Raw genomic sequence first — 72,089 nt, 5'->3', positions numbered from 1 at the left:
CCTCAGCACCACATCTACACATCTTCTAAATACCTCCAAAGATAGTGAATGACTCCATCACTTCCCTGAGTAACCTGTTTCACAGCTTGACAACCCTTTTGGTGAAGCATTTTTTTCCTGATGTGCAGTCTAAACTTCCCCTGGTGCAACTTGAGCTCTTTTCCTATTGCAGAATGATTGAGAGAGTAGTAAGGTCTCTTCTCAGGCTCCTCAGTTTCCTTAAGGCTTGGGGTTTTGTTTCATTGTAACTGTGCTCAATTAGAATATTGCTTCATTGCTTCCTTAAAATTAAGCTGCTTTTCAACTGGTTTTCCTAAAAAAAATACACAAAAAGTAGAATAAAAGACTACAATTCAAGATGCCTCTAATCTATGCTCTTCCTCTAACTGATACACTGGGGTTGTATAGACAATCACAGCACAAATCAAATTCTCATTTTGTATTGATTTCCTTTTCCATTTCACCACGTATGCAACACCCCAATCTCCCTTTTCCCCACCAGAGTTTTGTAAAGACAACTGTGCATTAGTTCTCGGCAGGCCATGCACAGATTCCTCAGCTTTAAGGACTATATGATGCCACTTTAATGAAGTTGTCATAATCAGTGAGTTTTTATGCTTAGAAAGATTCCTGTAGGCCCACATCAGTCTGTTTATGCCTTATGGAGTTGAAAGTAAGCTGAAGTTTTTTTGGAGAAGTCTTAAAAGGCTCTTCAGTGATGAAAGGAGTCAACTTGGATTAGATGTTTGGAGGGATGTGTCACACGTTTATTTGTTGCAACACTAATGAATATACACAGTACACACCTAGTGTTTCATCTCTCCAGAGACAGGTGCTTACACTCTTGATTCAGCTCTGTCCCTACTTGCTTTCTTTTGCCTGAGCCATCTGACTATCCCTATATAAATCTCTCAGCCATGCCCTTATTTCTGTTTTGAACCTATGGTATCTGTATGGGAGTAAGTCTCAGCTGTGGTTTAATTTCACTTGATCTCTCTGCCCTGTGCCAGGAAGAGGTAGGTCAAGCAGTTTCTTGTCCACTGTTTCATTGCAGAGTAGGAGAGTTCTTGCCCAGCTGGAGAGGATGAGAGAGTATCCTAGCACAGGAAACCACAAGAAAACCACACAGAAAGATGCACAAAAGAAAGAAGAAACCACAAGAAAAAATGCACAAAAGGTGAGGTGCAGTCATAAGAGTGCAGAAGCCTAAGAAAAATAAAATAAATCTGTTTAGATGCAGCTCCAGGCACTAAAGCTTCCTGTACAGCATAAACGTATCTATCTTTTTTTTATGACTAGGTAAGCTGCTGCTCATACGGCCAGAAAAAGTAAACTCAGGAGTTAAAGATTTTGGCGATCCACCCTTAGCAGCACCATCTGTCTGCTGGGTTATGCAGCAACATTAGACTGAAGCAAAAAACCCAAATGTCATTTGAAAACAAGCCCTTCAAGTACACAAAGAGCAATGTAACTAGAAGACAAGGTACAAAAAATGATGAAAACTGCAAGATGGACAGAATTGTAATGATGACATGATCTAGTATGTAGATTAATGTCTTCTAAACAGGACAAGATTGAAAGTCAATATTTTAGTTTATTGATTTTGGCAATGATTTTTATTTCTTGCATCTTTCAGCAGTATGAATGAAACACTGTATGAAGTTACTGATGAAAAACAGGCTTTATGTTTGTAATTTGAAAATTAATAAAAATAATAACAAATAAAAACAATAATAATAAAAATGAAATGGAGACAACAATGTAATGCTCTGCTTGGTGTTCATTAAGGCAAGTGTCAGGCTTAGAAAGTAAGGACAACCATGAACTACAAATACTATTTTACTATTTACAACAGATCTGTTTTTAAACAAGGTAAGGGAAATAAAGTAATATGACCTCTAGCAGTCACACCTTTAAAATTTAGGCTGTCAAGAACACTACTGTGTTTTCTTTCATTTTCGGCTATATTCAAAAGTTTAAAATGTTTGCATTTTAAAGACCCAACTGACAAAAATAAGCTACTTTTACCATTATATATGACGTATGCTTAGAAATTAATCAGTTTAATACATACTGTGTATTTATGTATGGCTCAGCCATGATATTTTCCTCATGCAAGGCCTGATATTAATTCTAATCTCAGACTGCTCTCTACTGGTAATAAATTATGTTAAAGCTCATTAAATATCTGTAATATCAGAGACATGTGAAGAACTGCAGCTGGCATATACCCTGTCTCAAATCAGTGCAGGAATGGAAGCCTTGAGAAGGGAACATGAATTTGAAACTGAGAGTAAAATGTAAATGCTTACACCAAAGTTCATTTCACTTTTATATGGACTCATCATGGCCCTATTCCTGCCCACACTGAATTTAATATCAAAAGAAGCAGCTGTTCTAGATTATTTTTGAACATAAATAATTGTTTCTGCACTTAATGAGGATGGAACTTCCAAACACTAAACATGCTGGCTGCAAGTGGAGAACATGGACAATTTGGTCCTTGTGCTACTTCAGCTTTTCTTGACAACCAGAAAGGTCTTTATGAAAGAACTCAAACTTGTTCCTACAGCACTGGCATTTTCCTTTTCCTTCTTGCATATACATAGTACATTTGATAATAACAGTAAAATACACCGTTCATGGTCTGATTTTGCTTCCATTGAAGGTGGCAGGGAAACATCACCGAGAGATGTACATGTTTTGAACCTCAGGAGAAAAAGAAATAGACACTGTGGTTTTGTTTTATTTTCTTTAGAGAGTAGTTAGACTTCAGGCCTTGCTGAGCTCCCAGGTTTGAACCTCACTAGTTCCTGAGACATAAGCTCTTGACACAGAGCAGACACAAAAGCTAGCCAATCTGGTTCTCATTTATCTCAGACCAGCTTCCAAGGGGGAAAAAAAAAAAAGAAACAAAAAAGAAACAAAAAAGGCAAACTAAAACCAAACCACGCCACTTTTCTGAAATAAGTCAGAGTTCTTTCCCTTTACCTTCCTTTCCTACTTACTTCGATATTTGACTGTATCCTTCCGTCACTCATTGAAACATCTCTTTCTGTCCTGGAACAGATTTGCAGGACGAGAGAAAGAAGTTAATGAAGGATTATTGAGTTTGTCCAGTGCAGTGTGTGAGAGTGTTGGCCTGGACTCTTCTGTTGTTCCACTTAGTGTCCTATACCACCTGTTGCTCATTTTGTTTTCCACATGTTCTTCAATAACTGGCCAGACTTAGTTCTACTTCTTGACAGAGTCTTAACTTACCTTCTCTATTGTTTCCTCCCCAGGTTTTTTACTAAGGTGTTTATTTAACCATTTTTAAACACTGGTGCATATGCTGTGTTTTCTTTTGTTTATCCTTAATGTTTGAATCTAATGCAGTCATTAAAATAAACTAAAATCTAAGATTAAAAAAAAAAAAACCAAACCCAAAAAAACAACAAAACCCAAAACTCAGAGAAAGCAGTTCACAAAGTCCCACGAAATCTGGGTTATAATAAAAGTACTGGTTGATTTGTTGCCTCCCTCTGTGTCAAATTATTCCAGTGTGATAATTGCTTGCAAACATATGGATCACATGAAAAAAAATGAAAACTCTTGTAAGTCTGGAGAGTTCAAAAGCATCTCTCATCATGAGATCTTGCTTCCATTGAATTGAATTGGATTCAGTTCATAGTCTAGTAAAAATTTTAATGAACTAAATCTGAGTTGCTGCATGATTCTAGAATAGTTTAGAGAGTGTTTGGGACCTTCTTAAGCTGTAAAAACCTACTCCCAAATAGCCCATATTGCATGACACAACCCTTTCTGGCAGTATCATTAGGAGGATGATCTCAAACAGCCCCCCTGAAGCTGTCCTCATTAGCTCTGCCAGAGGACCCATCTTGGGTGGACCCTTACTCCACAGTGGTACTTTGAGGTGTGCTCAGGGAATCAAAAATCACAGCAACATCTTACTACAGAATTGAACTGTATTTCTGAAAACCAGAAATGGCCTTCATCTTTCTGGCCTCTCAATTTCAGAGGACTCATACACACCAACTATCACCTTGTTGAAGCAGTTTGTCCTAGACATTTCTTTCCTCTAGTGTCATTGTAAGAAAATGATGATTATGTCAAATTTCAAAGATAATGCAACATTATACACTGAGATGACCAGGAAACATGGCAATGTAGAATATGCAGCTCAGCACTGAGTTGCACAGCAACCCATTGCAATACCAATAAAAAAGAACACACTGATAACAAACTAAAAATATTTAAAATCCCTCCTCCAAACAACTCAGGTTGGAGAATTTACTCCCCAATTATTATGTGACCAGTTATTAGACAGAGTTGACAAATATTTCCTCAGCTTTCCTTTGCTTCAAAGTTGGCACTGTTCTTTTGCCTTTCGGAAGAACTGGAGCTCTTGCCAGACTGCTTGGCACTGCTCTAATTGACAATTTTAGGGTAGTAAATTAGCAGGGTTTTTCATGTTGTTTTACTTCTAATTTTAATCAGACATACAGCCACTTGGCACACCAAGCCACACACTCTTCCGTGCAAGTTCACAGTGCCTCCATAAAAACACCCTCATTGAAATGTAACTTAACTTTAAAAGAGTCACACAAAAGCAATGTGCTGACTAAATGCACTAGTACAGTGCATTGAGAGACTGTGAATTCCAATTTCAGCCATGCCAGTCATTTGGCATTAAAATATGCACCAGCTGTGAGTGTTTGGATCTCGATAAGTCAGAGTGTGCTGGAAAGCTGACAAGATACTGCTGTGAAAATGTTTCTAGCCCCTAATCTCTGCTGTCTCCTCTTTTTCATATTTTGCTACCCATGTTGGTGTATAATGCAGGAAGAAATAAATGCAAAATCCAAGGAAGATGTGCATGGAGTGACACCAAGTATTTATAGAACTTGTAAGATAGTGCTGCCACTCACACAGCTCTGGACTCCTCTTTGATGAGTTGTCTCCGCTCAACCTTTCTAAATTGCTGATTTATTTTCCTTACACAAGGAAGAGCTCTGTGTTTGCAAAATTGGGAGATGTAACATTGCTGGGATGTGGAGGAATAGTGGGAGTGAAAGCTACAGAGAGCCCTTCAAATTGGGACACTAGCTGCTGTCAAAGGAGCTGAAAAATTAGTCTCGACAAGGAAGTATTTTTGGATTGATTTATCAGTCATATCATTCTGTAAGCTCTCTCTTGAGCAAATATTTCTTTCTCCTCTTTCTATTATTTATTCATATCCACATTAAATCTCATGCACAAGCCACCAGATTCTAACCTGCTGAGGAGGGCAAAGCTGTATGCTTCCCATCTGTTCTACTTATCCAACAAGACGCTCTGGATCTTATCCTGCCTTTCTATAAGGAAAATCTTTCTCCCTTTGTCACAACCATCTTCCTGGCCACAGAACAGGGGTAAGCAAAGGGCAGGGAAGATTGAAACTTCACTTCAGAGTCTGAATATTTTGTAGCAGAAAGCCAAAAAAGTCTGCTTAAAAGCAATAAGCCACTGTTCAATTCACAGCATTTTCAGCTGCTTTAAGGTTGAGCTCTGCAGCAGGTGACCACACCATTATCTTCCTCGCTTCTCTGACAGTTTCAAGGGATACAAGAAAGGACAACACACAGAACCTTAGCAGGGTGGCAGAAAGCAGGAACCCTTCAGTCTAAACAACAATTTCCCTCCTCCACTACTTTGCAAATGACAGGCACAAAGGAAAGGTGAGGGCTGGTGAGTAGAAGGGCTAGAACAGCACGACATGATTGAGGACAGCCCTGCCCTGGCTGACAACCTGCAGAAATGCAGGGGACTGATGTAGGAATTACAGGACTGTTCCCCAGCAAGGTAACACATTCAAATTCTTTTCTATCTAGATGGAATTCTTAAAAGCTGGCAGGATTTTAGCTTTAGCTCAAGGATGTTTTAGTAATGTAAAGACCTCATAAACCCTCTAGCCTGGGAAGAATTTTATCCATCAAAGTGAGGCAGAGAAATATCAGAATCATGCATTTATCCAAAGGTGCAACTACATTTTCCCTTCTGGAGCCATCCCCTGTTACTTCCATGAATGGTGCCACACCATGCATATCTGCAGTGGGAACACCTCCCACCCTCCATCCCCTACACACAGTATTTAATATCAATAAATATTTTATCAAAATTGTGAGAAAGTAGAAGGCAGATACTAATTACAGAACCTGACATTAAAGAGGAATGGCTGCACTAGATCCTTTTTCCACCAATGAGATCGGCAGGGGAATAATGTAAATTAAGGTATATGCACACAGTTCTGAGCTAGCCAAAGCAGCATTTTGTAATCAAAATACCATTCCACAAATGCAAAGGTCAGCTTACATAAAACTGAGTAAAACTGAAAAGAAGTAATTTGATAAATTGAATACAGAAGCAGATTATTTTTTTCTCCTTCTCGAAATAAATAAATAAAAATAATAAATGCCTTACGGCCAATGTCTGAAAGTAAAAAAGCAACCAGGTGCAACACTTAAAACCAGGGGAGTTTCCCATTTCAAGTCAAGCTCACTGCACAGAAAACAGAGCAAACTAATTATGATGTAAATCCACAATGAATGATGCAGAAATAGTATGCAATGTAAACAATAATTTCAAAATTCCCAGTTTATATCAGCACTGATCTGTTTTATACACTCCAGAAGTATAACTCAGAAAAGATATTTTTGTACTAATGAGGCTCCTACTTTTTAATCAAAGAATAAATTAAAGCATTTTCAAAAGCATGCCAGCCTCATTAATTAGGCCCATTAAAATGTAAAAGATGAATACATACATTTGCCTCACTTTGCACTTGCATCTATTTACCTTAAACATCCTATCATGCATTATTACAGGCATGGCTGAACTAACGTCTATTATTAATATTCCTTGACACCTCTCATTAGAAGTTCCTGTGTTCAATTGTTTACAATTTATCTCTATTATAACTATTTGGGCTGAAGTTCTTGCAGTGGGCATTGCAGAGAAAACCAACCAAAGCATTTCTGCATTTTTTCAAGGATAATATAAAGGAAAACAAAATATTTTATGTGTCACAAAATTCTAGCAATTGCTTCTTCAACATGAAAAATCCAAATGAATCCATTTCAGAAAAAACATTTAGGAAAAGGTTTGAGAACTAAGAGAAGGCTACTTTATACCATCCCTATGAAAATCCATCAGCATTTAGAAAGTTATAATCCATCCTGGTTTTCACCAACCAGTTTAGTCATCTAAGGTGGACTAGGTCTTTCAGTTTCATTCCTTGATTGCACCAAGCTAACAGTGAGAAAGAACAAACATTGGAATAGTTTGCCCAGGGCAGTGTTGGAGTCACTATCCATGTAGGTGCTTAAATGGTGTGTTGACCCTGCAGTGCTGGGTTGAAGGTTGGGTTAGATGATCTTGAAGGTCTCTTTCAACAAAATATATTCTGTGGTTCTGTGACTCTGAGGATACTATGACTTCCAGTATTGGTTCCCTCTTTCACCATGTTAGAAGCTCCATTTGTCACAAAACAAAGCTTGTATTTCCCCACAACATCTCCCTGTGCAGAAGGTGATAGAATACCATCTGGGCAGCTTCTCTTAGCTGAAATGAAGGAGATCTCTATGGATTTATGCATTTCAGCACTTTCAATCAACTGTTACCTCCAGTAGATACTAGGACAATGCATCAGGACACAACTCCTACAAATTAAGTTCTCTTTTCAAAAGCTAGAAAACCACCCAAATCAAACACCCCCACAATATTTTCTGAAATGTCTTTGGATGGCCACACTTACCACTCACAAGTAAGGAAATGCTAACTGAAGCTTGTCTCTGCAACCATAAGTCATTCCTGTTTTTGTAAGAATTATCCTGTTCTTTCTATTTTCCCCACAGGGCAAATTTCATCCAGTGCACAGCAGGAATCACATTCACTAAATGAGCAACGATTCAATAATTTCTCCTTCTGTCACTGTTCATTACTGGTCTAGAGCCTTGTTTTTTTACATACTATTTAGACCAAGTTCTAAAAGCAGCATTGTTTCTGTGTTTGCCAGTGCAATATCAGCCCATTTCCAATACACCAACTGACTTATTTTCACCATTTCCCTGTGAGATAAGGGGGTTTATTATTCTCATTTAGAAATGGCAGACTAAGGCTTAGAGTACTATTGCACGTCTGACAGAAGATAAAGTAGAGAACAAAGTCCTACATGTTTAACTACTGAGCACATTCACAAATTGAATCCATGTCTAACACTGCATTTCTACACACAACTAATTGAACCTGAAAAGATGTGGGCCCCAATATCTGCAAACACAAGATGCCAATAACTCTTGTGCACCAAGGCTAAGAGTGTGGTTTGCAAAGTTCTACCAGTTTGTGAGGACAAATGTTCACTTGCAACAATGAAATGTATTGATGCTATTAAGGGGCAGAACTCAAGAAGCTGCACAAAGATCTGCTACAGCCTGATGGACAGTGGTCTGCCAGCAAACACGCTGAGCAATTTATAAATCAAGCTCCCAGCCAAATGGGCACCAGTGTGATTTGGTCAAAATACTCAGTAGCATGCTCTAGTTCTAGATGCACATTCTAATTAAGGTAATTTTTAAAGGCAGCCCTGGCTGCTTAGGACAAGTGTTGCTGGAGCTCCAGAGCCCCCTCCCAGTCCGTGAAGCCGTACATGCTGCAGGCAGGGCTGGAGCAGCTGTGCTTTTCATGAGAAAGGCAATTCCATTAAACTAACAGCTGTGAATGGAACAAGAATTTACTTTACTGTGACTTTATTTTCTGTGATTTTATCTACTTATCTTTACTGAATAAAGCAATTTGAGTCTGATTTTATTGTCTCATTGGTCAGACTAACAGGTGTCCCAGTTGCAAGAGTTTTTAGTAGATGTGTGTTTCCTCTGAAACTGAAAGAATGACTTCAGACACTTTTTTGGTTCTGTAGCAAAGAAAGGGATTCTTCAGAGAGGAAGACTCAGCAAACAAATGTTTATTACAATATTAGCACTAGACATTAACTGGGTGGCAAACTCAGTCCATAGTTATCATGAATGTAGAAAACATATAGAAATGGAATTTCTAAGACTGAGCATAGAAAACTCTCTCCTTGTGATACTAAGCCCTAGTCTGTGTGGGCTGACATTGCCATTACATTTACTGCATGCTGACAGCTGAGTTAAGAAGTGTAACACTATGGTACAGAGGTGTCAAGATTGCTGAAATTAATACTGGGATGTGTGGTGTTTAGCTTGTTGAGCCAGCTGACTTAGGTGTGTTTAGAGAAGCAGTATCATATGACAGCAGAGACTCTGCAATTTAGCATAAAGCAAAGCTATTTCTTTTTGGAAAGATTTCCGATGCTTTCCTAAAAAAAAAAAAAAAAAAAAAAAAGTGTATTTGGTACTAGACTTTTAGCTGAAGATATCAGTTTCCTCCACAGGCGTATGTCTGGTATTACAGATGGGGAAAATGTAGCAGAGATAGAGCTACTCTGAAGGAGATCAGCCAACTGAATGATTTAAGAGTATTAATTATGATGCTCTACTCCTGCTCCCTTGCTCTAATCAAGAAACACTAAGCTTTAGAAGACAAAGGCCTTTTACTGTTGCAATAAGCAGTACCCTTTAAGAATTTGTCACTGAGCTGAGCAACAAGATGACTCAGAATCAGACTATAAAGGCTGGGGTGAGATTCCAGAACCTTTATCAAGAGAGCATATATCGACTGCTTTTTCAGGGGGAGGGTGGTCTACACACTCGATACAGTTTCAAGCTGAGTAGTTCCAACACTGTCTAGCAGAGACAGCAGTAGCTCTCTGCCACATGTTTATCAAATCTCCTGCAATGATCTACATATTTTATTAATCTCTTTCAAGCATCAAGGTCCTTTCACCCTTAAGTATTTTATCTTTTCCCTTTTTTTTATAAGTTAGCTTAGTTTGATGTGGGAGATTACTAGGGTTTCTGGAAGTCAGTAAGCACACGAGTGTCTGCTGCTCTGAACCACATGAGTCAAGAATGCAACCATTTGAGGAAAAGACAAGTATGGCTTGTCTCTACTAAAATTAGGGGGTTACTTATGTTGATCAAGTACATCAGAAACGATAACACACACCTGGTAAAGATAGACACCTTAACACAGGACAGTTTTTAAGGTAATCTGACATGAAGAAAGTGATTAATGCATTCTTTCTTCTCTACGTACAGACATTATAACTTTATATTTATCTATGCCTATATTTTTCTATCAATATTAAGGTTCAGCTTGAATTTTTCTTCTTGTTTTAAAAATGTTTCACTGGGCTACCAGTTACAGCTAAAGGAAAATTAGCAAAACATCTCCAACATCTTAGGTGGTCACATGTGTTAGCTCATTATAACATGTGTATTTATGTTCCAGGCTCTACAGCAGTCATCTTATGATTTTAAGCTCCTATCTCCTACGGACAAAGAAATCTGAGGTTGTCAGTCATTATGTTCATGGTACCTGAGCATCTTGCTTTTTACTAAAGTTTTCATGCACAAGCAATATTAACATCTGTTTCAGGGATCTCTGCTGGAATTGTAGCTTCACACAGCCAAATTGCCTATGCTTCCACTGAGGAAATGGCTATTTATTTTATGCAGCCATCTGGGCTCCAAATAGTATGTTTTGTCATTTGTAGTCTTGTTTTCCAGGGCTCATTGTATGAAATTTGATTCCTTCATAACTTATTTCTTCAGTAAATGACATTTTTTAAAGTAATCAAACTTGTGAATGAATGTTTCCTAAGAAATTTACATCAGCATCAATTCATAAATATTTTGGATCTAGAGCCAAACCCTAATTGCAACAGCCTTGATAGTCTACTTTTTTTCTTTTTATGTTTTTTCCTGTGAAATCATATGTAAAAATAGTCTTTACAAAACCAATTACCATTAGATGAATGACATATGTTGTTGCAGAATTAATACCACAGAATGGTACTGGTCAAGCTGTTTGCATGTTTTGAACACAGGCTGTTGCAACTTCAGAGTTCAGGCCCTATCTTTTAAACAAAGGGACCAATGGTAATGACTAACAGCATAACTAGATATTCACAAACCTTTATTTACAGTCTATGGTTTTGCTTGCATTATGATGGAAATGCAATTACTTCTTTCCTTCTCCTATCATACCTTCTCATATTTCCTTTTAATTGATTTTTATCTCAGAGTTACCTGTCACAATCCAGGAAGTATCACATATATATCTTGGAAGGCCACTTATGGAAATGGTAAACAACTCTGAATCACAGTAAATAAGAGCTGATTTTCCCAATCCCTGTTTGCTGTAGTCACAGGTTGGTTTGAGTTACACCATAGAGCACACTAAATGACACAAGGGAGCCAAGAACAAGACAAAGACTCTAATCACCTTCAGATCTGCTCACTGTGCTCCAGATAGATCCCTTTCAGGTAGGTAGAAGGAGAGTGTATCTGTAACATAGACCTAATATTCCACCTTTCCACACAAGTGAGCCAAGAAGTTTCTGCTCCCAGAAATCCACTCTGCATGTAAGCCAACACCACAACAGCCCATCCTCTGCTTTCCCCAGTACACCTCTTCCCTGGCCGCATCCTCCAGTAAGAAGGGGTTCTCATTCTTCCCACTGTTAACTTGCTCTATCAAAGAGCCCAGCCACACAAACTAGCTATCATTAACCAGGTTGCCCTTCCCTCCTTGCAAAATGGTGAGGGGAATAAAACAAGCTACACCACAAAGAACAAAGAGACTCTAGGGAAGTATATGGCTAAAGTAGGCAACAGAAGCTCATGCAATTTACTCATCTCCTTCTCACAGACTAATCACTGAGTAGATTAAACAACTCTATTTTCTCTCCTCTTCATCAGCTCTGTGATATCCACTTCTATTCAAACTTCAGGATATACAAAAGAACATATTGCTATCAACTCCCTAGATCAATCTCTTTTTTTACCTCTTAACTTAGCCATCAATGATACTTGTTGCCATGGGTTCAGTTGAATCTGCTGCCATCATGCCAGCTTCCAAATGAAAGTGCTGGCTGGAGCAAAGTATCATGAGGCTGTGTGAACCCAGGATACTAGTCTTCCTTACCAGTTCCAGACAATCCATAACCTTTCTGCTCTCTCATCTCACTCTTTACTTTCTTTACATGGAGGTGTGGTGGCCTAATCATCAGATTCATCATCTTCACCTGGATCAGCCACTAAATGGTAAAGGGCTAGTGGCAAGTGTTTTCCGTGCAGCAATCTCAATCTCCTCCTACAAGATACTTCTTAAACCCTCCTCTTTCAAGAACACTTTTGTATAATCAATATGCTTTCAAAGACAAGGTATCAAGGATTAATATAGAACCCCCAAAGGCTGGTATATTAAAACAGAATGCAAAAATGATTGAGCAACCTAAGACTATACATAGTATCCAGAAGTCCCACAGAATTCCATAAAACCTTAATTCAATACTGGACTTTTCTGGATCTGCTGTGGTTTCTTTTCCTCCAAAGCATCACTCAGTTTCAAAGTGTATTCTTCCAATATATCAAACCATGACTAGAATAGAAGGAGGAGGCTATCACAAACCCGAAGAAATGCATTAATAGTAGGTTTGCCTACACTGCTGTCAACAAGTCCACAGCTTTTGTAAGAAGACAATCAAACCTGAAAGGAGACAAAACCCTTTTCAGCTGGTTGTCTGAATGAATCAAGAAATAATTATTCTTTTCTCTGAGGCTTCCCTACTCAGGCAGATTGGCAGAATTCTCCCCTTGCTCAGCAGAAGTAAATATGAGTAAAACAGGTCTGAGCAGCTTTACAACTTTGGGAGGCTTGGCTGCAGAGAAAGCTTTACCTCTTTTCACTTTAGCCTGTGACATAAACCACTGGTCTTTTAAGTGCCTGAGTACTTTTATTTAACTGGAGTCACTGAGCTCAGGAAGATGACAGGTAGAAGGCTAACGTGTGGATGATCTAGTTCATGCACTAAGAGACAAATAAGAGCTAAATGTGGATGTGAAAGGCATTGGTTGGAGGGATGCATGATGCCTTCCAGTGTGCTACCTGGTTCAGTCAAGTGTCATTTCCATTCAGTGGGAAGCATGAGCACATTCTCCTTCAAATAAAGAAGCAGAGGAGCAAATGACAGGACTCTGCAACTGATAGCATATATAACGTCAGGGCAGGGCTAGAGAACACCTTCCTAACCTGTAATGATGAGAAAACCCAAATTTTATTACAGATTATAGGGGTTTTCTAAAGCAGTTCAATCATATCACATATTAAGAATAATTATGTTCTACTCTTCTTTTTCATAGTAGTCAAGAAGTTGCTGTATCTGTAACAGGCTTGTCATTACAAGGTGAAGGGTAGGCAGAAAAGAAAAAGCCATATACCGGCCTCATTGGTTATCATTTCCTGTAAGTTTAGGATGTTTGTGTGGGGAGAACTGAGTAATGTAGAGAGCATTAAAGCACAGAAGATTATACCTAAAGTAGGAGGGGAGTGAGGTCTGTTCTTGTACCACACTAAAGCAGTGGTCTCATAAGAGGAGTGTATGTCCTCAAGGGGACACATTGGAAGGAAGCAAGTATTTTTCATACCATTAAAAAAATCCAAAAGAATTTCAACCTGTGCTTATTCCATCTTTATTGCATCATTTTTCAATTATTATCTTTGTGTATACTTTATAAAGTACATACTAGTATAGTAGTAAGGGTGCATGCTCAAAAATATTTGACTCACAGGGGCATGTGATCAAAAAGACCAGAAACCCAAAGGACTGGTCTTGCAGGTAGCTCCAGATCAGCTTTATAACTAGAAGTAGTCCTGAAACAGCAAAATAGCTGAAACAAGTAAGTGTTAGAGTCACTATTTTACTCATAAAACTAGTGTTAGCACCTGAACATCCTGCCCTGAACATCAGCCCACATGGAGATCACAGTAAAGCAAACAATGCTCTGGATGGTAAAGATGAGCACAAAGCAAAGAAGATTCAGTCACTCATTGTGCCTCTTGCATAAATGTGAGATTCATGCTGTAACAACTCAAACCTGTCAAGATGAGCTACAGATGATATTTTAAACTGACTACAGTATTTTGTGCAGACTTTGCAAATTCTGAGCATGTCATTCAGTACTGGTCATGTGTTTCTTATTAACAGCATTAAGCAAACAGAACAGCAATTATTCTAAGAAAAAAGTCGTTTGAAATATCAGAACATCAACATTGCTACTCCTTTGGGTTTAGCTTTGCATTCTTAACAGTATGTATTACTTAATTGATAGATCACAATAGTAAATTTGGAGCTATTAGGTTTATTGCATAAATATGTGGTCAAGAGCACTTCAGCGCACACCACTAACTGTAGACCATAACAGCTGCTTTGGAGCTGTCATCTGAGTTTGTCACAATCTATTTTAACCTGAAAAAAAAATCTCAATTACTTTGTAGTTGCCAACACGCAATTTAAGCTGATTGTTTGGTGCCATAGCTGAGCACTGTGTAATCATGGAAGGTGAAATACTACAGTAACTACGAAGAACAGGCATCACTAGCATCAGCCAAATCACAGGGGACTCAAATTCAAAGTTAATCATGGAGATGCTTGCCATATGTTTACAGAGGACAAACAATGAGAAAAGATGGGATGGGAGACAGATTATTCCTCTGTTTAACACTACTCAGCTACTTTAAAAAACGATGAGGAAACACTAATGCTACATTTATAGTTAAAAAGCAATAACTGCTTGCTGCCCACCCTTTCCTAACTCAACTCTCTACTGCCAGTCAGCTTAGAAAGCTCTGCTGGGAAAGACAGTGCAGCCCAGCTCATCCACGGTAGCAACAAATTTGGACCTAGCCAGTGTATTGAAAGCTTCCAGCATAGGAACTCTGGAAACAGTAATGCCACCCTTTCCTTTGCCTGTCTTTAGGCCCTTTGGCACATTACATTGCCTCTCCTCTGCCCCATGAGCACAGAGAAGTGGTTGAGAAGGTCAGATACAAGCACCTAATTTTGTAGGTTAAAAATGGAATTCAGCAAGTAGATTTCAGCTGCTCTTAAGTGCAGGCAAAAGCCAATATAGATGCTCAGCAAACCCAGTTGTCTGTCTCCACCAGTCTCTTTGCTCAGAATATGATTCTCTATAATCATGTCATTCAAAGAGACTTTTGCTAAGTACTGAGGGGAAAGTGGCTTCCTTCGGTGAAGGGAGGAAAATGCCTGTTGCTGCAAGCTATCCATCATCTTAAAAAAGTCCAAGATGTACTAAAGCTCCCTGATTTTTTATTTCCAACAGAGCCAGATAAGACCAGTGTTTTCTTGATAGGCACTCCTCCCATGTCAAAATCTGCTTTCCAGTACAGTTTTGCAGATGTCCACCTGCCTGCTAGGTTGGGTCATAAATAAATGCCCATTATGTCTTTATTTGAGAAAGATTTTCTTCTTGTTTTTTTCTTTTTCTTTTTCCTTGTATATTTGAGAAAAGATACTCTTCCTCCCAGCCAGGAAATAGCCATTTTGAGGTAAGACCTTAAAATTGATGATTTTGAAAGTTTTTCCTATTGCCATGCTGTTCTGCTCCTGCATTCCTGTGGTGCCAACAGATGAAGTTGTAAGCCTGCTCGCCTCCCTGCATCTAATCCTGATACTACTCAGCAGCAGGGAAGGTGGGCAAATGTTCACTAGCAGTTGTTGGCAAAGAAACACAGCAGGATTTAAACTGGATGATGCCACTGCATGTGTAAAACAACCATTTGAGCAAATGCTGCTATAGTAGCATCTTTAACCAGTAAAATAGAATTTGCTGTTAACCTTTTGTTTCCTAGCTAGCTGCACTGATGAGTTCTGATTAATTGTAGTTATGCTTTTTTTAAAAAACACACACACAAGCTTATTGATTAAAAAAAAAAAAAAAAAAGCTTGTTGCCATGACAGACTTTTATATGTCACCACACTAACAAAAATAAATTGCAAAAGCCAAATGGGAACAAGAGTCTGCTGCATTCTGGTAAAATGTTCCATGTCATGTTTCACAAGGTTATTTTTCCCATTTTCCCATGATCTCCCTTCTCTTCCCTTCCAGCTTGTACAGCCTGCTCTTTAGTTGATGTGCCCTAACTCCAGATTTTTCATGGTTTAACTATAGTCATTTTATAGCATTCTAAGACTGCTATGAGTTAGTGAGACCGTAACAGTAATTTGCCATGCTTATTCACTATTCAAAACTAGATCTTGGTCACCTACTGTGTCATCAAAATGACTGGTCAACACTATCCCAATAACAGATTTTCCCCAGGCTCTCAGGTTTCCTTGCTTCTGATAGTTGTTCATACAGACTGTAAGAGCTCCTTCTCCTTCAAACTGAGCTCCATCATTCTTTAAAGTTAGTGGTTTGGCATCCCAAGAAAGACAAAATGAAATATCAGCAACAATGCACTCAAAATTAGGAATGGGAATGATATTTTTTCTTGCCCTTCCTTGAACATGATGGGAAAAGATGTATCACATAGCCAGCCACAATTCTTAAATGTTTAGCTACTGCAATCAAGAAGGCCAAGTTTAACTAAAGAACTTGTTTTTCAGTAATGCTGATACCTACCTGGAGCATTTAACTGAAGCAGGGATTTTCTGTTAGGAAGTCTATGCAAAAGTATTTTGGGTGTGCATTATCTCCTCACATCTCCTACCTGTGCAGTAACTCCTAAGCACAGGATTACCTGCCCTTTTTGTTGGCTTAGTTCCTCCACCTCACATTCAGATTATGAATGTTAGTGCTAGATGAGGTATCTTGAATAAGAAAATGGTAAAAGCTTAGAGAGTCAGTAGAAACCTTAACAGGAGCCTGGGCAAGAGTGCAGTACTAAATGGCAGGCCAAACAGATGTATCAGAAAACTCCTTCTGTAAAGGAAAGTTGTTTTAATTATTTCACTTCAGCTGAGCCAATGATCTACAGTTAGGTGGAATATTGAACAGCTTTAGCCTCACAGACATGAAAGTCAGGGAGATGGGATGCAGCTTGTCTGTAACATCTGTAGCCATGCTCCCTTTTAGAGGGCAGCTCTTTGTAGAATTGCCATCACCCTTCCCACAGTGCCTGAATGTCAGCTGACTACCAAACCTACAGAGCTACCTGGACAGTGATGGTGGTTGATACTACAGAGAAACAGCTGTTGCAGAGTGAAGCTCTATTCTACTTGCCCATACACAGAATAGAACACACACACATGGTCAGTGATTTATCTGCTTGGATGGGAGATACATGTAAGATAGTAGAACCTGCAAGGAAGCAATGGAGTAAGAAACATGCCTCTTGTGAAGGGACTTGGCAGGAGTACAATGAAACTTAGAAGGCTAGAATAGTACAGCTGTGGATGGTTTTTCACTTTCATCTGGCAGAACTTTTTTTTTCCCCCCAATGTTTTGTGAGAACAAAAACGTTTTGGAACACAAAGATCAGAAGCAAAACTGAGTTGGACAGAACCAGTTGCTCCACTGGGCCCTTATAGGAGAACACAAAACACTTTTTCCAAGGAGACCTTTGTACTTCATTGTACCTGTGCATCCAAGTCAAAGCTGGGAAAGGATCAGAAGAACCATAACATTTCAAAATTCCATCCCTTAAATGGACATAAGCTGGGAAAATATTTGTTGAGCAACGAAGTACATTATCCTCCTATATCTGCATTACCTGGCACTACATGAATCTCAGCTGGGTAAAATAGGCTTCAGAACTGAACCTCAAGCCTTGAAAAATAGGAGACGAGTTCCCAAGTCACAAGGATTTTGCTTAAATACAAATTTGTATTTGGCTTTGGATTTTTGAGCTTTACAAGTTTGAATCTGTTCTCTCACTATAACTCTGAGAAGCCTGGGTTTCATCCTATTGTATTTATTTTTTAATTTTAATTCTCACAACTTTGAAAGCTTTCTAAAGGTCAGATGGAGAGAGATATGAGATATTGCCACAACTGCCTGCAGTGTAATGCAGTCATCTCCTGTTGCTTTAAAGATTTAAAAAAAATCATCAACTCTTTCTCTTCATCTTACAGAATGTGGTTAAAGGCATGGGTTAGGTTTCAGGGGAAACCAAGTGAGACAAACCCTTTGCCATTAACCATGGTGCAGGCTCTGGGTGATGTGAAAGAGTTGTGCTACTGTTGAAGCCTCATCATAGCTCCCGCCTCTAGGGTAGTAGTATCCACTCTTGGACACGGCTATTGTGCATTGTGGTGGGTTGTTTAGCCTTGTATTTATTTAATCTTTGTGAGGATAAAGAGGGATGTTCCACTGAGAGCTCTTTTGTTTCACTCTGTATCGGTTCAATAGGAGAGAAGGCAGATCTAAAGCCACAAGCAACAGTTTGTATATCTTGTAAGTCTTCTAAAGCCTTGTCATCATATGCTGTATTATGTTGTCTTTTTTTACTGAGTGACCATTGCTCTATTGTACACTATCTGCCTTTTTCTGACTTGATGAACCACATTGTAAAAGCTGGAAATCAATAAAGTTCTCTAGAAATCAAAATCACCGAGGAAAAAACCGTTTTCCTGCAGCACCATCTTGTGGTCTCAGATTTTAGTACTGAAGGTGTCTCTGCCTAGGAGGTGGAAGGTCGGCTCTGCAGACTTGGGAGCCGCACCCAGCACTGAGCTGTTTCTTTTACTAGCTACAAAAGAGGCTTGTAAGAGTGCTTGTGCCTTCTTCTAGCTGACCTGGGCCCTAATCGAGATAATTCAAGGGACAGAGAGGACAAAAGAAAATTGGGTTTGATTCGGTAACAAGCACCTTTGTATAAAAGATACACACCAGCACTTTAGGCACTGTAGAAATGACATGTTTCTGTTAGATCTGGGGTCACCCCATGATGAAATTTGGTTCTGTGGTATACTAAGTTTTAAGAATACAAAACCAACCACACAAGGCACAGATAGAAGTTATTTATGCAATAGCCATGCTTGACAACTATTGATTCAATGAGCTGTCATGCTACTAGAGAAATAAAATTTAAAATCAGAGTTTGTATTTTCAACTGAAAAGCAAAACTTAACAGCTTTTTAGAACATCTTTACAATGAAGCTGTTACATGGAAAAAGGCCAGGGCCCAAATCCAGGCACTTAGCTCTTGACTACTGCCCCACCAGGGGAAATACTAATCTTGCTGTGTCATTTTATCTCACCTCTTCCTCTTACAGTGCATACATTTTGCTTATGTGGATCTTGTTCTGGTGCTGCCAGATGCAGTTCCTGCAGATACATAATTTGCTTGCTGCTAAACAGAATTGTTTTTACCAGTATGAGTCCCTTTGTCAGAATGTTATGTGATGTTGAAAGCAGTTGTGCTGTCCATGACATTGAAACAGGAATTACACTACAGGGAAATGGAAAGTAACTGCATTATGAAACCATCTACCCTGGGAGACAGGTCATCCAAAAAAAGTGCTGTAGTGCAGTGTTATACCACAGAAAGAAATAATGCCAGAGACAACCTTACCACAGCTTCCTCCAGTACTTTAAAGATATGTTGTCAAACATATCTTTAAAGCCACTGCCCAACAACAGATTTCCCACATCCTCTGCGTCTTGGTAAGATATTAGCCATTCTCATCAGTAGAGTAGCACTACTGTGCTATGGTGCCATTCAATACATAGAGTAAGTTTAAGTTTAATGAACTTCCAGTTTAATAAATAACAGCACAGACAATATATGGAGGCTGATCTCTAAATTGTGATGGACACTTAACTGGTATCTTTATATCTCTCCACAGGGATGTTGGATTAGCAAGAGAAAACTGGCTTTACTATTGAGGGGTTGTCATGAGCAGTTTTGCCTCTCATTGTTATTAGAATTTCTGCACAGAAAATATGGAATGAGCATAAGAAACTAGAAATGAAGACCTTCTATTGCAAAATCAACAGCATTATCAGAAGCTGACAATATTGTATTACTCCAGTACTAAAAAAACCCCACATCTAATTTTCTAGACCATACGCAAGTAATCCTCATGTCCTTCAGCTTGAGGTCTTCAAGATGAGGTGGATGATCCTCTACACTAAAGGAAAAAAAAAACCCTAAACATCAGTACAATTAGATTTAGGAACATCTTTAGATTTTTGCCAAATCAGTACTCTCCCTGAAATATTTCTTTATTGTCTAATGACCTCATTGACACTTTTTTATTTCATTGTCACCTTTACTAGGCTACAGTTTTGCATGCTTACACAGAGTGAATAGCATTTCTCCCTTAGATTACATTTATTTCAGCAGTCAACTCCTCCTCAGAATTGAGGAAGAACATCAAAAGGTGAAGCTTTGTAAACATGTCAGCTGTAAAACACCTCTATGCATACAGAAGGACAGATTTCTCAACAGTTGTAAATGGATCTGCATCTCCTGAAAGCATTAAAACTTTAATTTGTTTTTCCACTTTTCTATACAACACACATGGGACAAGGAACACTGAAGTGGCAGAGGACTCAAGTCTAGGACTGTATTATAGTCCACAGCTTCCTCTGCTGTCATTTAGCATCCCAGGACAGCAATCAAATACTTGCAGATTCATTACTTCTCCCACAACAGAATCTGAAGGTCATCCCTGACCAACAGTGTCTTTTGACAAAGTCTACTAGCCTGGAAATCAACAGCTATTTAATACTGCCTATGTTTACCATTCTATACAGAATGGAAAGAAGATAACCAATCCTAAACTGAAAGAATGAAAGAATAGTCCCAGGTTACTTTACCTTTCTTTTCTGGTCCTTAGAATCTTTCTTAAGTTACTCCAATAAAGGGCTATAGATGTCTTCATTATGTACTCTTTTCTTCAACACCATTTGCTTTACTTTGTTGTCAGCTTTTCGTAAAGGATTAGCACATCGGCTGCAACATATTGAAACAAATGAAACTGGTTGATTTCCCAAAAAAGGAACTGAGAAGATCACCAAGACTTTAGCCATGAAATTCTAGACCTAGTAGCAAAACCCACAAACCTACCATTGATTTCAGGGGCCATCATAATATTCATGTCTAGAACATAGAAAGATTAAGGCTAGGAAAAGCATTTCAGCAAGCTTACATCAATTCATTAATTTCAACTCACCTTGTGATTCATATACTGCAATCATGACCAGAAATGTCCCCAGTAATTAGCCAACCATATTTTATGGCCTTCTTCCAACAGCCATACTAAAAATTCAGCAGAAGGAAATAAAGCCTTTTATAATTCCTAACTCTATTTTTAAAATCTACACAATATATTCAATCTAATATTCAATACAACAATATTCAATGCAGTACTCAGTGTAGCACCTGCATTTTCCTAACCTTTAGTGTCTTAACAACATTGTGTGTGGCTGTTAAAGACAACTAAAAAAACAGAGAGGAGTAAGGTAGTATAGCACAGTTATAGACATAGCAAAAGCATAAGAGAACACAGGTCAAGAAAAAAGACACTCTGCTGATAGCACAGAAGAGAAACTGGTACTAACCAGGGAACAGGTACACATAGATTATGCTTCCAACATGAAAAATATCCTTGGAAGGAGGCAAATGCAGAGTTCATGAGTGGGGATGTAGAAGTAACAAAGCCTCACTGACTTGGGAAATTGCTAGTGCTGATCAAGTGTGGCAAGGGGAGGAGTACTTATCTCCTTTATCAATCTTCCAGGAATTCCATGCTCCTTCATATTCTTAAGACTGGCTACATTATGGAATTACCTCTGCTGTCCTAGTCCTGGGCATCTCTTGGCAAACAGCCAACCCTGATTACATAGTAAAAGTGCCTACAAAAGCATTCCCAGGCCAGTCATCCAGGTGTGATGTCTCCCTCTTTTTGCTCGCTCCTTTTTTTTTTTTTTTTTTTTCCTTTTTTTCCTTGCTTTTACTGAGGTAAAAAGGTAAATACAGACTCCTATGGGAAACCTTGAAATTTGTTCTAGAAGAGTCACAGTAGAACAGATCAATTATCCAAATTCCATCAGCATAAGCCCCAGTATTTTTTTTATAGCTTTAGAGAACAATTTTGCTTTTGTGCGCGTCCCTTGCAGTACAGTTTTGGCACTATATGTGGGACTCTCAAAAATGACCATACAAAGTTGAAAACAATTTTCATCCATAAAGTTAGTTTGAGGCTTGCTAAAGGAATGCTTTTCAAAGCCATATCCTCTATCAACTATGTCTAAAACTGGCAAAACTAGTTACTATGTTACAGGATTACTCCTTTCCTAGAACTCAAATATATGATGCTGGAAACTAAATGCATTTAGCATCTGGTTAATCACTGCATTAAAAAACAAAGCAAAAAAATGAGTCATAGCAGAACAGCAATATTCCTAGTTTCACTGGCTATGAAAAAACCCCAAACGATCATTTAAACATTAATGTGAATTCTCTTCAAACGAACACATATTAATTCATTTTCCAGAAAATTTATGATAATTTCACGTTAATTCTTTGCCTCCTGTTTTCAGAGTCACTGATGACTCAGTGCAGCTATCTGTATGCTGAACATCAGCTGTTGAGCACAGTGTAAGATGTAATGTGGAGATTTTCACAGCAGGTTTTGTCTAAATGTGGAATTCCATAGTAAATAGCCATCTGCTAAGCAGCCACATTACTAAAGTCTATGTGTGTGTATATGTGCATATATATGACCCCATACAGACTGCCAGTATCTTAGGAAAGGAGAATTTTATCACTTGGGGAAAAAACATCTTCACAGAAAAGACAAATCTGTGATACTAATCTAGCTATAGCATTAGCCATTTTATATGCATTCCCACCTTTGAAAAATAATGCACAGTTATGTCAATACGTTCATTCTTAATGATTTTTATGTTGTGGAGCTTACACCTTCCCATTAGCACAAGAACATGCCAAAACTCTTCACAATATCATATGCCAAACCACTTGCACCACACTCACAGGCTGTAATATGCCCCACACACTGCATATTAGAAGCACTACAGGTAACTACTTCATATTTTTGCCAAGCAAACTCCCTGTCCATCTTTCTTACTCTATTCAGACCTAGTACTTTGTTCTTTCCTTTTGTGCCTTATTGTGCAACTCTAGATCTATCCCACGCAAACATTTTTACTGGTTCTTTACAAACTGCCTTTTCTCATTCATTTCTTCCTTATTATAACAATTAATTCCTGGTTGCAGGTAATTTCCTGTGAAGCAATCATTTCCTATATGCAACATCACTCTTTTGTGGAAGTGTCTTTTGAAAGCAGTGGTAAAAGAACCATTTTTGTCTCCCTTCACCCTGTGATTTTTGAAAGCTAAGACAATTGGTCAGAAGTTTTTTCAGTTGTTTCTGTTTAAACTTAGGTTATGAAGTGAAATTGACTTTCGCTCGTAACTTTCCTTGGCTTTTCTGGGTTTTCTTTGCACTCAAGACACTGCACTGTAAAAGCCTGCTCTGGGTTGAACAGCATGGGCTGTGTGAAGTGTCAAATGTTGCCCAACAGCTTGATTTGCTCTTAAGTCTTGTTGCCACCTTTTTTTTTTTTTTTTCTCTCCTCACCACTATCAATGAAGAATGGAAAGAACAATGGAAACCAAGTTCATTTAATATGTACAGATATGCTGGCCTTTGGTAGGGAGCAGGGGCAGACAGTGGGTGAAGATAACTGGAGGGTCAAGAGAGTAAAGGTCTAGTTTTATATATCTCATTTTATAGCCCAGAAGAGGATCCACTTCCAACAGAGCTGAACTCAAGCCCACCACTGCTCAAGCCCCATTCAGAGCTTTATTGTGCAGATTTCTAACTTTCAGGCAATATGCCTTCATATTTTACATGCAGCTTCCCAAGCAAGAGAAGACTAGGTCCATGTCCTTTTTAACTGGGTCTTTAGAAAGTACTGGGGTATAAAAAAAAAACAGCTTACTTTCTTTAAACTAAATTGACTCTTTTATGTAGCTTCAAAATAGAAGGGCCCGTTTTTTATGTTTGAGCATAAGTTTCTTGCCTTTTTCCAAGTCTTTTCTCCCCTCACGGACTTCAAACATGTCAATTCTCCATATTTTCAATGTTTAGAAGCAGTACATCATAAATTTGGTCTGGTCACGCTCTAAGGCTTACCTTCTCTGCAAACAGGCACAACAGAATGGTAGACACCCCAACATAAAAAGTCCTCCTGACACAAGCAAAATCAGTCGAAATGCCAGTTGCACATCTGTAGAGTCAGCAGAATTTTGCGTTAGCCATGATCACTCTGAGATATATGTTGAGGTATAGATGACAAAGATCAGCCTCTAAGACAGACATGCATGTACCTTGGTCAGCAGCACAATGGAAAAAAAGTAGGTGTTAGAAACAGGCTCAGATAAGAAAGATCAAGTCTCAGATTTGAGCTGAGTTTGAATAGCCCAAGTGCTTGGTTAGTTTCAGAAAGAAATGGGGTTTGAGTGAGCTCAGGGCATGAAAGCAAAAATAACCATCATCAAAATCTTTTAGAATCTTCTTTAAGAATGGGGACAGATTCAAGCAAATGATTTTTTTTTTTTATCTATTTCTGTTCATAACTTTTATAGCATTTTCTTAAAGCCTCATTGTCTTCCTTGTGAAGTTCAATACAAAATTCCCAGATAAGAACTACTTAAGTGTGCAGCCTGTGACCATCTCACAGAAACACAAGTGTCATGAGTCCAATAATCTGCTAAGTCCTTTTCTTTTGTCACCAGATTGCTAGAAGGCAAACAGCACATGCTCCCAGGGCAGTGTTTGTATTTTCTTGGGACATGTTATGCATCCAGGAACATTCAAGTACCTACTGCATAACCAGTTAGCCTCAGTTCCTTCACAGCACAGTCACTGTTACTTTGGATTAACCCCCATCCCTTCCCACAAATAAAGCCTCCACTTTATTCTTTGTACTAAGAAATGTGACTACTTTTTCCTCTATCACATCACTTGCTCATTGTTTGTACTATAAGTTATCCAGATAATTCTTCATCAATGATTTGTTTTCTGTGTTAATATAAATGCAGAAATAGATTCAAGCTTACACTTACTTTGAAGAGATTGGTGATCTGAAAAACTAACGGAAGGAACAGAAATTAAAATTACGTTGTCTGACCAGAAGCAGCATTTGGCTATGAGGCAGTACTCTACAGAACTATACTTACTGTCTTTAAATGGCATGTAACATTTCAGTTCATGACTGGTTTTGGCAGGACAACATTTATTTTCCAAGCATTCACTTGCGTTAAGGTCCTCTCCTACATGACAAGGAATTAAGATCTGTTCATCTTTGTGACGGCATGCTTAAAAAAAAAATAAAATAAAAAAAATACGTAAGATGTCTATTCTAGAGCAATGCTTAAGTAGAGGAAGTTAACATTTTTTCTCCCTAGTATTTTTTTTGATAGGGTAAGTCTGCCAGAAAACAGCGTAATTATCTTTTATGTATGTTCTTGCCCCAGAAGTGATCAGCCTAACAGAAAAGTTAAAGTCATGTAATAAAAATTCTTAAGTAATTTGCTTTGCTTCAGCAAGAAATATTTGCAAAAGCAAATCCAAACACCATTGTGCCACTTTTTCGTACTTAGGCTTGTAAAGGAAGTGGGAAAGGCAAGCTAACATTTCTGAATGGACTATTTTCAATTAAAAAAAGGAACACATAAATGTATGACAATTTTTTTTTTTTTAGGGGCTCAGCACAAAATCTTAGAATCAGACAATCATAGACTGGATTGGGTTGGAAGGGACTTCCAAAGGTTGTCTAATCTAATCCCCCTGCAGTGAGCCCACCAGGTTGCTCAGAGCCTTATTGAGCCTGACCTAGAGTACCTCCAGGGATGGGACCCCAACTACCTCCCTGGGCAACCTGTTGTAGTGTTCCACCACTCTCATGATAAAAAACTTGTTCCTAAGATCCCATCTAAATCCATTCTTCTCTAATTTCAAACCAGTGCCCCTCATCCTGTCACTGCAGGCTGTTGTAAACAGGCCCTCTATAGTCTTGTTGTAGGCCTTCTTCATGTACAGGAAGGCTGCTCTTAGGTTTCCCCAGAGCTTTTACTTCTCCATGTTGAACAATCTCAGCTCCCTCAGTCTGTCCTTGTAGGAGAGGTGTTCCAGCCTCTTATCACCTTCATGGCCCTCCTCTGGACCACCTCCATCAGGTCCATGTCCTTCCTATGTTAAGGGCTCCAGAGCTGGATGCAACTAACCAGCACTCTCATTAGCACTAATCACATGTTTCTACAAGCAACTAAAAATCAGCTGAGAACAACAAACCTCCAAGATAACCAATCTAATTATTAAACAAAATATTTAATCAAGTTCTACAATTCGCTATTGAACAACAGATTTATTGACAATTATGAGAGCATCTGTCAGAAGGACTCAAATGCGTAAGGGAAGTCCCTGCTTGGGGATGAAGGCAAACCTCCTCCTGGCCTCCCTTGCCTTCCCAGTTGCCCTTACACAACAGCTCTGGGGCTCTGGAAATGGAGGCCCAAGCTATGAAGGAAGTAGATGAAAGCCCATTCAAGGGTTTTTCTGGGGTGACTCAGCTAGGCCCAAGCATTAGAATTACTTGTATTAGAAAAAAAGGAGAATAATTGTTGCAGGCAACAATTCCGAGGGCAACAGAGGGCCCCATATGCTGGGCCAGATCCATCCCACAGGGAAGTCTGCTGCCTCCCTGAAGCCCAGGTCAGAGATATTACTAGGAGACTCCCTAGTCTGGTTTGTCCCTCTGATTGTTATCTGTTACTGGTCATACAGGTTGGAATCGATGAGGTTGAGTACAGACATTCAAAAGCAATTAAAAAGGACCTCAAGGCCCTGGGGCAATTGGTTGCAGTATCAGGAGCACAAGGTGGTGTTTGCTTCAGTACCTTCAGTGGCAGGGAAGACTGCACTGGACACTGAAAGGAACAGGAAAACGATGAACACGTGGCTCAGGGGCTGGTGCCACATGCTGGGTTTTGGTTTCTCTGATCATGGGAGCATGAGGCACCAAGCCTACTAGGGACAGAGAGAGTTCAGCTGTCTCAAAAGGAGTGAAGGACTCTCACATGTGAGTTGGCAAGGCTCACTGATAGGGCTTTAAGTTTGAAGGGGGAAGGGGATAAAACCCAAGTTCATTAGAGATAAGCCTAGGGGTAGCATGCCCATGACAGGGATGAAACTGATAGCCCAGCTCAAGGGCATCTATACCAATACACACAGCTCAGGCAATAAACAGGAGACACGAGAAGGGAAGATGACTGGGCTGGCTGAACAGGGAACTCTTGGAGGAGCTCTGGAAAAAATAGGGAGAGTTTACCCCCTTTGGAAACAGGGGCAGGCAACTCAAGATGACTACAGGGATCGAGTTTGGTCATGCAGAAAGAACCTTTGCAGAAAGGCAAAAGCCTGGCTAGAACTCAACCTGGCCACAGGCCTGAGAAATAACAAAAAATGTTTTTATAAATACATTAACAACACAAAGAAAGCCAAAGAAAACATCCACCCTTTACTGCATGCAGAGGGAACACTGGTATTGAGGATGAGGAACAGGCTGCCCAGGGAGGTGGTAGGGTTGCTATCCCTTTGGGTTATGATTCAGTGGTCATGGTGGTTTAGTTACTGTTGTACTCAATGATCTTGAAGGTCTTTTCCAGCCTTAATGATTCTACAGGATAGTAATGCAGTGGAAGCAAATTTATGATTGGTATTGGTAAATGCTCCTTTGATACATTTTGAAGAGATCTAGTAGGTTTTATGGTATGAGACTGAGAGTTTTAAATCCTTTGATAGCAGGGCTGGAAGGGTGAACTGCAAGTGAGGCAGAAGGGAGAGAAGGCAGAAAACAATGCTGGAGTGATGAAGTGACACTTACTCATTGGCCTGAAGAAGCTTATGACATGTTCATATGCATCTTGCACTTCCATGCTAAGGTTGGTGGGTGCCACTTCACTTTTTTCTAAAATATGCTGAGTTGGTGATGCAAAACCTGAAAGCTCATAATGATTACCTCATTACCATCAAAGTATCCATAATTAATTAAATGAAATGACATTTTCATACTGATTATCTTTCATTATGAAGGCATTTATAGTCATTATGAATAGTGACTACTGATGGCTAGCAAGGTTAAGCATAGATGTCTTTCTGTTGTATTCAATTATTACTTCAAATTGCCTCATGAACCACAATGACTAAAGAACTAAAGCTGTGAAATTTAAATTAAAGAAGCCATTCAGGTGGAAATTGTCAAGATAAAAAGCCCTCCTGCTAACCTTATAAGGTGCAGGTTACATGAAAAGTCTGTGTTGTATCTATAGATATCTATATTATATAATATGTATATACATATATACATGTATAATATACATATTATATATGTATATATGTTGTATCTATAGTGATCTCTTATGGATGCAAGCAGAACTTTCATCCTTTGTTCTAGATTAAGATCAGATCCGAACTGAAACACAGCAATGAAGTGAAAGGAAAGACAGCATTATCAAATACACCCTAACACGCATCTATCCCAACATCTTGTTTCAGAGAGTGACCTATGGCAGCAGCGTAGAAAAGAGCAAAATATTCCTGAATGTAGATGTATTGGAGTATTTTCCCTAGGGATTCATCGCTCTGGGATTTCTCAAACACCTTTCATTTACACTACTCAAAAAACGTAGCACCAGTAAACCTCATTGCTTCACATTGTCTTGCTCATTAAGCCAGAAGTGCAATTCACAGTGGGACTGTACTATCACTCCACAATGAGAAAACAACCTAGAACCCCCAAATTCCTAGTGGCTTGCCTTTTTCCCAGTGTAAGAAAGTTCAGAACTTCAATAGCTTTCAGTGATGGAGCTCAGAGAATGCCATTTCATGGTTTTGTAATTCCTTGTGAGGAGTGAGATTGTGGTGTAACCCAAAACTAAGGTATTCAACAAATTCAGTCCTTTTGGCAGCAGCATGTGAAGCCTCAGGTGTACAAGTTCTGTTTGCCCTGGGAATAATTGGTCTGTTTCGTGCCATATAAAGCTCTGTTGTGAAAGAGAAGTCCCAGAGTACGGAAAATTGAATGTATGTCAAGGTAGAGACTCAAACTAACAGGTAACAGAAGTGTGGCCAAAGTTCATGCTAAGAGGTATATCATGGCCCCCCTCCTTGCCAGTAATCAAGACAGAAGAATAGAAAATTGTAGATTGTGGAATGATTTTACAGGAATTTCATGAGATAATGTAACTGGCACTTTGCTCAGAATTATCTACAAATACGACCATGGTTATCTTACTCTCTCATGTAAGTTTTAAGAGACTCAAACCACAAATATACACTAAATGAAAGTATAAGCTGCAGATGTAGAGATCACAGAGGGACACAAGAAAAATGGTTTTGCTTCGTTTTTGTTTCCTTGATTTGTTTTGGAATTTGCCTTGGTGTGTTTTTTGGTTGGTTGTTTTCTATTTGTTTCCTTGCTGAACTAGATAGTGCAGGCACATTTCATGACACCTGCAGCAACTGATAGCTTTCACCAAGATCTGAAAAGGTAGTCTCTGAAGTCTGGTTTCTCAATGCATAAAGAATCAAATGCAAGACTAACAACATGTGGGGTGATCCTGTATACACTACTTTGAGCCACCTGCTGTAGTACACAAATACATCAAGACTCAACAGGTAAGAATATTTTTGATAGTAAATTGGCAAAAAAAAAAAGTTAAAGTGGGGAAAAATATAAGAATCTATAATCAAGGCAAAATAAAAGCAAGACACATTGCCAAGGATGAAACAAGTAGTATATGTTTATCATACAAATACAGAGCGAAATGCGAACTAGAGCTGGGAGAAGAACAAACCTTATATTTTGCTGTATTTAAGTGTCAGGACTGATCAATCCCATCTGAATTACTTAACTGTTTGTAATACTATTTGACAGTCATTACCAAGACAACAAAATTCTCAGCTTAACTTTTTGCTTTGAAAATGCTTTACTCCTTACAATACTCACTTGAATTGATGCTATAAACCAGTATTGGTACCACATAGCTCCATGCTAGACAGGTGCGAATTAGCAGCATTACTGAAATAAAACCAACAGTAAGTATGTGGTTATGCATTAAAAACAACTTCTTCACTTCATATTTATGGATTAGAACAAATGTGACAGCAGATTGCTGCACAGAGAAGGACTGCCCTTTTCTTTTGTTTTGCAGTCAGGAGGCCAAACACAAGGAAAGAGCTTTAAAGAGAGACATCTTGTTAACACAGATTATCAAAAAAAAAAAAAACCACAAAAAAAAAAAACAAAAAAAAACCAAACAACAAAAAAAACCAAAACACCACACCAAACAAAAAAAATCTTTGAAGTATCCCAGAGCTGGAAACATGACACTTGAAAAAAATCACTTTTAGCTAAAAACTGTAATCCAAGTTGGATGAAAAGGATCACGGCTGAAGAACTAAAAATTGTTGGAAGCTTACAATGGAATTCTAGTTTAGCTTGTTGATTTTTTTTTTTTTTAAATCAGAGCATATGAGAGATGCTTTGGATAAACAATTAAAAAAGGGGTTTCAAAATGTTGTGGATAATACTTTTAGAAACACCTAAATTTCAGAGTAAATTAACAGTAGGTTTAAGCTGGTGCTTTTTTTTCCTCCCTCCAACCAAACCCCAGATTGTTTTGCCAGATGCTGTATTTCACTTTGCCTGCTGCTTTTGTTATTCTAAAAAAGGTATTTTTCAATTACACATATATTTTAGTGGTTAAGGTAGCTATTGGTAAAGTGGAAGAACTCCATTTTCTGAAGTGCTATACAAGTAAAAAAAGACTGTATTTTACTCAAGTATCAGCCTTTTTAGGGCCTGTTCTCTCTACACTCCTGTGGCAAAATGGTGGAAGCTTTCCTGCAGACAGAACCCATATGTTTTGCAGAGCAATATACAAACACATTCTGTCCCACAGATAAACTTTGTTTTTGTAGTTGTGTGAAATTATTTCTTAAGAGAACAGGAATCGTGTTTTCCAAGACACTTAAATCTCTGCTATGTAGGATAAATTGGGAAAACAACTCCCAGGACAATGAAAGCAAGTGAGCTAAAAAAGGGAATTCTGGTTTTCCCCATTACATACTTTTGCTGTCTTCTCTGCTACAGCTGGAAGAGGAAGACTACAGCTATCCAGAGTACAGCAACTACAGACTGGTTATGCATGACATGGAATCAAAGCTCGTAACAATGGGTTCCCTGTTGCTATGATACAGCTCAGAATGAAACGCACAGATGTGCTAAGTGCATCAGAGTGGCCAGAAAAATAGCTGTGCACACAGCTAAAGAAGAAAAAGATCAGCCACCATCCCCAACACAGTTACAAAGACTTAGTCTACTTCAGTAAATTAAAACCAATTTAAGCTATCACTAATCCCACCCCAGTGTGAAACACAGAAACACCACCTTATTGTACCAACCAGGTAATAGATACCTCAGGACATAAAAATGCACTCAAAATAGTTTGTTCAGGCTAGTTAAAGCTTCCCAATAATCCATTAAATGTGAATGAATTAAGTAACAGGATCATTCCCTAGCTTCACCAAGTATCTGCACACCTGAAATAAAAGCAGAGTCTGAAACAAATACTTAAGACATTTCCATTCCTTTTGTTAAGGAAAGGCTCTATACACAGACTAAGAATAGTGTTTTAATAAATACTGGAGCCTAAAATAAATGCAGATGTCCCCAAATCACCAGTTCTCCAAGCAGCTTGTCACCTTTTAGAAAAAACATGCTGTAACAGCCTTCTGAACACATTAAAGGATCTTGAAAAAGTTATATTCACATGCAAATGTTGGTTTTCTTAAGTAATTAGTTCAAAGGGTGACTTTTTAACCCAATTTGTACGCAGCATTAGCTTACCAATATAAGCAACGACAATACCCTCAATTTCATTTTTTCATTCTACACAGACTAGACAGAGCCACCGTCAGTAGTACCAATGAGGAGAGATTTAGAAATGCCTAATTCAGAAAATGAAGAATGCTTCTTCTGTAGCACTTCACATGCAATTAGCATCTTCGACATTGTCTTCTTTTACAGAACACTGCATATAGTGCAACACATTTCTGATGCACAAATATGAGACCTTTCAGACTAAAAATAAACAAAAATTGCTCCTGTTTTACGTTGAGCACTTATTTCTTTTAATTACATTTAGGATTGCTGACTTCCCTTGCTGTAACTGCAGTCTGTATCTAAGAGTCAGCTCAAGTCCACTAACCCCAAACCATCCAAAACAATTGTTACAGCAGTTCTGTGACAGTCAAGTTTCTAGTCATTCACAGACTCCATCCATGGGATTATTTTTTATTTTTGGTGTGCTTTGAATTAACTTTATTGAAAATTAAAGGTCTCCTCCTGAACCCTCAGCAGAAACACAAAACAACAATCTATGATTGTGGCTCTTTTTTATTATCCAATTCCATACAGCACTCAAAGTACACAGAATTACTACTTTGAAGCCTATTGTAATAAAACTTTTGAACAACTGAAGTATCAGTGGTGACTAGTTTGTATTCATGGTTTAGCAGCAATTAGTTACCTCCATCATTAATTGGTCAAGACAGATCAACTTCATAACCACAAAAGCAGTAGTGACAGATGTGGGATACATCTGAGTAACAGGAATAAAATATTCATACCCTGATGCAAGCAAAAGATCCACAGGCTGCTGTGAGAAACTCATACTGCTGAAGAGTAAAGAGCTACTGCAGAAAATTTAACACTGGTAAAATCAGCATAAAAACATGATGTGAAAGCTATGCTGCCCTTAAGCCTAGTGAATCTCTGGCAAGGAAAACCTTGTAAATCAAACAAATCTATTTGGAATACTTAACTCAGAAGAACTAATCTCACTTTTCATAACAAATATAAAGCTGTCTTACTGTTAAGGTATTAAGAGGTGTTTTATTGTTAAGGTATTTAAAGTTCTTAAGTCACACCAATTTTCATGGATGTGAATATGGTTGGAAAAAGACTGACTAGCATCTTATAAAATGAAAATCTAAGTACTATTAAGTTCAAAGGGATGATGAAGAAGCTTACTATACACTACTGTGGAACCGACATCAAACTAAGCCTTGTCACTTGTTAAAAAAAATCCTTTAAAGTAGCCACCAGACTCAGTAGCAACATCTCCCCTCAATACAGGTATTTCACTACAAGTCTTACTGTTTCTGGAAATATAAAAATCTTTCACAATATACAGGCTAAGAAAAAAATAAATAATTTGAGATCCACCTTGTAGATAAATCTTGCAGATCAATACAGAATGTCACTTACCAGAACCATGCAGAAGGGTTACTGCAGTGACTGAGGAACATTCACTGGAAGCTAACTCATTTATTCTCTTTTAATATTCAATACTGAAGGGTATTGCAAAGAAACAAACTACAGTTCAGGAAAATAAGTTTCACAGTAAGTGGTTCTACAAAGAATGCAGAGTCTACACTCAGTATCATATTCACAGCACTTAATTTCATTTCTAGATTTTTGAAAGAAAGCATGATACATAATATTCGATAGTAAAAGACACAAAAGGCTGAAAAAGCTTCTAAGAAGCAGAAACTATTTGAATCACTTAACTCAGAGAGCAATATTTTTATCTATGTTTCAAAAAAAAAAATCTGTGTAAAAGACTTTTTCCATGATTAGCATTTTATACCAACTCTGAAATCTTTACTTCCCACCACCATTAAAAAAATGCATTTAGTAAAGGAAGGAAACAAACTTTCTATTTTCACAACCACTTAAGCTATGTGCTTAGCCCTACTGAATGTAGACTTTGGCACCACTCAGAAATACCTCTCACTCTTTTTAAAGAACTTTATTTTAAAAATAATTTTAATTCATTAGACCACACTTTATAAGTTACCAATAGGACGGACCTGAACTCAAGCATCAGACATTTGTTGCACTTTCAAGTTTTGTAACAACGTGACTTTTCAAAATAAAATTGTACATTTAGATTCACAGTTTAATTGGTTGAAATTTAATAACATTTAAAAACAGTGGATTTTGAATTGAAAGGGATACATGTTAAGCGCACAAATACTGGAAAAGGTCATAACCCCAAAATGCACTTGAAAATGGAATGCAGCTAATTAAACTGTAGTTTAGTAATTTCACATTTAACCTAGTTAGCACCTTAGTGAACTCAACCACTGAATGTGAGAAATATAGTGCATGTAGTGTGACAACAGGTACTGTACCATTTCATAATGAGATTGAGTTTTCTTGAGCATTATGTGCCATATTTTTACAAACATATTTTAGATGTTTTCTTAGAATGTGTAAATGAACAATGACTACAGTTAGTCTAAACAAAGTAATACTTCCTACTATTTATGAGGTGAGATTTTTAAAAGCAATCATTCATAAGGATTGCATCAACATCAGTTAGCAGAGGAAGATCAAACTTTATTGAAACTGCTTGCATACAAAATATATTGCACTATAACCAAACAAATGTCAACATAAAATCCAATCTGTTGTAGCTAATATGTACAGAGAATATTGCCCAAGAGCAGTTACATTACAAGGTCAGTCTACCTTGGTTAATTATCTACAGTATTTTAAACCAAACAGCTTACAGATGATGTGTGCAAGGTACCAATTTCTGTTTTCAAATACTATACATTCCCAAAATAAATAACGAGAAACCAACATTAATGTTTGGCAATACTTTTTAAGACATTTTTATATTTGCTAAATCATGTGCAGTTTGTTGCTGTTTTTAGTATGCTCACCTGTATGCAAGGAAAAAAAAAAAAAAGAATGAAAAAAGCAAAGAAATAAAACTCACAAAATACAGAGGCAAGGTCAAGTTTGTACACTTCTGTACATAAACAGTGGCTCTCCTGGAGTAATCTGAGTAAAAATGGATTTAAATGAAAGTCTTTATACAGTTTTGCCCAGTAAGTCTAACGGATGATCAGAAATAAAAAGGACAGCTCTTCCCACCACTTGCCATCCTTTCCTGCTGTACAACTGTACTTTGGATCAAATTCTGTGACACCTTCAAGCTGGCTGGGTAATTCAGACCTTGTACCTCAAAAGATGATCCATTTTTGTTCAACCTTCAATATCTCCAACTACTGTTTCTGTACATTTCATGGCATTACACTTGGTGATTTTCTTCCTAACTCTGACGAGATAGCCCCCAAATTAAAATAATTAAAGAATTCTGGGAGGATGAAAAACATCAGTGGATTAAACTGGTCATCTGGCCAAAGAGCAGGCACACATTACTAGCTTGTGAAGACATTACACTTGTTCCCTCAGTAACAATGGAGTATTTTAGTTTTCCACAATGGAAAGGTGGTGTGTTTTTTTTCAGCTCTTGTTTTTTGAGTGTGATTTTTTTTTAATTTTTCTTTTTTTAAAAAAAAGCTTCTGTACTGCCTACAAAGGAAAAATTACACCCCGTTTTCAATAACACTATTTGCCAAATCTTCAGTGCAAAATAAATTTCCTATTCTTATAACTGCCTAACTCAATGTTTATGTAAGGAAAAAATTATGGAAAGCATGCACTTGTCTATAAAGTACTAACGCCTGACAAGGATTGCTACATATATTTTACATTTAGTGTTACCAACTCATCTTCCCTGATTTCTGCATCCAAATATAATATTCCTACCTGCCAAGATATAAAAAAGGCACAGATCATACAACTTTTTTGCTAATGAAAATGACAATTGTTACATCACACGTATTTCAGGGTCCACTAAAATATTGAAAAAGGTGGACCAGAATGTGAACTGACACAGGACATAAAACGACATAGCATTTCATGAACTTGTAAGTTAGATTGAAAACAGAAGCCAATTTGATTACTGCAAACACTATTTATTCTGAAAATTGAAATTGAGCAGTGAATTTGACCCGATGTGTTAAAATGGTACAACTGAACAGAAAGTTTACCAATGCACAGCTCAGTATTCTTAAAACAAAAAAGAATCTTTCATTGTTTGAACTGCAATATGTACTCAAAAGCAATTTTGAGAAATTCAGATATTTTTATGCAAATATTTGAATAACTTCTTATTCTGAAAACAACTGCATACTGTCGATGTTAAAAAAGGCTAACAGAGAACATATGTTCATTTCATGCCCTGCGCCATCTTGCCTACTATTTGTCTTTGGCCTAACAAGTTTCTCTAACATGGAATAGGAATTACTGAAACAGTATAGGAAATATGACTTCAGAATTATGCAGTTTAGGGTACTCCATTCACCAGTGGCTGTTGACCATCCGCGCTGTCCGTTTTCTCTTTCTTCTGGTTACGTTCTTTACCCGTGCGCAGCCGACTACCTTCATTGGAGGTATTCTGTAATGTTTTAGTGTGGACACTCCTTTCATTATTGCAGTCAATTCTGATCTGGAACAAGTCAGAGTTATATAAAGCATTCTCTTCCTTTCATTCGCCCCTCAGACATTCATTACCTTAGCTGCCTGGGAGAAGTGTTATTTGTTAAACAGAAAGCACAGATAATACAACACTCTCATGGCTTTGTTAAATGTATCCAGATGAAGAGTGTGTGTTTCTGTGTGGACCTAAAAAATAAAACAACTAAAAAATCCCACCTACAATCTACCTAGCCTTATAAGCAAAACAATTTCTTCCCAGTGTGTTTGTGCAAAAGGAAGCTGAAGAACTAACAGCAGATTGATGTCTGAAAAATCATTTCACTTTCAGTAATTCAAATTGCTACTTGTCACATACAACTTTTTTTTTTAATTACAGAAAAGTTGCCATGAAATGATACTAACACTCAAAAAAGTCTACTCAGCCATCTGTTGAATCTGGAAAAAAAAAAAAAAGTTCATTGAATCCACCAAAAAGACTTCTGTGGCCTTTTGAAGTGGTCACAAAAAATGTCAAAAAATGCATTTTGAAAGCAAAATCTGAATGCTAATGAAAGGAGTAAGTCCTTCCTTGAAATATTTAAAAAGACTTCCAACTTGATGAGTCAAGTTGCAGCAATATCCAAGTACTAATTCCCATACAGATTATAATCTCATCCAGATCTCAGAGCAACAGAAAAAAAAAAAAAAGGATCATGGCTTGTTGACAAGTGCCTTAGTTTCTTTTTCAGCACCATAATTCACTGCTGACTATTTCAAATTTTGTAAGTTAATCAGTCTTTAACTATAAAAGTTCTATGGACAAAAAAAATTTCTGACATATTAATATTCAGGTACTACACCTTCGAGTTTAGCATGTGCACTTGGAAAATAAATTGTTCCATTTCCACCACCCCTCATTTCTTAAGCAGGCTTTCTAAAACCAAACCAAGAGTCATCTCAATCTCCCATTGGAAGTGTGACTCCTAGAAGCACCATGCAGAAAGCAGCAGCTTACTGTATCTGCTCATTACTCTTCCCAATATAACTCATCCTATGCATTAAGAGATAGTAGAAGGTTTGCATGTTATTTCTAGCAAGAACAGTTTCCATATGGGGAGACTTAACCTACATGAAATATCACCGTGAAAACTTTGCACAACAACACATATTCGAAAAAGTTGTAGAAACATCCTTGTAAAAGGCTATAAAATATTTAAGGTTATAAAATATTTCAATATATGACTTCAAAAAGTGCCTTGGCATGCATTTTTAACTTACTTTCTAGATTTCATAGCCTTCAATTGCAAATGTTTCATTTAGTAGTGAGAGTAGTTTCTCAAGTTTAATCTTTCTTACTCTGAAGATTCTGGCTACAACACACTATATCAAGTCTTAAGGATTCTCATCCCTCAGGTATATAGGCAACAAATAACAACACACAACACAGCAAGAAAAAAGCTAAAACCAAAAAGCTAGTTAAGAACAAAGACTGAAATCAAGCTGGTTAATAAATCCTTGGGACTGGTGATTAGAGTTCTAACTAAACTGAGAGCTAAGCTAACACCACAAAGTCACATCTTTACACAACTTGATATATTGAGATTCCTATGTGCATGCTACAAGATGACACAGAACTCTTCCATATCCTATTAGGGAATTAGGAAGCACAAGGCCACTGTGTCAGTTGCAGCTGTGAAGACTCTAAAGTCAGTATGACACTCAATCTCAAGCAGTGTAGACTTTTAGTAAGAGAAAAATTACCTCAAGAGATCCATCTGCTGTTCTCCCTTTTGCATCTCTTGAGTTACGCTGACGGTTATCTGTTCGTGACTGTTCATCACTTCCTGTAAGAAGAATTTATCAACCGAGTTGTTGAATAAAGAAATATGACCTTCACTTACTTAAATGGTATATAAGCATAATAGAGAGTTGCTTTATGGTTTTAGATAAACATTTAAAAAATATTCTTAATAACATAACAGTTCTTAAACTATGGGCCAAGAATCACTGAAGAAAATGTTCTCAAGTGTTAATCAAAGTAGACAAAACCAGTGTTTAAAACCACTACAGTTTAAAAAGAGACTGTCTACTGAAGAAAAACACCTCTCACAAAATGATTAACCTCAGAAGTACACTTGGATTTTAGTACTGCTTAACATGCTCACAGTTTTTCTAATGGTTTATAAACTAAGTTCCACATTACCCCCTTTAGACAAAAAAATCTTATTAATTCAGCAATACCTATACTTTGGAATAAAAAGAAATAAAAATCAAGAAATAAGCAGAGTTGTAGACAAAAATATTGAAATAAATAACGAAATACCACAATAAATATACATAATTAAGTTCTTTCATCTTACTTTTGCCTAGTCATTTCCATTAAACGCAAATTACAAACCAATACAATACTGTTGCATGAAAATAAAATATAAGTTGGAAATACAGACAGTTGGATGAGTAAAGAGAGTAAAAGATTTTTCACTACCCACTGATGAACTAGAACCTGATGCCTTGAGCCCCATGAGTGATGGCACAGCCCACAAACTTGAGTTGATGCATATTCATGAAAGCAAATTATTAAGAATGCTACCCCAATTTATTCCTATAGGCTTTACACAATATATGAAGAGCCAGAGATGGAATCCCCCCTTAACAATTCTGCAGACTACACCAAAATGTATAAAGTGCTTTGATACACTGGAGGTCAAGGCTGATAATCAAAAAGCCTTCAACAAGCTGAAAGAATAGGCCAACAAAAACTCATTAGCTTTAAGGATGAAGCTCAAGTCCCAGAGCTTCAACAGGATTACCTCATGCAATAGTACATACTGTGAAATGACTATGTATGCAGCAGCTCCACATGAAAGGAGCTGTCCTGTGGACAACTTGAATAGGACATGACTGTACTCTTGCAACAGAGACAGCCGACTGAATAAATAGGTTGTGTTAGGAGGAATGTGGCCAGCAGAGTAGAAGGAATTTATCCCCTCAACATTTAACACACCTGAATCAATGTATTCAATTTAAGCCACTAACCAATTAGAGAGAATTCAGGAGAGCCACCAGGATGAGAGCCACCAGGATGACTAAGAGGCTGGAGCAGATGACAAAAGAGAGGCTTATAGAAGGGAGTTTGCTTAAGGATTCTAACACTAACCTGTTTCAAAAATCAAATCTACACTTACCTTTGAATCCTCCACGACCCCTCCCTCCTTGCCCTCTTCCACCACCTCCACGTCTTCGCCCATCTCCTCTACGAAGGTAGTTGTCTCGCTCCTCTTCTGCTGGGGCTGCTGACCAATCGCTAAGTTCATCTCTGTGATCAGATTCTGTTTCAGAAGCATTTGATGCTTCAGAATTAGTTCCTATCGAGATGATAAAAAAAATATTTCCAAACATGCCAGTGTAGCTTAGCATGAAAACATTGAAGCAGAAAAAAAATACTTAAAAAATGTTTTTTATGTGTTGTCAAACAGTTCTGGGTTTTTTTGCCTCCCAACCTCTGTATCATACATAATACAGAAAACTATTTGCTATGCATTGCCTCTTTAAAAATTAAAGACAGACACAAATAAAAGTTGGAAGTGTATTTCAGGTTAAATAATTAAATGCACCAGACAATTTATTGGTGCCATCAGCATATCAATGTATTATTGAATCCACTATGCAAATGAAGCAAGTCTGGTAAAATGTAGCAACTCTAACAGAATATACTTCTGTATTTCTAAACCCAAAAACTCTGAATATAACCTGTTCTGTCTTCCCTCACCACTGTAACTCCTCTATGAAAAAAAAAAAAAATCTATCATGAAACAGCCTGTAACAGACACTAAAAAAGCAGATAACCAAGTCAGAATGCTAGACAGGTATCAAATCCAAAATAACTGGCCGTTATAATTTTTGTACTTAACAGATCACCTTCACTGATTAAAAACTGGTTCTTTAATCTTTTCCTGTAGAACCCTGTTATCAGGCAGATAAGCTGACATCTGAAGACAGTAAAATAAGCTTCAGCACAAAAACATTCATTTTATGTTATGTAGAAGAGAAGCTCTGACACAGGCCTTTCAGCCAGGACAAACAGCAGCTGACTTACGTTAGGAATAATGAACTAACAGATTGCTCTGAAGCAGCACAGTCCTGAAAACTATTCATTAATGAATTATACAAGGTTTTATAAATGGAACATTACATTTTGGTGACTAGGCTCTTGTAGTAGAAACAAAGTTCAACATAACGTAAGGAAAATAGCTCTTCTGCAAATTGAGCTACACAGTAGTTTCACATAAGAATATTTGTATTATGATTGCTTCTTATACAGTCAAATAAAAACTGAGGCATTATTATTAGGAACTGTTCAAAATATGGATAAAATAACAATTGTTGCCCAAAAGCGCTCATAATGTAGAAGACATAAGGCCTGCAGTGACAGGACAAAGGACAATGGCTTCAAACCAGAGAACACTTAGATTGGATGCTAGGAACAAGTTCTTTACTATGAGGGTGGTGGATCACTGGGACACGTTGCCCAGGGAGGTGGTTGAGGCCCATTCCCCAGAGATAATCAAGGTGAGATTCAACAAGGCCCTGGGCAACTTGGTCTAGTTGAGGATGTCCCTGCTCACTGCAGGGAGGTTGGACTAGATGACCTTTGTAGGTCCCTTCCCGCCTGAACTACTCCACAATTCTATAAGCATACTGTGAGACAGGAACTGCATGGAAGTAAGTTTAGAATACTTTTAAGCTCTGCATTTTTCCTCAGACTGTTTTCTGCAGCTTAAAGCTCTATGTAATCTTTAAATATTAATATTCAGTATTACGCAAAATTGTTTTAGCAGCTCTGCTTCCAAGTCCAGTCTTTTTCATGAAATTGAAGACCACTAGGCCACTCCTTAAATACTAAGTGTACGTCTAGTTACCTACCTGAAGCATAGCCCGGACCACGTCTGCTATGCCCTCTGTTTCTGTAAGGTCGACTTCCGCGTCCAAGTCCTGGACCATCATCTGTCATGTACCCTTTTTCTTTATCTGTACGATTTGGTGGTGGCCTAGAAGTAGCTCCAATCTGCCGAAGCTGTTCATCAATTTGCAATCTTTCCAAACGCAGCTGGTCCACTTCCTACACAAACAAGCACAGCCAGTCATATGTAACCATTTCCTAAATTGTCTGAATGTACAAGCATGTAGCTATCAAAGAAAGAGCACTTAAATATTGCAACTAATAATCTCTTTAGTATTTAAATAGTTAGCTTTCAGAAAAATTTGTCTACTAAAAAAACCCAAACACTTTCATTCAAATCTATTTCTTACCAATGTAATTCTCCTGGTGGCACAGTTGGCAAGTTTAGGTTTGTTTAAAACAGATATATCAGGAAAAAGCCACCTACTGAACTGTTTTTAGCAGATACAACTAACTATACTTCAGTACTACATGTATGAGATCTTTACCGCCCTTAAGAAATTTAAAAATTCTTTGAGCAGAAAATTTACATTCCTTTGTTTTTGAAATGTCCATTTAAAAAGCATTCCAGCAATTGCAGATTTTAAATTTTTTAGATTCCAACACAAGCTTCTCAAACTGCAAAATGACAAATATCAAAGTTACTAAACAATTATGACATAGCATTATTCCACAAAAAAGGCTGGAGGTTACATTGGTGTTAAATTCTACTTAATTGTAAGCCATAACACCAGGGAAGTGAGGAAGCATAAAAGCACAGTGCTGTAGCTAAGGCACAGAAAGACAGCCAGCACACTGAATTCTTAGCATGCTAAAATAGATAAACAATTTTCTACAGCAACATAAGACTATTTTTGACAGTCTGAGATGCTGCCTATACAGGTCACCTTGTCCAGCTAGGTCTGTGACAAGTTGCCTCAGCACTAAGAGCTGCATCCCATCAGGTCCTGCTGACTCCAGTATAACCTTTTTCTCCAGATGCTCCCCAACTTAGCCTTCCCTTAAGAAGGCTAAGTCTTTGCTGCTTCAGACTCTCCCATTAGTTTCAGGGGCCTGGTACTCCTCAGGACAAATCTCATCAATAAAGAAAAAAAAAAAAACCCTCAAACAAACCAACACAGTGAACATGCTATTCAATACCTCATCCTTTTCCCTTGTGACTAAACTCCTTACTCCATTAGGTAGCAGGCCTGCATGTTCCGTAGGATTCCTTTTGCTGCCAATGTAAGTGTAGAAACCCTTCTTTCTTCCCTTCACATTCCTTGCCCTCCCCCTCCACAAATCCAGATGGACTTCAGCTTTCCTGAATTCATCCCTCCTGGATCACCTGTCCTCACTTCCACCCCTTGTATATTTCCTTTTTATACCTGTATTTTGCCAAAAGCTCAAAGTGATCCCTGATACTGTTAGCATCTGACCCTGAAATATTGTAATTTTTTTCTTCTTACTTTGTATTTTGAATCTGAGAAAAAATGGTTTTCAGCCCATCCTTCAGTTAAATGAATCTATGATAACGCAATGTGGCTTTTAGGAAAACAAAACCTTTTTAGGCTAAAAATCTTTTATAACACCAATTTCTCAACAGCTTTTGGGACCTGAAGAGAGCTCGATCATCAACATATTGTTATCTAAGTATTGACAGAAAAATTTCTTCAGCAGAGCAGCATAATTTTCCTCACCTTTAAATAATTAAGATGATAATCCAGAAGAACAGTTGCATTAGTGATGCTATCCTTGGTTCCCACAAATACAAATGGTACCATTCCCTAAAACACAATGACAGTAGTCCCACAGTTATTCATTAGGTATGAAATACTGAAGAGAACCAAACATACTACAACCAAACTCAAGAATATTTTTTTTTTAACTTCTGCATGCTGTAAATGAGACAATAGTATACTTAAATTTTACTGTTACTTAGACTGTGTAGACCAATTCCCTTTATGCAGAAAACTTTAATAAGGAAATTTAGATTGTATGCATCACAACACCAGCGAAGTAAAGTGAGTCATTTTAAAATACTTCATGCTTCCTCCCTTCAATATCATCTTTGCTGATCATGTCTACTCTCTCACATGAGGTTCTTTTAGGCTACAGATCAGTAAAGCAACCTTTGATCTATAAAATGTAATCAAATTAACACCACATCATAAAAAAAAAAAACCAAACTTGACCCTGTTTGAGGATCTCTCAATCTGTAAAAAGGGAAAAATTCGAGAAAGATAGTACTTCATTAATGATTGCTAACCTATATTTCATCTACCTTTCAAGCATTTTGTTTAAGCAATTCAACAAATACCTGAAAAATGTAAAGCTACATATTCTAATGCCTGCAATTATGACACTCAAGAATAAAATACCTGAAGACTAACTTCAGTGGCCAAAGCAGACTAAGAAATCAACCTAAAAGGGTCCCCTTGAGTGCTGAAAACAACTGACCTTCAGCAGATACAAGGATAATTTCCACACCAAACTTCCTGACACTAAAAAAGATCTGTGCAGCATTTCTGAGGTGGGATTGCAGTCCACACAGACCCAATGAGCTAACCTTAATACTATTTGACCAGCTGCAGCCTCACCATGGCAGTGTGAACTTCACGGTGGACTGCAAAAGTCAACCTGAAAGCCTCATGAACACTTAGCTGCCTAAACCTGTGCCACTGTAGACCTACATCTTGACTATGCCTACTGAATTAAAATTTCCGTATCTCAGAAGTGAAGCAATTTGAGACACAAATATCTTAAAAAAAAATAAGATATATGCACAGCATGGTGAGGTTTCAAGTGGCAAGTCTGTAACTTGTCTTCACCCTTCTTGTTTACATCTAAACAACTTTTGCTAGATCTTAGATTTTCATGAAATAGAAAAATTTAAAAATTGTGCAGTCTTATAATCCTAAAACTTTAACACTAACACTACTATTCATGAGCACTAGAAATCCTTTAGTCACACACTGAAATGCTTAATCTGAAGTATTTAAGTTTCCTAAATATTTAATCTGATAAATGGCAATGAAATTTCTACTAACCTGGCTTTAACTAGCACATAGTACATCAATTACTAAAAGATCACAAGACAGTCGGCTTAAAACACTTAAGGAAACAGGCTGCTGTTGTTTTTAACAGTGGATTCTAGATACAGCAATGCCAACTATTAAAAATATGAGCTGGTAACAATGCCCAACACTTTTAGCCATACAAAGGCATCAAAGCCATTATTTATTAAACACTATTTCAGTCCTCAAAGCAAAATTACCAATCTTCAGCATAGTTTCAGTGGTGAACACTGAGCAGACCTTACACGCATAAGAAATGTAGAGATGAAAATAATATATATTATTGTCACAAACAGTATCTATTTCATTTTACAAATGATGAAAAGTCTAAACGTCCCAATATGAAATTATGAAGTTGCACTTGAAATTCAGGGGCAGCATTCTAACCTCTTAGTCATTTGAAATAAAACACAATGCTGTACTACAATTTAAAACTAAACTACTGTTCTTTACGAAAATAAGGGCTGCAATATCCAAGTTCCCACATTTGAAGATGAATGCACATTTCAAATAGGAAATACAGACAAAGTTACAAGAACTAACTCTTACCTGCCAAGATTTGATTTCATGTTTCTGTGTTGCTGGTATGACACCACTAACACATGAAGCAGTGTAAGCAATGCCAGTGTTGGCAGTATCATTAACAGGTAAAATAAAAATATGAATTCAGAGCTTGGCAGGTAAAAAAGGCTTTGAAGTTATCTTTAAAAGCTGCATTTTGGATTAAAGAGCATCAACAAATAAGCTTTTTCAAGCCAAAAAAAAATTCAAAACAACCAAAAAACCCCTGACACACGAAGTTCAGCCTCAACAGTTAAGTGATTGCTCCTTTACCCTTTTATTATTCCCTGGACTGACATTAACAATATTTGAAGTTTCGGTCTGCAGCAAAAATAGCACCCTCTTGCTTATTAAGTTAGTTAAAATATTTTTGTTATAAGAATTTATCATTAGAAGTTAAATATGACAATGAATCCTTTTTATCTAAACATTGTTAGACAGATGTAAAGACTAGTAAAGTAGTAAAAACCCCAAACTTATTAATTGCTCAGCCACCATTTACAGAAAAATGGAAACTGTATTTGGAGTCTTCAGTAATAGTTTTACAGTGGTAATAAGAACAATGAAACTGCTACTCAGCAAGAACTTGTGAGTTCTGGAAATGTATTTCATATCTTATTCAAAGCAGCAAAGGTTCCTTACTTGGTATATATTTAGATTTCCAGGTAAATTACAGACAATTGTTTTTCTTGAGTACGTTTCTCTTTTGAAATTGCAGGGAATCTTTTCGCATTGAGATGTCGAAAGTTTCATGCCCAAAGCTTTACTTGCAAACCTGTAACCTTTCTCCTCAACAGAACCCCACAATAAAGCACCTCAAATTACAAAGTTCAAGGCCTCATTACGGCCTCTCAAAAGGCTGACAGCTTTCCTGTGCATATGTTGTGTGTACTTTTTTTTCTTTAGGTTACAATTTACAAGCTATTCTGAATTTAGGTTACTTTTTACCAAAAAAAAAAAAAAATCCCATGAATGAAAACCCAACCAAAAAGTTTTCAACTTCAAGTACAGGCTTTTCATTACAATTTCAGAAATTACTAACAAAATTTTAAACCAGGTAAAACCCTAAGACATGAAACTCAAAGCAAATTAATGAATGAAAATAGAAAATTTCTTGCACAGTGATTTATAGCTTAGCTACTGGTGGGAAAGAATATCAGTGCTTTTAACAGGAATAAAATGTAAGTTCTAAGGTACATCACTAACAAATTTTTCAAACAAGTCAAATGTATGTAAAATTACCTCTCAGCATTAACAGGGAAATATAGATTCCATCAGAAAACCCCCACATTACCCAAACCTTCACCTTACTACTATGAAGGTACAATGAAAAATTTATTTTATCATTGGGTAGAATACAACTGCCAATTAACATATACAAAAACCACATTAACTGCAAACATACCTCTTCTTGTGGAATATTTTTGTCATTTTCAGCCTCAATTCTCACTCTTACAACACCAGATTTGTCCACGATCTCCTGAATCAGTTTTCCATTTTTTCCTATTACTTTTCCTAGAAAAAGAACATACAAAATATAGCACTCATAGGGTTTTCTCCTAAATCCAAGAGTATTACTACAATTAATCAGGAGTATTTAGTACAAGCACAAAAATTTGTGAAAAATTACTTCATACACCACAACAAAGATTTCGTTAACAAGCCATGATCTAAAATGTCCAAGAAAGCTTGAGGTGTTAATTTTGGTAATGGTCCAAAGCAACCACTGCAGCATATAGAAGGAGAGGTTTATCAGGAGAGGTTTATCAAACAAACCATATTAAAGGTTGTTATTGAAAACAATTTCCTTCTTTTTCAAAGCTTTTATAAAAGATAAAGGAAATTCAATCAAATGCCTTACCTTTGGTAAAAATTGGTTTAACATTACACATCTCAATTAGAGACATACTCAATATCGTTCATGCTTATTTGATTTTTTTGTTGGTAAGCTTAAAATAACCTCAGTGATTTACAATTAAACGTTGGTTGCATTAACAACAGAACCAATCCCCCCCTCCCCACAAAAAAACAAACAGAAACCGAAAAATCCTTTTACAACACCCTAACATTTGCTGGAACCACCTCTGGATAGAGAAGGCAGTAAAACTCTTAGTTTTTTTACTAAAGTTTTGTTTTGCAGAACTTCATATTGCTTCAGCAGTAGCTTTGATAGAGTGCTTGACAACTTATTAAGTATCTGCTTGTAGATGTATGTTATACCATCCAGTATTGGTAGATAAAAACAGCAAATTAAGCTATATATTTCTCCTTGCGCACAAGGGTTGCATGAATTCTTTAAGGTGCCTGATAAAGGAAATCTATTAGATTGTCTTTTGGAATATTTTCTTGATCATTGGGGACCTTAACCAGATGTTCAGTTGATCACAGTGCTGCTGCTAACACTCTATTTCAGATGTAAAAAGAGAGGGGGGGGAAAAAGGCAAATGCAAGTAAAAAAAAAAGATTAAAAATAAAGTAGGAAATGAGAAGACTGCAGATAAATCTGTTGTATAGTTGCACTCATCTGTAGAAATCTTTGGAGGAAATAATTTAATTATTTGGCTCAATCCAGAAGCTACTCTACATATTTAAACATCACCACATTGCTCCTAGTTTAACAAACTCCTGACCAAAAAAACAGGAGATAATTTCTTACAATGTACTGAAGGTAAACCTGTCTATGTAAATTCTGCACAAAGTTGGAAACCAAACAAGTTCCAGACCCATCACTTGAACCCCTTCATATTTTTCAAGGTTTTACCCTGCTGCCATTCTATAAGTAAAAAACAGTTCCCAGAAAGCATTTTTCCTTACTATCACACAGCCTCCAGAAATGACATACCTACTAAATTTCTTGGGACTTGTATGACATCTTCAGCAAATTCAAGGTAACTTCTTGCCTTTTTCACTGCATCTTGATCCTGAAACAGACAGATATGAAAGAAATGAGATCTATTTTCCCAAAATGTTTATTTTCATTTTTGCTTTTGTTTTGGGTTTGTGGGTTGGTTTGTTTGTGTCTGGGCTGCTTTGTTGTTTTTGTTCTTTGTTTGGGTTGCTGGGATATTTTTTTTTAAAGGCTAAAGAAGGGAACTTACCTCTCCGTAAATATGGAATGTGCAAGTATCTTCATCGAGATCAATAGCAGTCACTCCAGGGACCTTTCTGGCTTGCTGGATGTTAGCACCATGAGTGCCAATGGCCAAACCCATTAAGTCTTCACGTACAACAAACTGTTCATGAAATCGTGATGCGAGTTGTCTAGAACTCTGAAGAAAAACATGTTAGCTTACTATGATTTTCAGTATTCCAGAGAGAGAGAAATCAACATAAATTTAGAGCCAATTCTTTAATTGGGTATTTGGCCTACTTTTTATTTTAATTAATCCTTATAATGCACTTATTTTCACTTTGAATACGTTGGAGTCTTCTTCAGAACTCCTGATACTGCCTTCTAAATACTAACAAGGCTAGCCTCTAGCTGCATTGACATCTCTATATTTTCAATTACCATGGAGTATCTACAGCTGTCATATGTAACTAGTTAAGACAGCATTTGCATTAGTAATAAAGAAGCCAACCCTGCACTGATTATTAAAGCAAACCCTATGATCTGAGGAAAAAAGTACACCCATTTCAACAGGTAAGTGGAAACGGCAGTAACTCAGTCACTGGGCATGAAAATCATATAGAAAACAGTAACTATGGACATCTATTGCACTTAATCTATAAAATGAAAAATTTGTGTCTATGCAAGACCACACAAAATAAATGTGTAATTGCAATATACTGCTTGGATTTAGAGAACAATTATGTGAAGAACTTCATCTGTTTCAATCATGTTTCCAGCAAGACAGAAGGATCAATCTGAGAACTTCAGAACAAGACAAGACAAAATTCCTTGCTTCATCCGGGCTGTAACAATAACTAAAGACTATACTAATAAAAAGACTTTCAATCATATGCTTGAGGCTCAGCTACTTTTGAATAAAAACCTGGGCACTGTTTTGCAAATCTCATCACCTTTGCACGCAAGTACTATGGTGTAAGCTAACACCATAAAATGGCTAACAGTGCCTTAATGGGGATCTTTTGCATTAAATGAGATACCAGAAAAGAAAAAGAAACAAGAAGAACTAACCAACTTTTGTATTTGGAAAAAGATTTTCTAAATAACCAAAAAAGTATCACTAGAAACCTTGACAAAATTTGCAGAAAACCCCAAAACAGTTCTGAACTTCCAAGAGATCTGTTAGTGTGCTCTGACTTGTTGCACAAGCGTACACATAGATGCCCATAAATAAAATATAGTTTTACTATTTTCTTAATTATATAAAGTTTACACCAGACAGTAAGCTCACAGAAGAGAGCTGGGAACAGAGAAGAGCCTTCAAGAAATATTTTGTAGCACACTGGAGTAGGATGGTGCTGAAAATACTCAAACACACAGGAAACAGATTTTGTCAAGTCCATACAATCCTGCATTGGTATAAACAGCCTCTGCCAATCCCAGGTGGTTCAGATTAGTAGCATGAACAGACCTTATGAGTGCAAAGAAAAACACTTAGGAAATGCTGACTTGTACATAATGCAGAGCCTGTCAAGCAAGTAAGGAAACTGCTGGTTTTTCAAAAACAAAACCAACTTTCAAAAGACCAAAACAATGATTGATAAGTTTCTCCTACACAGCCTCTTCATGGTTTCAAAACCCAGTTTTCTTATAGGATGCTTGTGCTATATGAAGTGGGAAGATTGCAAAGTTTAGTCACCCTGAGAACTAAAATAAACACATGGAGAGAAATCAGTAAGACATAAACATACAGAAAAAAATATTCTTTATAACATTGTCATATATTTAAAGGAAGTCACAATACCTAAATCTACAGAGAAGAGCAAATATAAAATGTGTAAAAGTCATTATTTGCCAGAGTAAGTAAAATTCCTACATAAAAATGTGGACACTACCAACAAACATCTGAGGAAAGTAACAGTATTTTAATACACTGAGGCAAAATAGAGAATTTCCAACTGTGATAGTCTATTAAGTAAAATGGCATGAGTTTTCAAGGAAGGGCTTAGGCTGTATATTATCTTTCCAGAGCCAAGATACATAAAGCTGTAACTACTGTGAAGACACATAAGCAGACTTCAAATTAACAGTTTAACCTCAGCAACATGAGGTTCTACAGAGGCTGAAAAAACCTCAGGAAAAGTACTCACAGTAAGCCCTACTCTGGCCCAGCTAAGCTGCTACCGTTATCTGACCTGCTCTAGCCTAATGCTGTTGACATCCTGTGCTAAATCACTATCACAGAGAATTGGCTACAGTACACAGTGGTATAAATATCCAAGTATCATTAAATACTTCATATACTCAGAGAGCTTCATCAAGCACTTCATTAACTAGATTACAGACAACTCAAAGCAAACAATTTTAAACGTTCACAGATCTACATTTTAACAGATAATTCAGATGTCGATTTATTAGTTGATATCTGTTACAGACTGCTGCATGATCACCCTGTTCTCTACTCTCAAGTCCACAATCAGTTATTAACACAATGATCTATGATATGTAGAAAAGACAAGACTAACATAACCACTGGGGGCCTTGGCTGTGACAGTCACTCTGTAGTTACATTGTTTGTACTAAAATAACATTAGCTTTTCTATAAATTAGGTATTATAAAATGTATTTTATTTAAGCATAAGAAAATCTGTACTTGACTTCCCTCCAATAGATTAGTATGAAGCAACTAGGAAAATACCTAGGCCATGACCAAATTGTATTTAGACAGAATAAAATCTGAACTAGAATGCAAAGTACACTTGTAAATTAAAGCTTTTCAGTACGTCAAAACAACATCTAAACCATATGCAAACAAAAAAACGGTTATTTTACTTGATGCTCTAGAAGTCATGTTTGAAAAGCAGAGCCAAGCAAGTCAAGAAGCTAAAATACAGAATGGGTACAAGATTAAAAAAAAAAATCCCACAAGAAAACACAACAAAAAATCCAAAACCAATGCAAGCAAATGGAAAAGAGAAGCTGCTGTGCTGATTATGGCTCAGAAAGCAGGAAAGGTAAAACTGCTAGAAGAAAAAATAGTAGCAGACATTTAAATTCAGAGAGTATGACACAAGACTGATGGAAACAATGAGCTATTAATAATAATGCACTAAAATCCAAAGAGCTCACTAAGTATTTCTTCTGCAGACAGACATGTACAGTCTGTTCGTATGTCAGCATTTCAATATAAACAAGAAGAGTTTTCATAATATGAAATTTTTCTTTTCAGGTTTGGTTGAAACTGATCTTATATTTATTCTTTTCAGAGAAAGCAAATGTCAACATGCAAGATACCAGCCAACTTTTGTCATGCAAATTGTAACAGTATGTATTTATCTCACAACCTTCACTTAAATACTGCTCAGGGAAAAGCTCAAGTTCAACAAGAGTTTTCTAGTGAGAACAAACTCAAGTTTAAGTCCTTCACAGCAGCAAAAAGGTTCAGCCTCACAATGACAGGAACAATTAAGATTAGTTTGGGAAAGGAATCAATGACAACAGCTGTTGGTGCATGCATTTGTGGAGGCACAAAGAGAATTAGCTCTATAAAGGCTGTTTTTCTTCCCACCTCTAAAATAATACTTTGCACTTGAAGAGGTAAACTGCCCACACAATTGTCAGTTCTGGAGGAAGACAGGAGAATGGATTACTGAAGAGCTACAGTGGTGTGCTCAAGAAAGAACATGAATGGGAAGAAACCGGTCTTTCTTGGTCTTGAGGAAAATCAAGACCCAAACAAACTTGGATTATAGTTCTGAAATACAGAAATCAGAAGACTAAAAAGAGAACAGAAGAGAGAAGTTCTACAAACAACTAGCACACCCACTAGCTACAAGAGGCCTCAACTAAACATCTCAGTTCAAGGTAAAACCAAATAGATGTAACCCTTGTGATGAGGGAAGGAATGAAACAAGGGTGTGGCATACCAACATGTAAAACTGAATTACAGTAGTTACAGTGGCATTCTAAAATGGAGTTTTCAGAAATGTTGCTATTTTTCCTGATTTGTAGACAGGAAAAACACATGACATGTTAATTCTACTTTATAAGCATCCCCTAATTTCCTAGCCTACTCTTTTTTTCCTTCCCCTTCTATGGGCAAGTATGAGTCAAGCTTCTTGCCAGTCAACACCCACTCTCCAGTCCCAGAAATATCAGAAGCTGTATCTACTCTAAGATGATTTCTTAACATTTCATCTACAGACAAACCCATCCCTTTGTACATCCTACCAACATTAGGTGCACCCCTTCCACTCATTTTCACTGGGTTTGGCCCAGAGTTGGATCTTGCAATCACAGTATCATACCATATTCACTCCCATCTATTTTTTGAAAAAAGTAATCCAAAGCTATTGAATGTGGCACTATTTCTGCAATAATGGCTTATTATTTTATGCCTCAAAATATGAAAGAAATAAACATATGTGTCTAGATACATACATACACATATAGAGATAGACATTTGTATTTATCCCACAAAAAATCCTGCTAAATAAAATGACATTGGATAAAACCGAGCCTTTGCAAGAACAGGCCCTTTACCTGTAAACTTCGTTTGGTTACATCTCCATCCACCTCTTTTTAACACCAACAACACAATTACTTCACCTCCAATGCAAGCCTCACCAGCTACAAAATGCATTGATTTTTTAACTCAAACCATGTCAGGGAAAACAAACATACCTCTAGCTGTTTGCTAGCTTCTTCGTTTCTCAGTATCAGGGATAACTTGGTACGGAGACTTCGAAAGTGCATATCAATCAGCATATTTGCCCGCTTTGTGGTTACATCATTGATTGACTAAATTATTAACAAAGAAAAAACAGTGGTTTACATACAAACATTTAAAACAAACCACTGCAATGGTATGCTTGGACATCTGTACTTACCAATATAATAAGCTGGTGGTTTTCAGAATCATATGTTACAGAAAAAGCTCCAACTGCCTTTTTGAAGTCCTTATGTGCAGATTCTTTGGCACACCTATGAATAAAAAAAACCTGTAAAGTAACTGCTGCGTTTATGGTTCAGAGCTAAAAAAATTTAACTTTTTAATACAAATAACGTATCTGAATTCTCCCTTTTAATGCAGGTGGTATTATTATTCTGTTATTATAATTTACTTAACTATTTTTTCTTTCATCTCTTTTTATATAAGAAAGATTAGAAACATTTCAAAAATCTTCTGCATGTACATCTTATGAGATGACAAAATCAGTTAAGCGAAACTGCCTTAAAAAGCTGTAATTGTTGCAATCAGCAAGTCCAAAATTTCAAACACACCATGCACCAGTATATGCAAATTCTCTGAAACCACTGCAGCATTCTAATGATCTTAAACTCACTGAATGCTATATTTGCTTCTCCAGGCTTCTTCTGTCCACTTGCTACTTAGCGAACTCACGTACTACAGCATTAAATTCAGATTAAAAAAATAATTTCTGAATTTATGGATTACTCCACATTGAGGCAATAATGTGCATCTCAAAAAAGCAGAAAGTGATCCGAAGCTAAAAAAGGGGAGTCAGTTTTAGAGCTGTATTTACATGAGACTGACATGCCCATGTTCTGGGAGAAAACTACATGTTTTTATATCATACTACAGGAGGTTTGATTGTTGCACAACTATTCCCACAGCCATCAAAGCAACTGGAAAGAGTGGCCCCTTAAAAATTACCACAAAAGTTGTCAAAGAATTAGAGATTAGTCTGCATATCACTTAACATCTGTAAGAACCAAATTCTTAATCTGTACTGCATACAAACCTTAAAACCTTGAAGAAACTATTTCATCACCTGGGAGCTTTTGTATTTTCGACACTTGTACATGCAATTTGTGAAAGTTAATTTAGAGCAGTAAAAAAAGCTTTTATTCCTTCTTGAATCAAGCTCAGGAAATTACCTGTATTTTGAAATCAGCTGTAAAGACAAGTTTGTACTTACATTTGCCTTAAATCTTCTGGAACTGCCAGTTTGATTTTATGAAAAGTATCTTTTGTTGCAGGTTTGTTGGGGTTCACAGATCTCAAACGCTCAATGGTGACAATTTCATTGTACGTAGCATCACAGGCTGCATATTCTATTACATAGAACTGATATAAAAATAATAAAATCATCCAACCCATGTATTTTATGACAAGAGCAAGTATTACATTACTAAGCAAAAGGCACTTTTGTTAATTAAATCAGATTTGAATTTTTCAGATTAAGGTTAAAGGTGATTGCAACAGTTCTAATCAAGAAACTGAAAATCAAGATGGACAAGTTAGGAAGCACTGTGCACATCAATATAAAAACATAAAAATACAAATAAATACTTTAAAAAAATATGTATATATGCATATTCCTACCTCACCCTTTATCATTCTCACTTTAGCCAACCACCAGCAGCAGGGTTCTTTTTCATTTGCCCTAGAATAAACCTAAACAAAATACATGTGTTACGTATCTGTAGCATTCTTAAAGGCATCACAAAAGTTGACTCTAATATGACCAGGAACTCAGTTATAGGAGCAAAATCCAGCAAAATATATAGGTAAATAAAGTCTCTAACCTGAGCACTACAGAGAGCATGTAACAGATGAAATGTCTATTGCAAACACAGGTAGAATTACGTACAGGTACATTATGTACAGATTGTTTAGATAAATAAATTGCACCCAGTGCACTGGCATTACTTGCTTCAGTTTTACATATGGTCAGAAGAGAGATAATTTAGCCTTTTACATCTGTTAATATTTACTCAACAATATTTCTAATTGTTTGCAGGTCCAATGAGTTCCTACTGTGCGGAAGAGGACATGTATCTACACTTCTTTAGTGCGTCTATCAGATCAGCCACATCTGCTCCAAACAAGTTTTGCCATTTTCTTATCTTTCAAATCAACATAAATAGAAAGCACAATGTAAATGTTGAAACTTCTCTTTTTTAGAATTAGAAAAATGAATTTTGTAAGTTTATAAAATAAGCAAGTCTCAGGAATGCTCTATATTAAGGCTAGTCTCTCCATATACAGAAGTATTTATATATAGACATTTTAGTATTTTATCTGCATAAGCATAATGCAAATTATCTCATTCAGCTTGAAGCTTTGGTAATACAGACATGATTAACTTACAGCTGAATAACTATAGTTCAGCATTCTACATTAATTCTAGATTAACTCAGTTCTGATAACGAACTAATCTGTAATCACAGAAACAGTGCTGATGTTTGTAAACCAGCATGGAGGTCATGGTGATTGGAATTCTAAAATAGCTGTATAGTTCACAACTGTCAAAATCATTTTGATGACACATTGTGCTTTATGTAGTACTTGAAATGAAAAAGGTGACAGCACATAAAATGGAACCAAACGGTACACTGGCTTGGATGACAGTTTTCACCCAGATTTCTCTCACTTCTCAAAACGAATGTTAATGGAGCATAAATACCTCTACTTCATCGCTTTCATTTATATCTTTATTATAGCCTGCAGGTGGCGGAAACCTCACATCATGGAATGGTATTTGTCTCTCTGGTTGCCAGCTACAAATAAAAATACAGTGAATGGTCTAAACATTTTCACTTGCTTTGTAAATAGAAATCAGAAACATTTTCAATCTGTTAATTTTACACATTTTTAAATTTTATGTAGTTTCTGTGCATATATGTGTTAAATAGAATGGGACCTAATGTATAAATAGTAGTAAGAAACACACCTAAGTGACAAACTAGCGTCTTAAACCAACTCCTGACTCTACCTGCAGTCTTTATTTACTGTTCTAGGTTTTAACCCCAACATTAGAAACAGTTTAAAAAAAGCACTCCATAACACATTCTGTCACTTCCTTCAAAAACAAGCCTGTTTTATTATTTTTCCTTGGGTCTACTATGGATTATGAAAACTTTATCAGGATTCAGTCTGAATACCACTTTAATTTGCAGTTTCTTTAACACAGAATAGATAAAATCAGCATGAAAAGATGATTAAAAAACTAAATTAGAAATCAATTTCCAAAATTCAAGAGATGATGCCATAACAAAGAGTCACAGGAAAGTATACAGCAGTTATTCCTTTCTTAAAGGAAACGAAACTTGAACTAAATGGTATAATGGGAAGTTAACTTTTGATGTCCTTAAACAATAGGAAATTACCTTAATTTCATTTCTAACGTAGAAAACTAACTAAATCTAAAATAAGACATTCACACAAGAAAGAGGCAGTCATGGTACCACTGCTGACTTAAACATGGATTGTCATCATGTATGTTCAATAACATGCTTCCCAACAAATCCTGTTACTGTGGTTTTGTACTTTAAAAATATTTAAACTGTTAAAAAGCAATTATAAAGAAACACCATAATGTAGTAAATCTGCTGAATATCTAAAAGATGTTACTCTACGTTATATTTATTCAAAGGCAAGGTTGACAGGTATAACCTCAGCAATGTACTTACTTGTTTTCAAACGCAACTGTTATAGAATCTTCATGCACATCCTTTACGAATGCCTGTGTAGGAAAAAAGGTATAATTAGAGAAAGCTTATAGGTATTTAAAAAAATAGTATGAAACCCACACAATGTCCTCCTTTTGAGGAAATTCAAAATTTAACTATGTTTTCAAGTCAGCCTTCTTGATTTTGCAAGACTTATACAAAACGCATACTGAAAGCTGACAACCTTACTGGGTTCATGACTGCCAGCATACTGATATGCTGGTAGAACATTTGGGCGATATATGCATTCTTACTAGTTTTTAGAATAGGAGAGGGTTTGCTAACAAATGACAAGATCCTTGCAAATAGTTTAAAATTAAAAGGTTAAAATATTTGATTTTATAATTGTATTTTATGTATTTTCACAGGAGTAGAAATTAAACATGAGTACTTCTTAAAAAATAATTCCAAAAAATTAAAAAAGAAAAAATTAAATCCTGTCTTCCTCTTTTACCTCAAGGCAAGCTTGAGCACTGGACTAGCAAAACTCATCTATATCCATTCCAGCACAGCTTTCCCTTTATTTACTTCAGCACACTTTTATCTGTGTACTAGGAAAGTCAAGACGAATGCCCTGCAGCCTTCCTTCGCTTTCCTTCTAGGGATCGACAACAATTGTGCGAAATCTCCAGTGCAACCACAAAGCAAAGTACAGAATTAAGATTCAGCACTGGGAGGGCTTTCCCTCCTTATGTACTACTCAGATGACATCTGATCAATTTCCGGCGTTAAGCCTGAACACGCCCCCCTACTCACAGAACAAACAGCAAGATCGAATTCAAAGAACTTTGGGATTACCAATGAAAATATTTTTGTAACCTCAAATGATGGAGGTGACAGGGCAACCAGGGATTAAAAGGCTGTGGCTCCGCCCCCCCACCCTTTCCTTGCAGAAACATCTGAATGCACTTCTCAAATTGATAAAATTAGTGATTCATCCACAAATATTATACTCTTGAAAGGCTGGTAGATAAGAGATGATTAAGCAAGATTGAGTATAAAAAGTTTGTTCAACCAATAGAGACCCACCTTAGTAAATAAAAAAATACTCAGGCAATTGAAAATAATTTAGTTAACTACTGCTTCTGAAGACAATTTAATGAAGCAACAAACACTCTATTCTCCTTGAATTTCAAGCTTCCAAGCCAAGAACAATTCTTATCTCTTGCAACAAGGTTAAGAGGTTTTCTCATATGGAATGCAAGCGGTTTAAAAAAAGTTCTGATATTTTTCCTTTATAAAGCATTCCAAAGTATTTCCTGAATTGCAGCAGTATTGCAGCATCTCAGTGTCAAAGACAACCTCTACCTGACGATTGATGTAGAGCTTCAAGAACTGGAAATACCAAAACTAAGCAGTATACACACACACACAAGTGTACGTACTCAGAGACATTCAGTACAAGCAGGCAGTTAATAATCTGAAAATAACTAATGCCACCTTGAATAGAAGTCAAAGCCACAATGACAACAGCAAAAAATAGCTTTATACCATGCTCACCTTTCAAATCAAGGTTACTGGGAAGTTTATTTCTAGCATCCAAAGGATTTAAAACAGTCTCCTACAGTATTTACATAATTACATATTTCAAAATTCCAAGATATTCCTTCCAAGGGAATTACAAGTATAGTCGATGATAGATTTTTATAACATGATACAAATCAGACTCAAGACCACATCTCAGGATCATATTGACAGCAGTACAGAAATGCCATTTACATAAAGATCAATAGAACTCCCAGTTGATCATTACAGCCACTAAATATTAGATAAATGGTTCATATTGCTGTGTCTTCTGTATGGAGATTCCAGAACTGGATATGCACTTGACAAATATCATGGTAGTTATTTCACATTACATACATCTCCTTCAAAGGCTCTATCTACATTTCTTCCAATGTTTGTTATGTGCAGCTCTGAAATACCTATACTTATAGATGCAACAGAAATGGATGACTTTAATACCTGACAAATACTGCAGTCACTACCAAGTATTCGGTATGACTCCTTCACCCCACAGACTGGAAGATTATAGGACTTTGCGTTACTAGTAACACTTCAGTATGCAAAAGCACAAATCATTTTATGAAGCAAATTCAACAGAAGTGACACCAAGAAAGCTATATAGCCTTGAGTTACAGGTAAGTGTAACACAAGATAATGCCTTAATTTGTTGATGTGCAATTTTCTCATACCCATAAGATGGCAAAAAAAAGGACTTCTGCTACAAAAGAGTTAGAGAAGTCACCCCTCTATGGTGATGAACAAAAGATACTCTAGCATTCTGTAAATATCACAGGGAATGACAGAAAAATACACCAGCACAGCAAAGAGCAAGACTATATCTCATATTGAGCTCTGATAGGTCATAACAGTTCCAAATCATCTTGAGTAGAATCCTAAATGACTACAGCAACATATGTAACTAGTGGTAATAATGCTAAAACCTACCATTAATATGGAAAACAGATGGTGACACAAATTAAATGTAAGCGATCAAGATGAAGACTAGCTTAAGAACTTTAAACAGTCTAGTACTGAAGTTAGCCTGAAAAAAAACCCAAAACTTGGGACACAAAGCTAGTTGAAACAGTATTGATCTATACTTTAAGCTATCTTTAAACAGGTCTTCAACACTGCTTTAATCGTAACCCAGAAACCTGAAGAGAATGAAGGATACCTGTTGATCATATGCAGCCAGGATCAACACAGACATTTCTAGTTAAAATTATGAGTGACATAAGTTTAGTTTATACCAAGTTCAGATGACAACCACAAAGACATAGAATGCCTAGTTTTCAATCCAGCCAAGACAAAAAAAAGTCATGACACAACACTTTTATAATTTTGCAAGGCTAGAAATTAAATGGCAAAAAGTTCAATGTAATGAGTTTTAAAATAGTAATAGCTGAAATATTTGGTTGTCCAATCCCATCTACCCATATAAAGGTGATTTTCCTTGTTCTTCAGTTTCTTGTGACACAGAAATATACCAAAGATACTTATCACATCACTTTTTCATAGCACTGTGTCTATTTTCCTCTGGACAGATCTGTTAGCAAGTAAAATCTAATTGGATACTACTGCACTATGTATTTGTACACTTCAAAGCACAAATGTTTTAAAGCTTTTCTGAGTTTTCATTAAAAATAATTTTTAAAAATTAAAGGTTATCAGTTTGGTTTTCTTTATTCTGTGATAAGTAAAATGATATACAATGCTAAAAAGAGATGAGTCCTTCAACATTGTAAATCAAATTCAGATACACAGGATAAGCCAGGCCCAGATGCCAGCAAAGGCAGAGCAGAGCTACTGATTTCAGGTGAAGTATTATAAACAGTAAAATGAGCATTCACCCATCTTTTTTTGAAATAAAGAATGGGCATGGAAATTCAAACATGAAGGCACATATATGGGAATATGAAACCCAAACCCAAGAAGGGACAGAACACTGGCTAGGATAAAAGAGAACGTGTAGATGAAAAACACTGAAATATAGTGAAATTAGATGGAAGTAAAATGAGGGAACAGGGCAGTGAGAAACTACAGCAGCTGCAACATCACTAATAGAAAATAAACCATAAAGAAATTGCAATCTGTGAAAAAGGTTTGGTTTTACTTCTGTGAACAGAAGCACATTTTACAATGGCTAAGGTTGATTCTTATTCTCTGATGTGGAAAAAAAATGTGGTCAATTTTCTACATCAATTTTGACTTGAAGTCACATAAACCATTCATGTTTCTCTCCATACTTCTGACATAATTAAAAAGGTTCACAATCCAGCATTGACATATCATGACATTTTTCAAATACATGAGCATTCACATTCTAAGAAGGGCTACATTCTGAATAGTCTGAATTTTAAAATTACTTAATGCAATATAAGAACTCTCTAAAAGATGGATATATTTGTTATTTTTTGACAATGATGGACAACTCAAAGGAAGAAATAAAGGCTCCAGCTGCTATGAAGTTTTGTTGCTTGTTTTAAAGTCTGATCACATCATCAGCTGTGAGCATTGTCAGCCATTTTAATAAAGAAGGATAATTAACTCCAAGGAATTAAAGCAGGGGAAATATGCTTTTTTAAGATTAAAATAATGCTATGTGGATACAAATGTGCCTCTAGTGTTTGCATAACAGTTCTGTAACATTTCATACCTGTTGGAAGGAGGAAGTCAAAAGGGAACTCACACGGCTAATCAAATCTGAGAAAGGCAGGCCATACAAAGAAACAACAGGGAAAGAACAGTCACAGAAATGGTAACCAAATGAGAGAAAAGAGTACAGGCAACCATCCCCAGAAAGAGGGTGATAACAGAGACTGAAGGTATTTGCCAAGAGTATGTCTGCATGGAACAGTGAAAGAAGAAAAAATTGATACAAAATGCAACAGGAGGCAAAAGGGTCATGTGTTAGTAGTGAGAACTGAATTAAGAAAGAACTACAAAAGATTAATGATTTTGTCAAATGTAGCTTCAACCAGAAAAAAAAAAAGTGAAGTATCTATAAAACCAAGGAAACAACAGCAAAGCGCTGGAACTACTGATAAAAAGTGGAAGATTTTTTTACAAGGTTATAGAGCACGAAGTGGCAAGAGTTGGTTATGGACAACACAGATGTTAACAGCAAACATCATTCCAAAACTACCTGTCCTGTAAACAAGACACTTGCCATCTTTAGCAAAGGATACAAGAGAGAATCACTTCCAAACTAGAAAAGAAAAAAAAAGTAAAAAATCAATCCCACTAACTGCCTTGGTCCCCTGAGAAAAAGAACTTCAAGTCCCAATTTACTACACCTATACAAAAAAAAAAAAAACGTGAAGAGATATGCCTTAATAGCATACATCTTTAAAATTTAGGTAGTTCCCTCCCCTCAGGAGGTGGCTTCTTAAAATAACTATGGGGATCTTTCCCCCCTGCCCCAAGACTCTGGGGCCTGCAACACACCAGGTCATGACTAAGCATCTCTAGGTACTAGATTGTCAAGTATCCCTGAATCATGCTCATTGGCTGCATTGCACTTTCTATGGAATAATTCATCTTAGCCAAGAAAAAAAAAAAAACAAAACTGTGAAAGTATGAAGCATTCACCACCAAGTGATATTTTAATTTGGTTCAGAAAGAAGCAGCCTCCACCAACACACTGTGAAATGTAGTCCACCTGACCAGTATGAAATTTTAACTGAAATATTTTGAGTGTGAACGCATCCTCAACCACCTGCTATGTTTTGTGGAGAACACAATCCTTTTAGATCTATCTCAAAACATGTTTTGGGTCAAGTCTCACAGGTAATACTACCAGGCATCACCCTCAGTAAGACTTAAATGACAACTAGGCACCAGTTCTGTACTAGCAAGATTCTTCTGAGTACAGTAATAAAATGAAGCTACGTGCTCAGGGACTTGAGTTTACAAGGTTCTTAAAGAGAGCTACCAGCAGGAGCAAACACCTAGTTAGGTGCCTACTTATGCCACCTAGCTCCTTCAAGACTCTGCAAGCCTTGTATTCCTCCTTCCATGTCTTAGTATCACGATAAAGGTGTATTTTTCCAAAACATTCACAAACTCTGATGAAGATCTTCAAAATAATTCAAAGGCAAAGAAACTACCACAAGTTATCAGTAAATCATGAACTGAATAAAAAAACTGTTTTGCTTTTGATTTGTTTGCAGCATTACTGTTGCAAAACATTTCTCAAGAGGTTGCTTAAATAAAAGTTATTAAATTAAAAAAAAATCATCTTGCAACTAAATCAGCACTTGACATCACATAGTTGTTACCCTGGGTCAAACAATTTTACAATCAAATTTCCTATCTGAAAGACAAGCATAAAACCCACAAGAAAACATTTACACAAATTACTTCATAAGAGAGTGATATTCAGACTTTACGATGAAAGAAAAAATTGTACTTACAATTCAACTAATTTAAGCCAGAGGAAAAGTGATGATTTATAATGAACACTATTGCATGAGGTTTGGGTTTTTTTTTTTTCAGTTGAATGAAAAAGTTGCTGCATTTAAGTGTGATGCTCCATCTAAACAGGTAATGCAAGTGAAGATCAAGAAATCTATGCTCCATTTGTTCCCTTAGATAATTTAACTATATCCTCTTGGTTTGAGATTAAGAAGAGACAAAAAAGTAAATAAATCCTGTGTGTCAATTTCTAAATGTTAAAAGGCGAACATAATATGCAACTTGGAGGAAATGTCTGTGTTGTAACTTAGATTAAATCATGATTAATAAGTAAGTTCCTATGAACATATGCTCAAATTAAATTTTCACTGAACTGTAACTCGAAAAGTTGGTGTGTTATGGACAAAATGGGTACAGGATCCCACAATGCCAAAATTGAATGTAATTAAAAGAAGTTTCAGAAGTTTTCAATTCTCCCAGGTTTCTTGGATAGTATTTGCCACTAAAGAATATTCGCACAAAGGAATTTCTATCATCTACTTGGCATGATTGTGTAAATACTCTGATATTACTTGATAAAATAATCAAAAGTTCTCTTATGCAACATATTTGTGCCTTCTGTTTCTCTTAGCCAATACCTTATCTTTAAAAAATGTAAACCTGATTTTGGAAACTGCTAAATAGTTTTATTCCAGGAAGCAACATACAGATTTAGGACTTTGACTACAACACTGCAAACACGTGGGATACTTGACATATTTACAGACTTATTTCATAAATAGTTAAAAAAAATACCAGAGTAAGAGATTATGACATATATTTTAAAGAAACACACAGAGCTGTTGGAATTGTATCACTGGGATATCAGCCTGCCCCACCACACTACCAGAGTGTGAAATTCTACCTGTTCCTTCATTGGTAACATAAATATTGGATGTCGCACAATAACTAGGCCCAGTTTTTAAGGTAGTAGAAACATTTAAACGAAGGTAGACTTGCAGAAAATAATCCATAGCTGCTTCTGGTATGTTGATAAGTCAATAATAGTGGGCCCAAACCCACTATGTATACATTTTGCGCTTTAGCGAACAGAATAAACCCACAAATTATAGTCCATTAATATGCTGATGAATAGAACCCAACACACGCAAAGCCACAGTAATACTACACAGTATTAATAAAAATATTAAGCACTCAGCATATGTATTCAAGGCTCAATGACGGCTTTATTCAGCACCAGCACAAGGGCTTGGGAACAGACGTGGAATACCATTAATTAGTTTCAGTAAGAAGTACATTTGATAACTAAATGTATTTAGCAACTCAGCACATATATACTCGGTCAAGCAAGGTTCTCTTTAATATCAGTAGGCAGTGTCCCCTGCCATGGCATTAAGAGCAGGAATCCACGGCAGCATTTTATTACGAACGTGTATTTACCAAGGGTCCCCCCCCTCCCCCGCCTTAAACGCCGTGCACTAGCAGTGCAGCTCTCCTAGGAACCTAGAGAGCAAGAAAGACTTTCTTTAAGTAGCGACAAGAGCTGAGGATTTAGTAATTAATGCCCCATCCCCAGCCCTGATCCTCGCCTCAGCGCCAAGGAGAAGGCGGCCCAGGGTTCTTCTCGCCTTCTCCCCATCGGCAGCGCGAGGGCCTCCCCTTCCCACAATAGGGGGAAGGCCCAAGGCCTCCTCGTCGCCGGGGCCCTCTCTCATCTTCCCTCTCTCCCACCTCATCAGGCCTTAAGTTTGCTCAGCCCTGAGGTGGTGGCGGCCCCTGGCTCTTCTTGCCCCAGTGATCCAGCTGCCTCTACCAAGACAAGGAGAGGGACCCGCCAAGGCCTCCACCCCTACCCCACTCTTCCTACTCCTTCCTGCCCCGAGGCCTCCGCTTTCCCTCAGAGCGGGGAGGAGGAGCCGCCACCGCCGCCGCCTCCTCCTCCTCCCGTCCCAGGCCCCACTCCCTCCCCTGAGGCCCAGCCCGACCCAGCCGCAAGCACCCGGTACCTTGTAGAAGGCCCCATTGGAGCCCCGCACCTCCACCACCAGCTCCTCCATGTTGTGCCGCGGCGGCTCGGAGCGGGAGACCCAGGCCCGACGCCTCCTCCCTTTCCTTTCTCTCTCTCGGCGCAGAAGAGGGGGGAGAAGAAGAGGAGGAGGGGTGTGTGTGCCGGCGCGGGGGAGGGGAAGGGGAATCTCGGTTCACTCCGAGCCCGAGGGGGTGGGGCCGCGGGGGGGGGGGGAAGGGGGCGCTGCAGGACCGCTCCGCGCCGCCGCTCTCGCCCTCGACCGCCCGGAAATGAAACCGAAACGGTCACCGCCGGGCGGCGCGCGTGGGGCAGGGGGGCCGTGGGGGGCCTGTTTCGAATGTCAACGCTAAGTCCGCGTCACGTGACGGACCGTGGCGGGGGGGGCGGGGCGAGGATCTGGCCCCGGCCAGCACGCGCCGATCACCCACCGCCTAACGGCCGGATCGCGCGCGCATCCGCAGCGGCAAGGGAACGATCGAACCCGGAAGTTGCGGATAAAATCCTGCCCCCACGCCTTGCGCGCGCCTGAATGACTTCCCCACTGGCCAATCGAGCTGCACAGCGCTGCCTGAGCTGGGAGGGGCCGGGCTCACGGCCTGCTCCACCAGGCTCTGCAGAGGAGCGAGGCGGGTGCGGTTAGTGTCTGTCCACCGTTTTGCGCGGCCTGTGGTGGCAATGCTGAAGACCTAAACCACTCGTAGGGAATGAATACAAGATGAACAGGCCTGTTGGCTTGGAAGACTGGTGTGCTAGTCGCTCTACCTTTTAATGAGAGAGTTAAGCTTTGTTCAACAAGCTAACAAGTTCCCCGTGTGACATAAAGCTCAACAGGAGCTGTCAATGTGCACTTGCAGCCCAGAAAGTCAAATAGATCCTGGGCTGCATCAAGAGAAGTGTGGCCAGCAGGTCAAGGGAGGTGATTCTGTACCTCTACTCAGCTCTGGTGAGATCCCACCTGGAGTACTGCATCCAGTTCTGGAGCCCCTATTACAAGAGGGATATGGACATGCTGGTGCATGTCCAGAGAAGGGCCACCAGGATGATCAGAGGGCTGGAGTACCTCTCCTGTGGAGACAGACTGAAAGAGTTGGGGCTGTTCAGTCTGGAGAAAAGAAGGCTGTGAGTTGACCTTCTTGTGGCCTTCCAGTATCTGAAGGGGGCTACAAGAAAGCTGGGGAGGGACTTTTTAGGATATCAGGTAGTGATAGGACTAGGGGGAATGGAATAAAGCTGGAAGTGGGGAGATTCAGACTGGACGTGAGGAAGTTCTTCACCATGAGAGTGGTGAGAGCCTGGAATGGGTTGTCCAGGGAGGTGGTTGAGGCCCCAACCCTGGAGGTGTTTAAGGCCAGGCTGGATGGGGCTCTGGCCAGCCTAATCTAGTGTGAGGTGTTCCTGCCCATGGCAGCGGGGTTAAAACTAAATGAGCCTTGTGGTCCCTTCCAACCTTGACTGATTCTATGATTCTATGATTATTTTAGTGACATTTGTTGAACAGTCAGGCACATTTCAACTCTTAGAGTTTTCTGACCGCAAAGTGTTACACCGTGTGTATAGTTGACTGTAAAATCTGGTGGTGAATTAAGAGCTGCTCTATCAGTGATAAATGATTTATAACTGGAAGTATGCTTCTCGGCCTTGAATTAGACCTGCATAAGCATTAACATGATCTTATGTGATTTCCCCCCCTACCAACTACAAAGAAAAAAAAGGAAAAAAAGTTACACCTTTATCTTAAAAAACCTCAATTGGAATGTGTTACCATGGCTTTCATTTCTCCAAGTAAATGTGTGGTGCTGAAATTCTGCACCTATTGCTCAAAACTCCTGAAATTAATAAGCCTATGATGTCATCTTTCCCTTTAAAGTTTGGCATTTCTTGTTAGCCACCAATTTTTTATTTTTTTTCATAATGTGGGAGAGATTGAGGGTTGGCTGCAATAATTCCTGTATTCTATGCAGTCACCTGCTTATCGTGATCTTTATTGTATGCATTCACAGCATTGAAGTGAATTTTAAATAGTATAATTGGTATGCAGTGTACCTTTAAGGGAAGGTATTTGATTCTCTTTTCATCAGCTTCAGGTACTTATTCTTCAGTATGATGAAAAGGTTAATCCACTGATTCAGTTTGACAGCCTTACTGTGCTCATTAAAGAGGTAGAGAACTGACTTGCCTGGGTTTGGCAGAGTGTCCAAGAGGACTGAAGGATGAAAAATGTAAAGACAAGGAGCAGTGATACAAAGTTTGTGTGAGAATAAAACACACTGGAATGCAGATATTGCAGAGTCTCAAAACCAACCAACGAAACAAAATAATAATAATAAAAATAAGTCTCTTTTTACTTGTTCATGTTAGAAATACATTTTTTAAAATATACACATGATTAAACTCAAAATTTCAACTATCTACCAGGAGAGATGATGCTGAGTTCCAAAACAAGGTAGCTGAAGATTTTTTTTTTCATTGATTGTTTGCCCCAAGTATTCCCTGACGTTATTCTTTTGATTTTGTCCAGATTAGTGAATGTTCTAATCCTTGTCTACTTAGTAAGGGAATTTACATATTTCCTGAGTACATTCTCTAATTTTTCTACTGACTGACCCTTAATTTTTCCTCTTATTTTCCAAAATACTTACTGGTTTTGCTATTTTACTTTGAACTGTCCTCAGATTTTACTGTCCATCCTTTCTGAAGTGTTCATGAATTAGCTAGTTCTTAAACTTAGAGTAAGCTAGGTCCTTTTAAATGTGTGTATATTTAAAATGCAATGACACTATAGAAGTAAAATGTTACTTCATTTAAATGTTAGACTTCTTATATATTGTTCTAGTGTTCAGCTACACTGTGCAGTAGCTATGGGATCCCTCTGCTCATCTGAATTATTTCATAGTCTCCAACAATCTCAGCTCCACATGTTCCAAGTCTTGGGTTTGGTCTTACAGATGCTCAGTACTTCTGTTTCTTGCTAAGATCTACACTGCTTGGTGTTTGAGGATTAATCTGCTGACTGGAAGGCATTCTGAGGTTTTTGGGGTACCTCTTTTCATCATCAAAATAATGAAATAAAACCCAGCAACCAACTTTGACTTTTATTCACTAATGGATTTATTCAAATGCTTTCTTAGATGTTTGTAAAGAATGTAAGAAAAAGGCCTCCTGCCATCATGTCTTCCTTAGGAAAGTTGAAAGACAGAAAGCAAAGGGCATCTCAGAGCCCTGTATCCTAGAGTTTATATCTTAGGTGTTCCAGTTCTTTGTGTATTGATCTGCACCAATAGCTTCAATTCAGTACATTGAAGGAGTTAAACATTTAAAATGTAGCCGTCAACACCAGCCTTTCCCAACAGCAGCAGCTCAGCCTTTCCCAGCATTAGTCTTAGTCTTATCAAGGTTCATAGAGACCTTACTTCAACCTTTCAAATTTGTATTTACTGTTTTTTTTTTTGTACATCTCTTCAAACAGAAGCATTTCCTTGATGTCTTCTTTTCCATTACATTATGGTTTTCAGTGTGCCATGCAGATGATATTTAGACTTACGTATTGCCATCTAAACCTGGTAGCCACAATATGAATATTGTATTTCTGACACTGTATTTGGTACTGAAAACAAAAAAAATGAAAGACTGCATTCATCTGAGATACATGGGATTTTGAGCTACTTGAATTGGACTGAATAGTTCCAACTGATGTGCGTTTATAGCTGTAGCTTAAAGTTTCAGAGCAGGATACTATCACACCAGTTTAAAGATGGTCAGATGCTCTTTTCTTCGTGGTTTACAACGTAGTCTCAATAAAGTGCCTTTCAGTAATTTAAGTGGAATGGTGATGTTTTAATAATCAAGTCAGAAACTGGAAGAAGCAGTTACAGACAATAGAGATATAAACATGAGTCACTTAGACAAGGTTGCTTTATGATTAATCAGTAATAGCTGAAGGTTGAGTATAATTAAAGTATTGCAGTTCTGTTACCTTGGCCTTGACTAAAGTGATGCCCACAAATTACCGATATCCGAATCAGGGTGTAGAACAGCAAGTATTCCCAGAACTTGTGAAGAGAAGCTGAATTAAACCAGGGAGGATTTGCAAGTTTTGCTGTATGTTTACCAGAAATCAGATTATGTGATTCTTGTTCATTCAGTCCTTTGAATAGCTAATGTGGACTTTATCTGGGAGTCACAATTAAATATTTCAAACAGCAGTGAAATGGAAAGGCAATGAAAGTATAACCATTACAAAAAGACAAAACTGAATACTGTAAAATGATTAAACCCCAAATCCTTCATTATATGTATTAGACTGATGGGTAATCTTCTTTGATCCTGTAAAATATATCAGGGAGAAAAGCCAACTAATCTCTATTGATTTTTTTATCATAATTAATGACTTTCGATTAAGCTTGACTGTTCCTTTTGTAAGTCATTACTCCACCTTCTCCTCCCCCAAGTGTGTAGTTTTCTGTATATTAAGTTTGGAATAGATAGGCATCCAAGGTTCATTTTGTCACAGATTCTACTGTAATGCAGATATATGTTTCCACTAGTGGTTTTCAGTTTCTGCAGTATACTGTGTCTTCCTGACCTGAATATGGAAGGAAACCTGAGGGATTTAAGTCTACTTTGTACCTACAGTACAGAAGCTTCTCAGTTTCACAGAGAAGAGTTAAAGTCAGCACTGGAATCTAAACTTCAGAAAATCGTTAAACTTTTTAAGTTACAAAAATATGATCTTCTAAAAAGATGTATTTTTTAAATGGTATTGAGTTATAGCTCAGTTTGGTCATCCAGAAAACAACTGTCACTCAACTCATCTGTGAAATAATGGTCTTGATGGGTAACCTCTTTCTTATTTGCTCCCTGTTATTTGTTGGAATGATGGTCACATTTTAAATTAATAATAATTCCTGAATTCTTCCAGAAGAGTATCTGTATATCGTGTTGTTGGTCTACAGCTCTCAGTGACACATTACTTTTTTTTTTCATTTTAAATATCAGTAGTAAATCTGAAATCATACCATGTAGCATTTTGCTTTTTAATGATGCAGTTTCATCTCCCACTCTTGAGTTTCTTTCTATTTCTCTTGAAACCCCACAAATACAGTTATTAGTGTATTAAGACTGTAATTTCATCTGCAGAAGTATCTTGGTATTGTAAACAGTCCATGTTAATAGACAATACTCACACTTATTGTGATGGTTTTAAGACTGTCTTTAATTTTTCTTCACAAAGTTTGAGCAGAGAAAGTGAAAGAATGTAAATAAATCACTATTGGGTGTAAAAAAGCAAAATGATGATTATTCTAAACTTTTCATTGGAGAGATAGAAATGTTTAAGAATCACTACTCAAAACAAGGGAAGGGGCAGTGGGGTAGTTGGGCACTCTTGCAATCCGTCTTCTCTCAGTCTGCCTGCTTCTTCTCTCTCCTGGCTGAAGATAACATACTGACCTTCATAAGCTAAGTCTAACAACCTCTCTGCTTCTTGGCTTTCTTCCCTTTTGCCTGCTCTGGGAGGGGGGAGGGAAAGAAGCATGCCCCACCCCCCTTTGGGGGCCCAAAGGGGACTTGGTTGTGTTTTTCTATTGATTGTACATATTGGTAAATGTTGTGAATAGTGTATGTTTGTACATATTCATTGCATTTCATCATAGATTGTAGTTTTGCTTGTAAATACAGCTTCATTTGCTTCCAGACTGAGCTAGCCTGGTTATTGTTGGTGTGGGAGGGGGATTTCAGCTCTCACACTGTTACACTTATGTGCAAGGCTGCACGTTAATTTATTCAGTTTTTATGTTGTTACTAATTATTAACCAAGTCACATTTAAGATGAAAGTGAAAGGATTCCCTGGATTATGTGGAACTTGAATTAATTAAACCAGTAAAAACTACAGAAAACTTGGGAGTTCATCTGGCTAGAGTGCAATGCAAGAGAAATATTTTCTTCTTTCTCATGTGGTCGAACAGCATTCATAACCATAAAACTGCAGATGCTCTCCTACACTATGCATGCTGCATGGCTGCGTATGAATCTGTATGGTAATCCATACAGTAGTCCTTACTTCAGCTAAGTGAGTTTTAGTATGAACATAGAGCATTTAGTAGTTGATATCTCTGGAATCTGTAAACCTTATCTTAATGAGTATAGGCACTGATACTGCCATTTAGAAAAGAAGACGTTGGTGTATCAGGACTTAACTCAGTGGGGATGGCTTTGGTTCATAGAATGAGAATCATATCCAAAAGTAACTGGCATCAAAATGGTTGTGATTCACTTGGCCATCTTGAGAGTGAGGCATGTAGAGCTCTACATTTCAGTGGCCATAAGCAGAACCTTAGATAACAATTCAGTTGAAGACATCTACACTGTAGACATCTACTCTTAGTTGGATGAATTCCACATTATGAGTCTTTTCTGAGTTTTCAGCCAGCTCCTGTTATTTGTTGAAGGGCAGAATTCATCAACATCTATCTCAAAGATGGAACTCGTGAGCTTACAGGGTCTACAATTTCTATTCAATCTTGAACATATTTGTTCAACGGACAGACATTTCTAGAGTACTTCACCTCTGATTCTATAACACAGGAAGCAACCACGATAGATCAGGTGAAGATCATCAGGTAGTGATTTTAGCAGTGCTTTTACTTTGTACAAGCAGGATACAGAAATTTATGCAAGTTGATTAGTGCCTCATTGGAGGCAGTTTTCACCAAAAGGATCACATGGCTCTTTCCAATCCATAGCAGAGCTTCCTGGAATTGTTGGGCAGCAACAGGTTTCTTTCAAAGACCATACATGCTATGCACACTGATATATTTATATGGTTTAGTGTTATTTTTAGTGACCCTGATAGGGAGATCTATGGAAGTACTATATAAAATGCCATAATCTTGACATCTTGTGATATTTAACTTTCTATTACAAACATATATAACTTAAAATATGTGTGTTTTTCCACTAAATTGTTATAGAAATCAATGCTAGAATCTTATGCAGTGGCAACAAGTAAATAGTGGGGAAAAACAAAACCAAACCAAACAAAACCAAACCAAACAAATCCAAAATAAAACAAAGGAATCAGTCAGCCTGTAATAATAATCTTTTAGTCCTGATATCAGGGTTTTATTTTGTTTGTTTGTTTGTTTGTTTTTCAGCTAACGTAGCTGACATTTTTGTCTCAATAGCTAACATTTTATTCTTTATTAGTCTGAAAAGAGTCTTTGACATAACATTTATAGGTTTATGTCCTGGAAATTTTTGGCATAGCTATACTTCTACATTTACTTTTTTTCCTATGGGCTTCAAAAATAATTTAATATTAACTTGCATTTTTTATATCTTCACAAACTGCAGAAAATAATGTTTGTGGGCAGATTACATTGAAGATTACCTACCAGAGATTTTAGGTGCAATAAGTAAATCTCACCACAAGAGGGCCCCCAAGGATAATTTGTTTGTAGCATGGAAATGAGATGATAAAAATTTGTCTTCGGAGTACTGATGTGTGCCGTATATTTAATTATGCTTTAAAAAAACTTACACATTCCAATGTGATTTTGAAATAAGTTATATTAGCAGCTCTGTAAGACTGGCTACAGACTATGTTAGGACTAATTTTTTTTCACATAAACCCCGGAACCGTTTTTGAAC

General features: G+C 37.4%; 2 protein-coding genes across 2 annotated transcripts; both read right to left on the bottom strand.

Annotated features, from left to right (window-relative positions):
- Positions 1-20,786: 20,786 nt before the first annotated feature.
- Positions 20,787-30,042, bottom strand: FMR1NB (FMR1 neighbor). The gene is made up of 5 exons (XM_054388852.1): positions 29,973-30,042; positions 27,849-27,962; positions 25,144-25,281; positions 24,098-24,191; positions 20,787-20,889 (listed from the first exon to the last, which is right to left on the bottom strand). Exons 1-5 carry the CDS (start codon positions 30,040-30,042, stop codon positions 20,787-20,789), a joined length of 519 nt encoding a protein of 172 aa, XP_054244827.1.
- Positions 30,043-36,069: 6,027 nt separating this feature from the next.
- Positions 36,070-64,469, bottom strand: FMR1 (fragile X messenger ribonucleoprotein 1). Its single transcript, XM_054388810.1, has 15 exons — positions 64,419-64,469; positions 56,452-56,504; positions 55,446-55,539; positions 54,362-54,433; positions 53,955-54,103; positions 52,902-52,995; positions 52,696-52,812; positions 48,041-48,211; positions 47,785-47,863; positions 46,348-46,457; positions 43,005-43,091; positions 41,289-41,484; positions 39,547-39,730; positions 38,127-38,205; positions 36,070-36,396 (listed from the first exon to the last, which is right to left on the bottom strand). Exons 1-15 carry the CDS (start codon positions 64,467-64,469, stop codon positions 36,235-36,237), a joined length of 1,698 nt encoding a protein of 565 aa, XP_054244785.1. The 3' UTR covers positions 36,070-36,234.
- Positions 64,470-72,089: the final 7,620 nt, after the last annotated feature.

Source organism: Indicator indicator, chromosome 17, assembly GCF_027791375.1.
Source record: "Indicator indicator isolate 239-I01 chromosome 17, UM_Iind_1.1, whole genome shotgun sequence".
Lineage (NCBI taxonomy): Eukaryota > Metazoa > Chordata > Aves > Piciformes > Indicatoridae > Indicator > Indicator indicator.
Note: the sequence above shows the minus strand (reverse complement) of the source record. Positions and strands in the feature narration are given on the sequence as shown.

Coding starts and splice junctions, on each gene's coding strand:
- FMR1NB (XM_054388852.1), bottom strand. CDS start 30,042: ATGCTGCTAATTCGCACCTGTCTAGCATGGAGCTATGTGGTACCAATA. Junction 24,192..25,143: donor TTACATGCCATTTAAAGACA/GTAAGTATAGTT, acceptor CTGACTCTACAG/ATGTGCAACTGGCATTTCGA. Junction 20,890..24,097: donor TGTGCCTGTTTGCAGAGAAG/GTAAGCCTTAGA, acceptor AATATGTTGCAG/CCGATGTGCTAATCCTTTAC.
- FMR1 (XM_054388810.1), bottom strand. CDS start 64,469: ATGGAGGAGCTGGTGGTGGAGGTGCGGGGCTCCAATGGGGCCTTCTAC. Junction 46,458..47,784: donor AGTCCCAAGAAATTTAGTAG/GTATGTCATTTC, acceptor TTCTTTTTCTAG/GAAAAGTAATAGGAAAAAAT. Junction 43,092..46,347: donor AAAATATTCCACAAGAAGAG/GTATGTTTGCAG, acceptor ATTGTGTTTTAG/GGAATGGTACCATTTGTATT.